The sequence below is a fragment of the Saccostrea cucullata genome, unplaced genomic scaffold (assembly GCF_032062105.1).
Source record: "Saccostrea cucullata isolate Sc308-1 unplaced genomic scaffold, CSIRO_AGI_Scuc_v1 ctg505, whole genome shotgun sequence".
In the NCBI taxonomy this organism is placed as follows: domain Eukaryota; kingdom Metazoa; phylum Mollusca; class Bivalvia; order Ostreida; family Ostreidae; genus Saccostrea; species Saccostrea cuccullata.
In genome coordinates this window covers 92,765-164,853 of record NW_026920509.1, presented here as the reverse complement: position 1 = coordinate 164,853, position 72,089 = coordinate 92,765, and the positions used below count along the sequence as shown (strand labels likewise).

General features: G+C 34.5%; 5 protein-coding genes and 1 pseudogene across 5 annotated transcripts in view; 5 read left to right on the top strand and 1 right to left on the bottom strand.

The window, feature by feature from the left end:
- LOC134250052 (uncharacterized) overlaps positions 1-1,952 on the top strand; it is a gene marked incomplete at its 5' end in the record, with an annotated part of 4,278 nt that extends 2,326 nt beyond the window's left edge. Inside the window, 3 exons of the mRNA XM_062732412.1 lie at positions 87-276; positions 1,047-1,190; positions 1,249-1,952. Coding sequence (XP_062588396.1) covers positions 87-276; positions 1,047-1,190; positions 1,249-1,429 — 515 coding nt within the window. The remainder of the gene's footprint in view (positions 1-86; positions 277-1,046; positions 1,191-1,248) is intronic.
- Positions 1,953-4,982: 3,030 nt separating this feature from the next.
- Positions 4,983-5,891, top strand: LOC134250044 (uncharacterized). The gene has a single exon (XM_062732403.1). The coding sequence runs from the start codon at positions 4,983-4,985 to the stop codon at positions 5,889-5,891; it is 909 nt and encodes a 302-aa protein (XP_062588387.1).
- A 152-nt stretch (positions 5,892-6,043) lies between these two features.
- LOC134250040 (uncharacterized) lies at positions 6,044-7,070 on the bottom strand (annotated as a pseudogene).
- Positions 7,071-33,032: 25,962 nt separating this feature from the next.
- LOC134250038 (thyrotropin-releasing hormone receptor-like) lies at positions 33,033-34,115 on the top strand. Its single transcript, XM_062732377.1, has one exon. The coding sequence runs from the start codon at positions 33,033-33,035 to the stop codon at positions 34,113-34,115; it is 1,083 nt and encodes a 360-aa protein (XP_062588361.1).
- Positions 34,116-41,304: 7,189 nt separating this feature from the next.
- On the top strand, positions 41,305-51,130 carry LOC134250016 (fatty acid-binding protein homolog 1-like). The gene is made up of 4 exons (XM_062732358.1): positions 41,305-41,432; positions 47,961-48,133; positions 48,848-48,964; positions 50,913-51,130. Exons 1-4 carry the CDS (start codon positions 41,345-41,347, stop codon positions 50,964-50,966), a joined length of 432 nt encoding a protein of 143 aa, XP_062588342.1. The 5' UTR covers positions 41,305-41,344; the 3' UTR covers positions 50,967-51,130.
- An 11,112-nt stretch (positions 51,131-62,242) lies between these two features.
- Positions 62,243-72,089, top strand: part of LOC134250005 (sodium/calcium exchanger regulatory protein 1-like) — an 11,537-nt gene continuing 1,690 nt past the window's right edge. The window contains exons 1-3 of the mRNA XM_062732347.1: positions 62,243-62,415; positions 64,077-64,249; positions 71,358-71,468. Of these exons, the coding sequence (XP_062588331.1) occupies positions 62,325-62,415; positions 64,077-64,249; positions 71,358-71,468 (375 nt within the window). The 5' untranslated portion in view covers positions 62,243-62,324. The remainder of the gene's footprint in view (positions 62,416-64,076; positions 64,250-71,357; positions 71,469-72,089) is intronic.

Below are 72,089 nucleotides of genomic sequence, written 5' to 3'. Positions count from 1 at the left end.
ATATTGATTCAATTTGTCTTTTATGTCATTAACTATATATACATTTCCTGAAAAATTGTATATCTTTGTGTCATTACACTTTTCAGATGCTGTAAAATGGAATACTGAATCCGTTAAACTCTTGATATCTTTGAAGAAAGAAAATACAGAAATGTTTTCATCAAATATCATCACACAAAAACAAGGTTGGAAGAAAATTTCGGAAATGATGTGCTTGAAAGGCCATCATTGTACAGGGGAGGAATGTGACAAAAAATTCCGGTCACTTAAAATGAGGCAAGTTATTGTAAACCCCTGTCATGATATAGTTGGTTCATTTTCCGATTTTCATCCATTATTTTGTCACAAGATGGTTCAGCCATACATGTAATAAAAATATCTAAATCATTGAGACTTTCTCAAGAACCGTTATAATTATTTTCAAGTGCACTTGTTAATGATAAGCTGGATTGACAACTGATTCATAGAAAACATCCTTGGACTTTCAAATTATTTTAAAGTTAAAATGCTAGCTTTGGCTTTAATGTCAGACTTATAAATCTAAATGTAAAATTACCAAGGTAATTTTAATAGAAAGATTTTTTTATCTTTGTACACCCACCTGTGTACAAATTACAAACCAAAAAACCACACAATTTTTATTGCCCTATAAATTATGTCATTCAAAGGATTTGATTTAATGATTTTTTTTTTGTAGAAGGTTATATAGTAAACGTTTGTCAATTTTTTCCACCATGGTGTTTCTTCAAAATATCTCCTGGTCCTAGGTATTAAGCAGATAAACCAGGAATATAGTTATTATGAAAAAAAATTGCCTTCTCCATAATTCAGATTCTGAAAATGTTGGCCCTTGGTCAGGGGATCTGGTGTTAAGGCAGGGCTCTGTTTATCATTTAATTCTTTGAATTCTTTAAAAATCTTTGCTTCCTTGTATATAAAGCAGATATAAATTATTGAGAAACTTTAAACCTTTGCATTAAGCTGCCATTAAGGGACCTCAGTGTTTCACAAATACATACATGTATTGTTGTTTCTATATTGGTCAGATACAAATTAATCAAAGAAAGACACAAGAGAACTGGAAGTGGGCGACAATCTTGGCAGTTCTTCCCCCTTATGGATGACCTACTACAAGGCGACCCTGCTGTGATTCCAACAACAGTAGCCTCATCAGTACAAATACAAAATTCCAAGGCAGCAAACACCAACGTCCCTTCTTCTTCTTCCATTCCTTCCTCTTCTTCTTTTCCCAACTCTAATCCTCCCACCAAAAAAAAAAAAGAAAATTGATAACGAATCAGCATGGGTTACCGAGTATCGAAAACAGTTAAAAACTATGCATGAGGAGAGAATGGAGTTGGAAAAAGAAAAATTGAAATTGGAAGAAAGGCGGGTGGCAGCGTTAGAAAAGCTTATTAATAAAGAATAAAGCAGTCAATTTAGTATTAGTCTCAAAATGGTTGAGGTCTACTGTCCCTTTGTTCTTAAGTTAATCCAAAAATTAAAAAAAAATTACTAAATATTGATTTTATCATTCAAGGTCAATCTTGAATATATAGTACAAGGTTATAACTTGAAAAATTTTTGACATATGGCTTTCAAACTTGGAACAAGTAAAGACAACATTCTAAGACTAAATGCACTACATCAGAATATTTGACCTTGACTGCTTTTTTTCATTCTGGATCAAATTAAGAAAAAGATGACCAGACCTTGATTTAAGATCCTTTTCACATGAAGACTTGAAATTTTTATATATTTTTAGGAATCTGATGTGCAACACACTGCATTATCATTCTTTACCCTAGTCACATTACTGCACTTGTTTATGATGGTAAAGGAGGCAAGACATGTTTTTTATTACCCACTTAATCTTCTTCAGAAGTGAATTAATATACCTTTCTTATCAGAGGGACATTAGACCTTAACAAATACTATAGACATGCAGTTTTGCTATACATGTATCACCTGAGCCAAGTATCTGTACTAGATTATTTTTATCATCATATGATGAATTTTGAATTCATGCATTTGTTTAATGTTTAAGTATTTAATATTTATACCACCTCTACAGTTCATTCAAATATTCAAACCATGCTTTGTTGAAATGTTTAGGTCATTGGGAATGATTTTTATTATAAAAAAAATGCTCAGCTGATTTTAAAAGGATAGAAATTTATATCTTTAAATTGTTTATTCAAATTTGATAAATACACATAGTAACTAATTAAATATTTATTCACAAATCCACTCTGTGAAAATTGTAAACATTTGCAACTTAAGGTGTTGAGCTTACCAATACAAATGAAAAGAGAAGAAGAGATAGAGTCACATGTGTGTTGATCTGCCCATTGTTGCCGCAGATATTATTTTAGTCTATCCTTGTTACATTTAAGGTATTCTATGTATAATGAAGGGATTTTGAACGATTTTAAATAATTTAAATTTAAATTTATTTTATTGTTTGATTAAGAGGGAGTTTATGAATATTTCCACCAAGAGATTTGATTAAAATTCAAATTACTTTTTACAATATCTGATAAAAACATGCACTGTCCATAAACTTCAATGATAAATTCAAGGTGCAATTTATTGGACAATAATCAAAATTTTGTAAATTCCTGTGGTGGAGCATTTTTATTTGACAATATCATCAGAATGTCACCATGATTTAAAATATCTGACCTTTCATTTATTAGGTACAAAATATGGTCGTTATACATTGAATACCTTAAGTAATATATATACATGTACATTTTATTGTTAGAAGTTACAATAATATACATAACTAAGTGCCATTTGTTGAAAATATAACTGATCAACTTTATATTTTAATTACATATTATTACAGTTAATTAATAATTTACACACACAAGTTACTGTCGATTCCCTATTTTTGGAATGAATTTTTTTGCAAATTGGCTCTTTAACATCAAATCACAAAAATTATATTTCAAAAATGATCAATTTAGTTATTAAAATTTACATGGATTTCAGCACGCAAAAAAGGTTACAGACCTATAATATTATTTCACGAGTGATGATTCTCATTACGAAAGTATCCAGAAGTTAATTCCTCGTATATTTAGGAAGACTACAGTATGTGACCTTTCGATTAGAACATTACAAAATATTTATAAGCGTTATGTGTTATTTATTTACAAAGATGTTTTGTACACTAATTCACCCTTCTCCATTAATTGATTTAATTAAAAGTACAATATATATATATATATATATACATTAAATTTTAATTACACTCAATAAATCAGAAATTGCACAATTTTATATGTCTATTTGTTATAAGGTAAAAATAGTAGAACATCTTTTATATATTATTAAAAAAATTGCTTTTTGTCTGGTTTCACAAAACTTAGTGCCCCATCAAAAAATATATATAATATTGCATGAAAAGTCAGTGTACAAAACATAGAAATTAATTGTCTATCACAGTTTTAAATTTCATTCAGTGGTAAAGGTTTTGAGAAAATAACTTGTTCATATAATAGGAACAATCCAAAAGCGTCCCAAGACAAAGCTCCAAGGTTGATGAGTATGCCATAGTGTGCATAATTATTAAATAATATTGTTCTTTTATTGTCATTGACATCAAGATTTTTTGGCCATTGGGTAGGCAATTGAGCTAAAGCATGTACTGTTTAAGTAAATGGTCATGAAATAGTTTAACCTACTTTAATCACGTCTTGTAATCACGCCGTCAAATACATGTAAGTACACAATGTCCTTTACACTATCTCAAAAGGTTTGATTGAAGGAATGTTTAGGAGTTTACAGTGTGTCAATGGTTATTATTTATGCCAAAATATATGCATCAATGTAATATTGAAAAAATATAAGACTTAGTCTAATTCTCCATCTCGACTTGGAGGTGATGATGGACAAAGATATTTTCTGATATATAATAATTTTCCCCTTTTGATGAGTAATATATTCCTTTGCAATAATACAAAACTCAAATATATTTTTTTTCCTTTAAAAAACTTAAATTAAAAATTTTTCAGTATATGAGAAATATGGTTTTACTTTGCTACTTTATGCACTTTAAATATGGTCATAAAAATTACAAAAAAAATGCAAGCAGGGCTTGCCCTGCACTCGCTCAAGTGGTTCCCTGACTGTGGCTGTTAATCCCTGCTTACCTCGACAAAGAAATATGTAAACCTAGCAAGCATATTTGCAGCATTCGTTATTGCAATTAAAACAAGTGATACTAATTTTTTTGAATCACTCAGTCTATTAATTAGTGTAAAGAACAAATATTTTGCTTATTGAATTGATATAATGTATAAAATTACTGTAGATATTATCAATTTTCTATTCTCTTATTAACCTGTGTGTGAATGTATTGTATTCAGGACCACAATAAAGAAATGGGAGAGATATGCAAGATTTTTGTCCCATGATTATATCTCATTACAATGCTGATCCTGGATGAAAATGAAATTTAACAAAAACGAGTATTATTGTATATCTTTCAGATCAATTATGAAGCAAATTTTGCTTGATGAATTAATGAGAAACGAAAGTTCTGAACCAGATTATCTGCACACTGCAAAAGATGTGTTGAGCACAGCTATAATACCAGCAGCATCCAGTCTGGAGACAGGAAGGATTCCTGACTACGTCGAGAGAATTGTACCGATCTATAGTGACCCGATGTTTAGGAGCCATTTTAGGATGACTCGTACCTCTGTTAACGTAACATTTTAGAATATCTATAGTAGTGAAGACTGTAGAGAGATCCCCATTGTCTTACTAAGATTATGAGCGATAGGGGTAGGGCAATGCCACATAACTTAAGGGGGAAGCATCTTAGGCCATTTTTTGTCAATGAAATATGGAATCATCCTTATTTAGTTTAAACTTAAATTTGTTCAAATCATCCCCCCTACTATTGATACCACTCAATCATAAAATAATCAAGCTCATAGCCAAAATGCTCAATGTAGGCAATGTGACCCATGTGCCTCTTGTTCTTCTTGCGGGAGCTTATGAACCTCCTAGGACCGAAATTCGGACCCATGAAGAGTGTTTCCCTAGAAAAAAGGAGTCTGGCCTGTTTGTGGTTTCTGGGAAACACAGAGACATTCAGAAGTGTAGCTGATCGATTTGGGATGAGTAAAGAGACTCTACATTTTCTGTTAGCTCAGTTTAATGGCATATTCAAAAGTCATAAATTCCTCAATACTTTCATATCTTGGCCAACAACAGATGTTGAGCTAAGTAACCTTGCTGAGAAATTCTCTCAGAGGGCAGGATTTCCAGATGCAGTAGGTGCCATAGATGGCACATATATCCCTATCAGTGGCCCCTCTGAATATAGAGATTCATACATATGTCGAAAAGGTTTTGCAGCTATGCACCTTCAGGCAGTTTGTGGGCCTGATTTGAAGTTCTTGGATGTTTTTTCAGCTTACCCTGGGTCTGTACATGATACCAGAGTGTACAGAAACAGTCCTCTTTTTCAGGTGCTGCAGGACTTGCCACCCAAGTTTCATCTTCTAGGTGACTCTGCATACCCCCTGTCAACAAGCTTGCTGACTCCCTACCGTGACAATGGTCACCTTACCCTTGAGGAGAAGCGGTACAACAGTGCCCATAGCTCTACAAGAGTGGACATTGAGAGAGCTTTTGGTCTCCTCAAGGGTAAGTTCAGGAAGCTGAAGTTTCTTGACATGAGGCATGTAGAGGATATTCCTAGCACTATTCTAACTTGCTGTGCACTACATAATTTCATTTTAATGGATGAAAGTCTGGATGAGAGTGAAGTTGTTTTGGAATGTGTGAGTGAGAATGTTCAGTGTGAGAATGACGCGAGAGAGTCGCTTTCAGGACAAAGGAAACGACAGGATATGCATGTGTTAACATGAATATGTCCTATCCTTTACTTCAGTGAACTTTGACTTATAAAAATAGTAATAAGGTTAATGTCCATCTTTGTCCATCATCAACTACAAGTGTATACCAGTATATATATAATACATGACATCTATTATACTGTATTCTGAGTAAAACTGTGATGAATGAAAGCTGTATTATATTCTATAAGGTGAACAGGATATCACACTCCAGGAGTGAATTGGGAAGACAGGATTCTGTATCCACTGGGTCCTGATGTAAGCTGTAAGTGGCTAGAGAGGCCTGGGGCTCTTTCTTCCATGACATGGAAGACATCAACGATGTGGGTCCATGGAAGGAATGGCAAGGCCAGCAGTTGCTTGATGAAGTTGTGGGTCCCCTCTCGTTGTCTGAATGTTGTGACAAGGTCAAGCTGCTGTACATGGGTCCAAACTGCCTTTGTCCAGTGGAAAAAAACATCCCTTCAAGGTCACAGTAGATAATACCTCCTGGATGGCCTGTCATGCACCTGAGATTAAATAGACAAAATTGAAATTTAAAAAAATTGAAAGCACAAAAATTTGAAAACCTTATATACATAATTACATTGTACTTTAATTAAAAACTTTATTTTAATTTAATATTTCTCTAATATATACATACATATGTATAGATAAATATACATTTTCAATATTTAGAATAAATACAAATTAATTTGATAAAATAAAAAAAAAATATCTTTACCTGCTTCAAAATCAACTGTTACCATTTCCATCGAAGAATTCCCTAGTCCATCCTGCACTGCCCTGAAAACCTGAAAACAACAACAAAAAATAAGATTATCATGTTTATATAAAAAAAAGTATGTTACACATGTAATATGTGAAAAATTTTATTTTGATTTCGATTACAATCTAAAACATCTGAAATTGTACCTCGATGTAGTCTTCCTTTCGTCGCCGAGACATCAATGCAAACAGCAAACAGCAAAGGAAACTGCATGGACTTGCCGTCTTTGTTTCATATTGGTCAGATACAAATTAATCAAAGGTAAACTGGAAGTGGGCGACAATCATGGCAGTACTTTCCCCTTATGGATGACCTGCTACAAGGCGACCCCGCTGTGAGTCCGACAACAGTATAGCCTCATCAATACCGATACAAAATACAAAAAAGGCAGCAAACACCAACGCCCCTTCTTGTTCTTCCATTCCTTCCTCTTCTTCTTTTCCCAACTCTAATCCTCCCACAAAAAAACAGTCAAGAGGACGTTAAACAATATACAATCAATCCCACAAAAAAAAGAAAATTGATAAGGAATCAGCATGGGTTACAGAGTACCGGGAACAGTTGAAAACTATGCATCAGGAGAGAATGGAGTTGGATCCTCGCACACAGGAGTTGCCTCGCTGGCATCTCAGCTTAGCTGACCTCACACTACATGGTTATCTCCTTGTTCTTCCGCTGTGAAATAAAATAGACAAATTTTTAAAATGATATAGTGCTGAAACATTATCACAATGAAGTTTGCAAAGTACATAGTATAATTTATAAATTAATTTGTATCTAGATCAGAGTCTGTCTTTGCCCCTTGGTATAGACAGGTCCAGTCCAAAGACTATTTCTACCTTCATCTTCTATGCAAAATTGATTATATACGAAGCAATCATTTTTTGGCCAAATATTTGTCATATTCTTCATTAGTGTGACTGTATCAAGAAATTTTGTGTTCACCATGTTGCGCCGTTCCTGCATTTGGCCATAAAATGCAAGTAAAGCAGAAAGTAGGTAAAAATAGCTACTTTGGGTAGCTTTAAATACTTAGGTAGCTATTAATACGTAGGTAGAAATAGTCTTTGGACTGGACCCGATGGATAATTATAAATTCCCAACAATACTTATTCACAATACCTACTACTTAGCCATGACTGTAGAGCTGAAGCAGATGATAATGACATGCGACAAGGGGACCACTTATTTGTTACTCTGTATTTATTTTCAAACTTACAGAGACAAAAATGGCCCGATTGTCGAAGTCCTGTACACTTAGTCCAACTTGCCATACTTCCACCTCACCTTTCTGTTGTTTTACATTTGTCATAATGGTAAATAGAGTGTGTAAAATTGGACTCCACGTGATCTGACATTCCGGGAAATAAACATACAGAGATTAATGTAAGAAAAAAGAGAAAATCTTGATTTCAAAATAAACCAATTGTGAAAACGTCCGCCATGTTGAATTCAAACGAGCGCTCGCTTCCGTTCAGTAGACAGGTTCTCGTCGCGAGCGATAGTTCTCGCGAGCGCTCGGTCTGCTGAACACGCTACTGTTGTATATGTAATTTCGGGATTTTGTAGAGAGTCTTGGTACATTTTCATTTTCTGTTTTTATGCGCCCGAATCGATAGATTCGGGGCGTATGTTGTTTTTGTCCTGTCTGTCTGTCTGTTGTCAAACTTTTAAACCTAGCCATAAGCACTTTCAATTGATGCATACTCCACTAAATAAGTCAATGACCTTGTGACCTTGACTGTGACCTATATGCTAAAAAATAGCTTTTAAAAACTTTTTCCATTACTTTTGAACCATAGGAGATATAAACTTCATATTGGGTATGCATACTCCACTAATTAAGTTCTTTCAAATGCCAATAAGGTCAATGACCTTGTTACCTTGACTGTAACCTATATGCTAAAAATAGCTTTTTAGAACTTTCGCCATAACTTTTGCACCAGAGGAGATAGAGACTTCATATTTTGTATGCATACTCCACTGATTAATTGCTTTCAAATGACACCAAGGACAATGATTGTGTAACCTTGACTGTGATCTGTATGCTAAAAATTGCTTTTTCGAACTTTGTTGCCGCCGGGCGCATAGTGTTTCACAAACACATCTTGTTTCTCTCTGTGCTTCCAAACCGCCTCTCTCACTTTCTTTCGTGTCTCATTAGCCTTCTTTTTCGATCGCTTTGCTATGGGCACAATCCAGTAGTATCCTTTTATTCGCGCTCTTTCTCTTTTCAGATAATCCTCCCCTTCCTGAAGCTTCTTCTTCTCCCTATACTTCCTTTGTATTTCTGCTTTTGATTTCCCCATAACATGAAATTGTTTAAGTTTTGTAAGGACTTTTTATTCAGGATAATATTTTTAATTTAATAAAAATTTTCCAAGTCTATTTAATTTTTGTAACTTGTTAATCTTCACAATAAAACAAAATAACGGAACTTGTTCTGTATTTTGTAGTTTTTACAACAGAGGGTGATAAAATTTAGGATTTCATTTTTAAGTCATCTACGTTGTGTCAATAGTAATTTACGTTATCAACTATGATGTGCATATTATTAAGAATATAAAGCCTAGTATTAAATATATTGTAAAACGCAAATACAATTTATGAATGTTAATTTTAATTTTTGCCTTGATTGGAAGTGATAATTAGTGTATTCTTTCAATATGCACTGCCCTCTTTCATTCTTCGGATACATATTTATAGTAAGCTACGTTATTAGGACAGTGCGGATGCTCTGATAATTTAACTATGCATAATTTAATAGATGTAAATAACTAGGCAGATAATGATACAGTAATTTGTAGTATAAACGGTTTTCTTGAATTAAAATCAATAATTGATAGTGATAGAAAACCTTCTTAAGAACGTGGCTTACAATGCTATGAAAGTAGAAAGTAGTAGTACTAGTTTTACTCATGATGTCATTTATTATATTATGTTTACAATTCTATATGTACTGAAGAGAAGATTAATCAAATATAAAATTGGACACTTTTCTGATCCTTATTTAATGATAAATAAAATATATCTTCAAATGAAACATATGTAGATATCCGAAATAACGAAAAATATCAAGATCAAAGGTTCATAAAACAATACAAAATAGGAGCAGAGCAAACACGGGCCTCCGAAACATCAGAGGTGGGATCAGATGCCACGGAGGAGTGAGCATCCCCTGCCAACCGGTCACACCCGCCGTGTGCTCCTTGTTATATTCGGAAAATAACAGAAAAATCTGTCGTCAATTCAGTGTATAAATAATTGACTAACATAAAGTATGAAAAATTTTTGTCAGCATTTGACTCAATGATAAATTGTATTTGCTGACAAGGTCATTGTATCGACCATAGAACTTACAAAATGATGACTTTAAACGAGACAGCTGAAATTCTTGTTTCATCAACTTGTTTGTCAATAATTTACCTCCCTTTAGAATTTTTTCATAGTAGAGCATGCTCTTGCGTATCTAATCAACTGATATATATAAACTCCGTATGCAGGTGATGAAGATATATTGTTGCATAGGTAAGGGAAGATGACGATAGAAAAGTTAGTCATCACGTTTATCATAGAGCTTCGTGATTGTTAGATTACCATTAACGTCTTTTTCAAGTAAAATAGATGTGTCAGACTCTGTGGTATCTTTTATCTCAAGCTCACTAGGATATATCGTATCGTCATAAGAATGGAAATTACCATTGTTAATTGACAGTACGTCGTCGATATATCTAATGTATAGCAGGTTAAAATCGCGGTCGGAAAAGATCGCGATTTGTTCAATTTTCAGCAAATCGCGGTCGTTTGAATTCGCGGAAAGGGAAATCATACATTTCTTAAACAGTACTTACAAGCATTTTTCTGTAGATATATATTGTGTGAACTGATATTTCCTCTGTCTCTGTCTTACAAAATTCTGTATATGTATATCTCGCATATCGACAGAAAAGTCAGGTCTATTTATTGTGTCGCTTTTAAGCCCATTATCGATTGAATAATAACGACACACCGCACTGATCCTGATTTGAAGTAAAAAGTATGTTACGCATTTAGATTCCTTTATTTCCGGGTCCAAATTAGAAATAAAATTATACCGTAGTCAAAATATTGAACTTTTAATCATATAATGAATTTAATTTATTGCCGTTACCCAATTTACTACGTAAATGCCTTGATTAAAAGTAATGACTGAGTAATACGCACGGGTAAAATTTAAAAAGCATGTTTTATTTTAAATAATTATATCGCACGTCTATTAGATGGCAAAGTTAATCGTTAGCTATAGAAATAAATCAAACAATTAATAAGCTTTAAAAACACCTACAACTATATGTTTGTAATTGATATTCCATACACTCGCACATTATATATAAAGACAGTCTACAGCTAATCACACTATTTATATATTTTAATATACTATATATTATTTCAATTTATCCTTATAAAACTTTTAAAGAATTATTCACTGTATGTTGAATTTGCGGAATTTGATTTCATGATTTTTTTCTATATCATTTTGTAGGATATCCTAATGCATGACTATATATTTCAAAGAATTTCGAAAATTAACCCCGCGAGTTAATTTATATATCTGCTGTATAATGCAGGACTAAAATTTCAAAGGATTATGACAAGAAACAAGAAAGTTATGAAGGCCACAGCAATGCGCGTGAGTGTTTTCCATGCTTCTTGTATCCTTACATTATGAGTTTCAAAAAATTTCATCAAAAAATAGAAAAGTTACGGCAATATCCATTATATTGGTAATTTCACCTGTTGCACGTGCGCGCTCTTGCAAGCACGTGCGCGCAAAATGACCTTTGTTTGGCACAAATGCCTCTAACCCTAAAAAGGTTTCACCTTATGTGTAGAATACAAAAATTTTCCCAGGTAATAATAAGCTTATAACTTCGGGGCACAATTGGTATTATAAAGACAGTTTACAGTTAATCACAGAAAATAATAATATTTCAATTTATCCTTATAAAACTTTTAAAGAATTATTCACTGTATGTTGAATTTGCGGAATTTCTTTTTCCGGCGAGTTAATTTCCAAAAAATGAAGGCCATGTTTTCTTCTTTTCACGCATAATACTCTGCACAAATATTGTACAAAAATAGGTCTGCTTATAACAACAATTGGTAAACTCAAAAAATGACATCTTTTTGGTTTTTGTGTCAACTTCAGGGTACTTGTGTGTACAATCAGAATGATTTTTAACAAAATAATTTTGTAAATGACCAATGACAAGGTAAGAAAATTTACGGGTTCCATTTTTTATTGAAAAAGCAGCTGTTGATGATACCAAAAAGCCTTGACTTTAATTTATCGTGGGGAATGATTGTGTATAAAGTTTAAAACTTGTAATTTTTTAAGCTGTTGATTTTGGTGAAATCTTGTGATTTTAAATTGTCCAAAAGTTCTTTGGAATTTTTAAGTTTTCAAACTTTGATTTACACTTTTATGACTTTGAAATTTCCCGTAAAAACAACTTCCACTCGGAGTTCCTCGGATGGCTCGTACCTCGCACATAACCTCGGGCGTCAAAGGTGTTCTACCATCTTGCTGATTTAGTCATGTGATCTGATTTAAATTTCTTTCAAATATCGTACATTTGAAATCAGAGTGACTGTACATTGGGAAATAATCATGATGTTTTTAATTCATTATGTTTGTGATTTATCATTTTTCCGCGAAATTAAACCCATCGTGAATTCTGTCATTAGTTTTTAAAAACGTTCAATGCTTGTACGAAATGTTGAATTAATTTCTTGAAGCCTTAAATTAAAACCACCGCAATTGGTACTTTTTGAGATATCGTTTTAATACCGTGGAATTAAAACAACTAACAGTATTTTGTGGCACCCCCATATATCATATACACACGTTTCAATGAACACTACGTTCCAGCGCGAATACTGTAAACGTATTACATTTGGCTGTGTATTCTTTTTAGCCCTTTTGGCGGAAAGAGACTTCCGCTAATTCAAGTACAACGCTAAATGTTTTGTACTTATATACGTAAATAAGTACATTAAGAAATGCACTAAATCAAATCTACGCTAATTTGTTCAAAACTCAATTTCCACCAAATATCGTACACGCTAAATATAATACATTTACAGTATTAGCAAAACTTTGAACAATGTCAGAGAGGTTTTCATTATATAAATTCAGAATATTATTCCAGATTACTAATTTTCTCCGTTCCTTGAATGAAATGTTTTTTTTTTTTTAATTTATCTTGAAGGGATAATTGGAAGGACCACCTTCATATAAGTTAAAATGAGTATTACCGTACGTACTACCTAGTTTTCCGACAATCGGTACCAAATTTAGGGGTTTTCATTTAGAATTGAACTTGTCTGCATACTTAAAATAAGATTTTCAATACACTGTAGCAGAATTCAACTTTCTTATCAATCTTATTTCGATTTTTGGGTAATGTAGACAAGATTAATAAGCCGTTTTGAAACTTCAACTATTGCATTTTTGAGGTGAAAAACACGTATTTAATCAAAGTTTAGAATCACATTTTACATAGAACATACGCGAATAAATTCAATTTATTTGATTTAATTATACATGAAATGGCATATTGAACCCCAAAAAATTCAGTTTTATCAATTTGCAAGACCCGACCAATACATTGTTTTAGTTTTCAAAGACAATCCCTTCCAAAATTAATGTCACCAACATCCCATCCTATAGATTCTTTTTTTATATAAATAATGTCCTGTTCACACGGAGAGTTTAATTCGCAGTAAATTAATACGAATTAAATTAATGCTAATTAAATTGCGTGCACACGACACTTAAAGCGAATTAAACTAATGCGAATCAAAATTTTATGTCTACAAAAAGGATACTCAGTAAGATTATTATGACGTCATTTGTAAATCACGTCAGGTATGCAGAGCCATCCATTTGATATAATAATCATAGTGGCTACAGTAATACATTTAGTGATTAACATACTTTTCCTTAATTTTTTAACCAAATATAGCACAGATACCTATTTCTAACCACCTGCATGTGTCCTGTGACTTAATTCTGGCCTTACGCATGCGTCAAAATTTAATTCGAATCAGCTTCGCTTAGCGTTCACACGGAGTTAATGCGCAGTAATTTAATGCGCAAATTAAATTCGAATTAAACTAATTCGCATTAAATTATCCGTGTGAACGCTAAGCAAAGTTAATTCGCAGTAACTTAACGTTTAATTCGAATTAAAATAAGAAAGATTTAAGTCCTTCGGACTGATTAATCCTCCAAAACAGTAAGTTTCTTGGGATCATTCTATATGAAATATTTCAATTAAGTTTTAGGCTTTGTCGATGAAATCAACCTCCAATAATAGCAAAGTTTAAATCACTTAATTAATAAATAAATGAAAGCAGTTGATGGTGACTGACAAATACATGTACATGTATCTACATTATCTACATTTTTAATCCTATTCTTACTAGTTTCTACCAATTTTTCATTTCAAAAGTCAGGTTAGAGAATTGTTTTGAGAGCACAGGCATCTAATATGACATAAACACTTCCAAGTTAACTTCATATATTAGTTTCATCAACAATTTTGTGTACTGTTTTAAAGTTTAGCGACTTTCTTGACGACCATTTACGCAAGATATCAAGGAATTTAATTTCTGTAAGCCCAATCAATACCGGGAGCCTGCTCTAAAGTCGCGAATCGATCCTTACGTCGCGGGTTCGAATCCCACTGTGGGACGTGGAGACCGGTCCTTCGGATAAGACCGTATTAACCGAGGTCCCATGTCGCAGTAGGTGCTGGCCGGTAAAAGATCCCTCCCTGCTCAATGGCCCTGAGTGTCGTGTATAAGACAAAATTTGTTGCTCTCTATGGCCACCGGCAAGTGGTGGCGTCTTCATATGAGTGAAACATTCTTGAGAGGGACGTTAATCAACATGCAATAAATACCGGGAGCACATGTAGGGTCTAATACTTTAGTGACGGTGCTTATTCCTCCATGGCACTGATCCCAACCATCATATTTGTAAGAGGTTCGTGTTTGCTTTGTTCTAAATTTGCTCTGCTTTTGATTTGTATTGTTTCAATGGTCTTTTGAACCTGATTACTCCTTGTTATCTCAATATTCCATTGTAAAAAAAAAAAAAAAAAAAAAAAAAAGAGTTTTAGTGATGTAGTTTTCTACTCTTTTGCTTATGGTTCTGTTGTGTCTCTATATAAGATAATTGTCTATGATTGCTGATCAGAGGATCGGGATGCTCCATATATACGAGGGCCGTTCAAAAATTACGCGGACTGTGCTATTATTTACTCTTATAGACGTCATATAGTTATGAAATTTCACAGAAATAAGTATCTTAAAGATTCCAATAAATTTTAGGCAAAATATCTGTATTTTAAAAAAAATCTGCTAAAATTATCGGTATGTTGATATCGCTGATGGAGAGGTACGGAGCACGACCAAAAATTTGAAGCAAAAGCATTCGGAATCCAAAATTTATCATCTATTTTCTATAATTCGCGATATTTTTCGACAATTTTCTCAGACGTATCTTTAAATTGTTCTATTTTTATGTATTTAGTTTTCTGGCGTTATATTTGAAGTACTAACAAATATTGTTATTTTTCTCTGATGCTATTCCCGTGAAAACGACTGTGAAAATGACGTCTCCTGAATTGACGGCGCACCACATTTTGTTAAATTATACAATGTACATGTGTAATGCTCGAGATATCGCCAACATAGATCCAAAAAATGCATAATAAAACATGTAGTAAACTAGGGTATACGTGACATTCGTCCACAAATAGCAAATTGAAATTTTAGACCGTTAGATCTCTGTAAAAAGGCTATACGGGAGGACGGGAAGAAGATTATGGACGAAAACTTTATCCGGACTGTAAAGAACGTGACTGAGAGTCACTAATATCACACTATATCTGATAAATACATGCAGTTTTTGGTTTTAAAACAAACAAGAATATTCTTTATTTGTTTAATAGATTTTAAGCTTGACAATAAATGTTGTTTGGATGTTGAGTAGATAAGGTAACTCAAACTGTACTGAGGTACTCTTGGGAAAATGTTGAGAAAATGAAAACTCAATCACATATTTTTTTATAATGCCTGTGACGTCGAAGATTTTGCTGCTCCGTGACTTAATGATATGTCCTGAAAAATCACTCAAAATTGATACCAATTTACAACATTTTGATATGAAATTTTGAAGACCATATAAGTAAAGATTCTTTTAAATTATGTGTGACATTTTGCCCGATTATGTCGTCAAATATTTTTTCTGTGCAACAAGTCCGCGTAATTTTTGAACGGCCCTCGTACAAGCATATAATTGCGTGCTTCAGTTACACAAATTAAAAGAAAATGACAAGGAAGTCTTGATCTCAGTTTGCGCTAGGGCCTTCATACTTGTATTCACTGTGACAAGACCTTTCAATAAGTATAAATTATTGCTTACCTTTTGACCTCGATCTTCAAGTTTGACCCACTTTTTAAAAACAACTTTATCCTTGGCCATGAATTTCGAACAATTCGTACTAGAGCTTGCGTATTTCACAAGTTAATTCCATATGACGAGACCTTCCTTTGGATACCAACAATTTGATTTTTTTACCTTGATCTTATAGTTTGACTTGCATTTGAAACTTCAACCCTCGCCATAAGCTGCCATACGGGGGCATCAGTTTTTCACAAACACATCTTGTTTGTTAGGCCGGAATTAAAAATATCTTTGTTTCCCCTAACCCGACCCTAAATTCTCAAGTTGGGTCGGTAAGTAGGTAAACAATTTTATTTTTCTGAAAACAGCTTTGAAAATACAATCTAAAATTTAATGGAAAATTACCTTTATAAATAAGACAAGTACAAAAGAAAGCAACTTGTGAACAAAATACTAAGTATCGTACATATGCCGTTTAAAAGCAAAATTCATGATTAATTAATTCACAGCTGTTATTTAGTTGAACTTGTGAAATATCTCACGCCATTACATTTATATAAATTGGTTCTCAAATACGCAAAGACCAGACATACGAGTGTATTTTTCCAAACCTTTCATCAGCCTTCAGAGCTTATAGATGATCAATGTACTTTTTTGAGGGCCATGAGATTTGCAGTGAATCTGGAACATTTTGCTTTGGAGTTAAGAAGTGGCTAATTTTAAATCGCAAGTTCAAATCCCAATGAGTAATTGAAAACCGTCCTTCAAAGGGGACCATAAAAACTTGTGTCCAGTGTCGCAGAAGATGCTGGATCAAAAAAATATCCCCCAGTGCTTAATGGCAAAAAAGTGCTGAGTACGTCTAAATTTGGAGCAATGGGGGAAATGTTTAAATGTCGTCGTAACAAATCTCGAAGGGATTAAAAGCAAAGAAACAACCAATTTTCAAGGGCCCAATTAAAGAACCAGAAGTCTCTGTCGAGACTGAAGCTCTACTGGTTTGTACTTATAATAAAGAAAGAGAAAAGTAGCAGTTGGAATATAAAACTTTACAAAAGCAATAAATAGAATAATGACAAAAACCGATGCACAGAATTATATATCTTATTGTAGTCTATTTGTGTGCCAAGTTATATTGAAATCAAACCAAAACTGTAGGAGGAGTAGCATTTTGAAAAATTGTTTACAGACAGACAGACAGACGGACGGACGACGGACGCATTACTATCGCATAAGCTCTTCTGGTCTCTGAACAGTAGAGCTTAAAATACACTGGACGTCTCAAGAAGCTGAATCATGATTTCAAAACTATTTGGAAAGAGTATCTTAACAATATTGAACCAATTGAAACGGAATCTACAAATGATAAAAATGCTATAATTATACAATGTCATCGCCAGGATGTTTAACCCATAAATAAAGGCATGAAGAAAGGACATCTGAATTATATTTATCAGGATGAATATGCAAACATATTTACAACAATTCCTATGGTTCCATAATGGCATATAGTAAACATAGGAACATATATGAACTGGTTATTAGATCAAAACTCAAATTAAATAAAATACAGTGAAATTGAATGATGTGTTCACTAGGTGGACCCCTCATCTACTCATGTGGCGGGCCTTGCCATGTATTACGTACCTTAAATTCAAAGACAGGTTAGTTTGTTTGTTGCTTAACGTCCCTTTAATTCGAAAATTTATTCACTCACATGGAGACGCCAAGACACCTCCGAAACATTCTTAATTAGTCATGGTAAATTTTATTATCGAATTGTTTCAAGAGTGAAGAATTCCAATTAGCTAAAAGCATAAGATTGAGACGTCGCCATTGTTTTATGAAGAGCTAATGCCCTGTAATCACATCTCGACGTCATTTTGTTTCCAACAAATGCTTGAAAATCACAGTACAGTAGAACAATGTCGGCCATTCTGATAAAAACTGATTTTGATGAAATTGTATTTTATAAAACTAAGTTAACAATAAAAAAAATATTTGAATCATCTTATTTAAAAAATCTTTTCAGTCGGTGCGATTGAAATGGTCGGTCGCGTTAGGGGAAACAAGGTATTTTTTTTTATTTTTGGCCTTAATATTTAATAAATGAAGTTCACAATGACCAACTTCAATGGGTGAGCCAAAAAAATAATCATAGAAATTGATGAATAATAAATATGGACACAGCAGCATTCCGTATTTGTAACAGGTATGTCATACCCGTAGTCACGCAGCCAGGGTTCTATTGTTTGTCAACATGTAATTGTCACACGTTTCTATGAACAGTACGTTCCAGTGCGAATAATAGCAAAACTTTAAACAATGTCAGAGAGGTTTTCATTATATAAATTCAGAATATTAATCAAGTTTATTAATTTTCTCAGGTCCTTGAATGAAAAATGTTTTATAATTAATCTTGAAGGAGTATATATATACATTTGCGCAAACATAATGAAATGTATTCTAGAACATCCTTTTGAAGGACAACCTAACTTTATAGTGAGTACTACTGTTAGCATTATCAGGTTATCCGACAATCGAAACCAAATTCAGGACCATTTTTATGTTCCCCAAACGAAGTTTGGGAACATATTGTTTTTACTTTTTTTCTGAATTTTCTTCTCCGGTACTTTTTTTGTCCGCGAGTGTTCTCGTAAACTACTCATCCGATCTAGGTGAAACCTTTTTAGGGTCACTAGGTATGTTATGTAGATGTGCGGAACGAAGGTCATTTTGCGCGCACGTGCGTGCATGTGCGCACATGTGTAACGCGTGAAATGACCAATATGATAGATATAGCCGTAACCTTTTAAAATTTTGATGAAATGCTTTGAAACTCATAATATAAGGATATATTAGTAGTATAGACATGATGACGTGGTCAAAATAGCAAGATCTCCCGCGCATGCACGTGCGCTTCGTTCCGATTGGATGAAACTAAAGTCTTTATTTCGTTTTTGTTTTCTGACAAAATCCTTTGAAATTTTGAACATAGTCATACATTATGAAGACCTACAGCATGATACATAAGAATAATCATGAACGCACGTACATGCACGTGAGCTGCAATCTGATTGGCTAAAAGTTTAAATGCCTAAAACTTTCTTAGTTCTCAATAATACAGGGTGAAATTTCTAATATGAATAGATATAATGTATGCCTACATTATTCTACCATCAAAAATAAATGCAAGGACGTCATGCACATGCGTGCACACACAATGTGTTAAACGACAGTATACTTAAGTCTTTTGATGTTCATGCAGAATTAAGAACTGCTAAATGCAAAGACATGAAACATACTGAAGCAGATCTTTTTACCCTTGACCTTTATACTTAGGTCAAGGTCACTAGTAACCTGAATAGAATGTTCATATTAGCTATTTACCAAAATGACCTTGACCTATGAACTTGAAATCGAACTTAACCTTTGATCTTAACCCTAGGGTAGAAAGAAAAATACCCACCCCCCCACCCACCCACCCTCACACACAAAGTAGAGAATCGCTGTAAAGCTCAAATTACACCTATGACCCACATAACATTTCAAGGAAACTGCAGAAAAGAGCTCGAGAAAAGAGTATTAGAATATTTGATGTGAGTTTCCAAAGTATATAGAAATTATTAATATAATTAATTACAAATCCTGTCGTGTTTGAAATTAAAGTACAGATGAAGAAAGTTGGTATATAAGCCTTTTATGATTACATGTATTTATTCGGATGTCGTTAATAGAATTCAATTCTACTGATTTGAAATAATATTTTAATACCAAGCATCCTTTGTTTATTTAACCTTTGAAATTTAATTGATTTTTTTAGAATTACGCAATCCCCAGAAATACAAAATCAATATATATGTACGCTCCTTCGTAAAAAAAAAATTATCAGGTATTTGCATTCATAAAAAAATATATTAATAAGAAGGAGAAGGTGTTAAAGAATATTGGGCACATTAGATGAGACGAATGTCTTTATAAATATCTCTTGTAAACCCCAGATAGCCTCCTATGCATTGGAAAAAATGAATAGTTCCGGTCAAAACCCTTTGCATGTATATATTTATTTACATAGTATATAAAATGTACTAGGCACAGGTACCAGAGTTGTCAAAATGACCAGAGAGGAAATATATAAAAAAAAAATCTGAACAGATTAAAGGAAAATCCCTTTTCTATGTATGGAACTACAATTGAATAAGTTCATTTTGATTGGTTAGCCATCGGCGTGATATCCTTAGTCGACTTTAACACTGCCTAGTCGTCGGAATAAAACCAACTTTGAGCCCGAGGTTAAAATCAGTATAGAATTTAAATGTGAATAGGTGTTTCAAAGGATGATATATACTTGAAATGTGGTAACTTTATATCTGTATTTTTTCTATTATTCGCGGAATAGAAAGATGTGTTAATCGCTTAACCAACATGCCATGATCATCCTGCATATGCATGTACATGTACTTGTGCGCCCATGCAAAACGTTAAACGATATATAGTTTATATCATTGCAACTTTAATATCTTTAAATGAAATCCTTAAATGCTTAGTATTTATAAAAGGTCTTACAGGAAAAGCTAAGGCACGAAAAGGGACATGGGGAGCGTTTGGGGAACATCTGTAACGGTTCCCGTTACAATTAGCCCTAGTTTGTTTTGATTTGGAAATGAAGCTGTCTGCATAGATATATGTACATCAAACAAGATTTTCAATACACTGTAGCAGGATTCAACCTCCTTATCAAACTCATTTCGATTTTTGGGTAATGTAGACAAGATTAATTAGCCGTTTTGAAACTTGAACTATAGTATTTTGGCGGGGAAAACAAGTGTTTAATTTGAAGTTAATTAGTATCACATTATACATAGAATATACGCGGATAAATTCAATTAATTTGATTAAATTATACATGAAAAGGCATATTGAATACAAAATGTTCATATCTAACGATTTTGATATAGTTTTATCAATTTGCAAGACCCGACCAATACATTTTCTTAGTTTTCAAAGACAATCCCTTCCAAAACTAATGCCACCAACATCCGATCTAATCGATTCTATTTACATATAAGTAACAAATTTTTCAGTCCTTCGGACTGATTTATCCTCCAAAACGGTAAGTCTCTTGGACTCGCTCTACATTAAATATTTCTATATGTTACCTTATGCTTGTGTATACTCTCTCTGTACTTCGTTGACTTTCATGTTAATGTTCCTTAAGTTTAACTCTCTGTGAATGAAAGTGGTTAATAGTGTCTGTAAACAAACTACATTTTAAACAATTATTAGTAGTAGTACTAGTATCTACCAATTTTTCAATTCAAAGTCAGATTAAAATGGATAGTATTTGAGGACATCCATGCCTAAAACACTTACAGTAAAATTTATTTAATAAAATTGTTTATCCAAATACGCCATATACCAAGGGAATTATTTTCCATAAACCCATCATGACAATGAGCGCAAGGTGGGCCAAACCCGGTGAGGATGCTTTTTCCTCCATGTGACCTGATCCCAATATTCCTTTTTTTTTCTAAGAGGTCCATGTTACCTCTGCATTTAGTTTGAATAGATTCAACGGTCTTTTGACCTTCATAAATTTTCGTTATTCCATTATTTTATTGTAAAAAAAAAATACATGTTTTGATGTGTAGTTTTTCGACTTTTTGGCTTTTATTTCTACTGAGTGTACTTGTATAATGAAATGATTGCGGAACGGGCTGCTCTATGATTTAATGGATCGCTAATCTACTTATAGATTAATAAATTTTGCGAATAAAGTCCGAAACGGGTGCACCGGGGGGGGGGGGGGGGGGGGGGGGGGGGGGGCTAATTTTTACACTGGTACTTGGGTTTTGGTTTATGAATATGTATATGTATGTACCTTATTGATGTTATAAAAAACCTTTTTACTTACCGATAACGGTACATATATAATTATAAACCAAGACCCAAGTACCTGTGAATTTTTACCCCAACTCCCAAAAATCAATTTACATGTATTTGTAAATTGTGTATATTCGCTGCTTTTATCTTTCATGAAAATGAAATAAGAACATCTGAAGGGCAATATCCATAACATTGTATGAGGCTTCACATAAACGTCAAGAAAAGATTTTTTTTTCAAGTTTTCACAAAAAGTGGGTGGGGATGATGATGTACATCTAGTCCATGCGGGATTGAACAAAGTATTTCTTCCCTCTATCAGTCTGTAGTCTGTCAGTAAAATCTACAATTTACAACTACATTGTATTTAATGTTCTGTTGTAAATGGTAACTATATATACATTCAATTTCCCGCGCTTGCGCGGGTGTTTATCTAGTACTTCTATATATTTATAATACTTGCATATGTAAAATGAAGTAACAATTGAAGAAGTCTTACATGTATCTCAAACTATCAAGATTGGTTTCATGTTACAGTTTATGGTTTTCATTTTTATCCACAAGTGCGGGACTTTTCGCAAAGTGCGGGATATTATTTTCGATCTGTTTGCCCGTCCGTCAGTCCGTATTTCTATTTGTCTATAACACTCGTTTACGCGTGATACCTCAAGCTTTAGCAGTAAAATTTTAAAGACGCATATCAATTTTAAAGTGAAAGGTCATAAATTCATTTTTGTGTTTAATTAATATTTTCGTTTCCGCGCAATACCGGTATCTTCTCAGCTCTTGCATTAAAATTTTATACCGTAATTTCCAAAGGCCTAAGGTAGGAAGACCCTTATTTGTTTTGAGGGGTCAAAATCGTAAATTCATACATTTTGTATGTGTGTGTGTGTGTAAAACATTACTTCCCGTCACTATTTCAAGAAGCTTTGAATCTTTTGCATTTTGTTTAAACTTTAACTTCCTATGACCTGTCTGCCATTGCTAAAGTATCCCTTCGAACCCAAAGCATGCTCTTCCCTTTTCCGCCAGCGGGGGACACATATTCTTTGAATTAGGTTTGTTTTAGTGGTTTAGGTCTCCTATTCGGGAACGTGCCTGAATGAATAATTCTATACATTTTTATTGATATTTAATTAATAAAGTTTACAATGACAAACCATTTATGTAAGCCAGATATTAATAAAAGGAATAGAAGAATAATTAGTATAGACCTTGCAGCATTATGTATTTGTAACAGGTATGTCGTACCGATAATCACACAGCCAGGGTCTCATTGTTTGTCTACATGTAATTGTCACACGTTTCTATTAATCCTATGTACCAGCGCGAACATTATCCAAACTTAAACAATGTCAGATTTTTAATATTAATTCTCTCTGTTCTTTGAATGAAATTGTTTTTTTTTTTTTCATCTCGAATGGGTATATATACATTTGCGCACACATAATTATGTGACTTTTTGAATATTTATTCCAGCGGAAAGATCAGGATTCAAACAACCTACATGTAGTAAGTACTACCGAGTTTTCCGACAATCAGTACCAATGACTTTGTTTATATGACTAAAACTTAGTATATTTATTAGGTTAAAAATTGAAACAAATCAAAAAAACTTTGCTTATTATAAGCCTTTAGTCCAAAATATCTGACGTTTTCCAGGTTTTTTTTTTACGATTTTGATATTTTACGCGCCAGGACGTAAAATAACAAAATTCGAAAATTGTTTTAAAAAGCCTGGAAAAACGTCAGACAAAATATTTTGAATTATTCTAGAGCCACGTTTCGAGGTTAGCTTCACTGCATTTTTATACGACAATTTCACAGCAGACGATTGAAAGGTGCTATGAAATTAAATTCTCTCGTCCGACACTGGTAGGAAAGTTTGTGTACGTACTGATTCTAATCAAGCATGAACAAACGTTCCCTCTGAAATCCTCGAAAGCAACTGTTGAATCCTGTACTTTTTATTTACACTACAAAAATTAGAAGAAAAAAAAAACATTCATAAACAAAATGGGCCATCGTGAAACCAAGTGCCTACAAGCATCTTCTGCCGAACGTTAAAACCTGCCGCGTGCTCCTTGTCATGATCGTGAATTTGAAAAAAAAATCCTTTAACAAATTGGGGTAAAAATGGTTTGTACCGCCAGTCGTACTTCATCCTAACGATTGATTGTGTATTGTTTAACGTCCCATTTAAGAATTTTTTTCACTCATACAGGTACATCACCGTATGCCGGTGAAGGGTTACAAATTTAGACCTATACTCGGCACTTAGGGCCATTCAGCAGGGGTGTTGCTAAAACGCGGAACGGAAAGCGGAACGGAACGGAAAACGGAATATATTATTTAGGATTAAATCACTTAAAATACATAAATTTTATCATAAGCGATATATCTTGCACATATTCAACTCCCACTATTAAATACAAGTTGATTTTGAAATGCTTGGTCTCTTATTTACGAAAATCGCCAACAAAGCATTAACCTAGAATCGAATTTGAAAACTTTCAGTACTACATTTTTTACAATAACATACATGTAGTACATTAATTACATTCACAAAAATTGTGAGGATGTCAACTTGAACGAAGATTTCCGTAATGAAAAGGTTATGACTGGAGGGGGGGGGGGGAGGGGGCATATATTTGATATCTAGTTGATTCATGGTAAGAGAAATAAAATGTAATAAAAAATTATTAAGATTACGTTTAGGGCAAATTTTTATGTTCAGCTCAAATAAACATCTCTTCTACACACTCGTTGTTAAAATTTTATTCAAAATAAAAGTAGCTTTCTATATATTTAAATTTTGGATAGACAAAGTTGGAAAACTTTCATGCATTGTGGTAGATATAATGCAGAATCTTTGCATTCAGTGAAGTTAAATTATGTTTGTTTGCGGTACATATGTGTGTATGGTTTTTTTTGTTTTGTTTTTTTTTTTGGGGGGGGGGGGGGGTATATATTGAATGACCCCGTAAAAATTTGTTTTCCCACTCATCGGAAAGGTCTGAAAAGTTGTGTGTCCCCTTTTTGTGTTCATAATATACATAGGGTTATAAGGTTTAATAAATCAATTTTTAATGTGGATGTGGGCCCTTACACAGACTCGAAACTGCCACACCCCCTTTCATGATTCGCGAATTCGACACTGCATGCACAATCTGAATATCATAAGTAATTATTTTTGTCTTTACAGACATTGAATTGGAAACAAATTGAAAGAGGGGGGGGGGGGGGGGGGGGGGGGGGGGGTTCAAAAAAATTTCCAACATACAACAAATTTGACAAGCAAAAAAAGGGGGATATGTCATTCATATTTCTTTCAGTACCATTTGTTCCACGAAGGGTGTTTATGACTCATGATTATATAATAGTTTACAATAAAGTTTTATTAGAAATGATCTTTACAACAGGAATATTGCTCTTTTATCTGATTTAAATCGAATCTCTGTTATTTCATTGACAAAAATTTTCCGTTTTCCGTTCCGCGTTTTAGCAACACCCATTCAGCAGTGAGGGTTCTTTATCGTGCAAACGCCTACCGTGCCAGAGGACCTACGTTTTTTAGGTCATATCCGAAAGACTCTTTCATTGCTAGTGTCGAATGCAACTACCTTGTTACGTTTTTTTTTCGCGAACGAGAATCGAATGGGTGTATATATACAAGCGAACGCTCTACCACTAGGCTACCCTGACCGGTCTTTCTAACGATTAAATGTTATTGCAATGAAACAGGTTAAGAAATTCCAGCGTTGGAATACGAAACCGAGAAGGAGAAAGCAACCCATTTCGACCCGTGTATCGAGAAGAAAAACAGAGTAAGTTATCAAATGCAAGCTATTGTTTTACCCCCCGCAACAGGTTGATTGAGGTATAACGTTTTTGACCCGTCCATCAGTCCTGGATTTTTTTTTTTTTATTTTTGTCAGCGTAAGTCCTCATAAACCCCGGAATTTCAGCACTTTTCAACTTTTATTTTTCGCCGTAACTTGAATATAGAGTTGAACAGTTTGTCAGCGCAACTGTTCATAAACCGCTGCACAGAATTTTGTTAAACTTTGCAGATATTTAGAACACATTGTTATACTATTATAAATAGCTTTCTTTATATTTATTACTAATAAAAAGTCCAAAAAAGAAGTGTTTATTACATCGGTCTAACAATTCACTGTTGACCGGTTGCCGGTCCACATAAGAATTTTTATACCGCAATTTCACTGCTACGTCACAAGTTATTAATCATCGTTCAATATCGGCGACACGGAAATAGCCGAAATGAAATGCTGTAAAAGTTGTTGCTACCAGCAAGGTAAAGATTAAGGGAAGAGTATGTTTTGTGATAAATAGTTTTTGTGATAAAATAAAAAAAAAAAACACAGCGCGTGTGCCTCGTCGGCGGGTCATTCTACGAATAGAGGCCCAAATGGTGTCCCGTCATTTTAGTATGTATTGAGCAATATCTGGTTTATGAAATTTTAAAAATAAATCTGGAATATTGTAGAAGGAGATAATAAATATGCATACACACCATAAGGACACCTCTGAAAACAATATTACTTCTAAAAAAATAATTTAACATCATGGACTTGCTTTGAAATGCCATGTCCCAAACAACAAAATCGAATTTGTAATCTTGAATATGCGCGTGTGAAAACTGAATTTTCTGTCAAAATTTAACCTGTCGAGATTACTAAGGTATAATAAAATATTCATTGTTGATTTTAAAAAGATACGGGTTACTAAATTCTTTTTTTAAATAATTTATTGTTTGTAAAACGGTGTCCCTGATATTATTGTCATTACCGAAACGGTGAGCTAAAACTGCAAAATATAAGAGACAAGAAAGATAATCCAAAAGAAGAAGCCACGTGATTAAAAGTTTCAGAAACCGCTATCTTTGATACATGGCATAACGCTCTCCTGTGGGTAAGTAAGCAGATATTACATTGTAAATGGTCTTACTTTCAAGCGTATATTTATTCAGTGTCATTACCGAATGCTTGCTACAATAAAAGTACGATAACCTAAGAAAAATGCAATTGTTTAGAAAGAAATATAGATTGGTTTTGATATTGTGTTGTACATTATTTAACCTCTTTTGGTTAGTAGCGCCCTCTATATTCTGTTTAACATTTCAAAATGTCATTACCGAAACTGTCATTACCGAAACAAATCCCTTGAATCAAATCGTTTCGGTAATGAAATCAGTGTTACGGTAATGAAAATCATCTTTAGATTGTCTTGTGCATGGATTTTACAACACTATTATAGTGTTTTATGCATAAGAGCCTGTTACAAATAACTCCTATATGTGGGTCCAGTCCTTGGAGGTAGGCGAGACTAACCTACATCTAAATAATACACAGTGTTCTGAACAATTGTTTTCAAATGCTGATGAATTACCTGTTTAAAAATTAATTTTGCTCAAACCATGACTGTTTCTAAATAAATTTGGAATATATAAATATAATTCATAGAAAAAGTTATGAAAATATTCGATCTAAACTATTTACCAGAACGCACTGTCACTACCGCAACGTATTGTCATTACCATAACGAGGAGAAAATAGGTCAATTAATTATCAATTAATCTAATAATAAATGTAATAAAGTGTTTAATCAACATGCATGAGTGCGTGAAATCTCACACCGTAGAAAAATGGAAGTAAAATAATCATATACACTCCTCAAGTGCTTTATTGACCAATGGTTTTTTTGCTTTTTTTAAAAACGTAAATTTAACACCACAGTACGAAAAATAATGTGCGAATACTTCACTCAAATAATCATGAAGGTAAGATATTACTAAGATTTATTACTTCAAACTATGAAAAAAATGGTTTAATACTTTAACAATATTTTATGACGATTTAGTCGTCTGTTGCGGTAATGACATTTTTTTTTCATGTATGTATGTGTAAGTCTCAAAATAAGCAATAAAATATTCTAAACATTGCTGCTGCATGTTGGAATGGTTTCCTCTATGTTTGATTTAGTAAATAACGCAGAAAAATTGAATAAAATAGGGTATATGAATTCTGACTTTTGGAAAGTTCGTTTGGGCCTCTATCCGTAGAATGACCCCGGCAGGGAATACTCACTTCTCCATGACACCTGGTCTTGTTTTAGGTCCGTGTTTGCTCTGCTCCCGGTTTGTATTGTTTAAAATGGCCTAGGCTTTGAGCTTAAATACTGATCATCATACGATTACATGTATCACACACCTCATATATCAGTCAAAATACCTCTTGAAAGGTTCTTTTCGCTTACAAAATACTTTGATATCCATAAGATTCTTAAAATGCAGATTTTGAACGAGAATATTGACAGCCTGTAACATCAACTTTGGCAGTGGTCTGTTTCGGTTTTAAAAGAAAATTGATCATACTATAAAACATCTTTTGAGTTGTCACTGGAACTTAAATTAAAAAGCCCTTTATGTTTATAAGTTACGCATCTATAAAGGATAATATATGCATACGTACATACAGTATAAAACGATTTGTTGTTAGATAAAATTGTTTCTCATAGCGAATTAATTTAAAAAAGACACTGTCTGCGGACGATATCGAATGTAGTTTAGGCACTCTTCAAGCACAGATTTTCATGGAAAATTAAGTTGTATACACAGAATGACCACTGCACCGGTCAAAAATAGAAACCGGATCTCGGCACAGTTTTCGTTTACGCTTTTTTGTTGTTGTTTTATGTTAAGAAAAATATTTTTGCGAACTCAATGGAAATGCAAATTTGCTAACAAATTATCTACAGTAAAATTTCATGATCTACAGTAGTATGATCATTTTTCTTTTTGCTTGGAAACAGAAAAAAACTTAGCATTTGCAGGTAAAAAAGGGAAATAGAAACTTAAATAAGGAAGTGCTTGTAAACTTCGATGATTTTAATTCGAGTTCATTGTAGTATATTTAGAGACATGTGCATAGAAGTAACTTTTGTTAACTTAAGAAACTCGCTCGAGTTAAGGAAAATGTGTTTCCTTTTTCTTTTGTCAGAGCCCCGTGGGGATCCGGGTTAGAATAGGTCCTCAGTACCCCCTTGCTTGTCGTAAAAGGCGACTAAATGGGGCGGTCCTTCGGATGAGACCGTATAAACCGAGGCCCCGTGTCACAGCAGGTGTGGCACGATAAAGACCCCTCCCTGCTCAATGGCCCTGAGTGCCGAGCATAGGCCTAAATTTGCAGCCCTTCACCGGCAATGGTGACGTCTCCATATCAGTGAAATATTCTGGAGAGGGACGTTAAACAGTATACAATCAATCAATCAATCTTTTGTCAGAATTGAAACAGATCTGTTTTCATATGAGTACAAAAAAGAACAGTGAGCTCATGAGGTAGCGCACTTAGTTCCCGTCCAAATTCAAAAAATTGTTGAAAAGACTGCATAAATGATGTCAGTGACGCGAACATTCTTTAAACATCAACATCGGTTTTAATGTATAGAATTAGAGTGATTTTTTACAGGGTAAAGATTATCAATCACAAGAATTAAATGTTTCTTCGGTCCATTTTTAGCTCCACTGGTCAGAGACCAGAAGAGCTTACGCGATAGTAATGCGTCCGGCGTCCGTCCGTCTGTCTGTCTGTCTGTAAACAATTTTTCAAAATGCTACTCCTCCTACAGTTTTGGTCTAATTTCAATATAACTTGGCACTCAAGTAAACTACACTAAGATACATAATTCTGTTTATCGGTTTTTGATTTCGATAAACAGTGTTGCCGTGGTAACTAAAAATAGAAATTTCTGTGAAATTCCTTTAAAATGCTACTCCTCCTACAGTTTTGGTCTGATTTCAATATAACTTGGCACACAAGTACACTACACCAAGATACATAATTCTGTATATAGGTTTTTGATTTCGATGAACGGTGTTGCCTTGGTAACTAAAAATAGAAATTTCTGTGAAATTCTTTCAAAATGCTACTCCTCCTACAGTTTTGGTCTGATTTCAATATAACTTGGCACACAAATAGAATACACTAAGATACATAATTCTGTGTATCGGTTTTTGATTTCGATGAATGTTGTTGCCGTGGTTACTAAAAATAGAAATTTCTGTAAAATTGTTTCGAAATGCTACTCCTCCTACAGTTTTGGTCTGATTTCAATATAACTTGGCACATAAGTTCACTACACCAAGATACATAATTCTGTACATCGGTTTTTTATTTCGATGAACGGTGTTGCCGTGGTAAGTAAAAATAGAAATTTCTGTGAAATACTTTCAAAATGCTACTCCTCCTACAGTTTTGGTTTTAATATAACTGATTTCAATATAACTTGGCACACAAATAGACTGCACTATAGACACAAGTACATAATTCTGTGTATCGGTTTTTGATTTCGATGAACGTTGTTGCTGTGGTTACTAAAAATAGAAATTTCTGTGAAATTCTTTCTAAATGCTACTCCTCCTACAGTTTTGGTCCAATTTCAATATAACTTGGCACATAAGTAGACTACACTTAGATGCATAATTTTGTGCATTAGTTTTTGATTTCAATGAATGATGTTGCCATGGTTACTAAAAATAGAAATGTCCGTAAAATTGTTTCAAAATGCTACTCCTCCTACAGTTTTGGTCTGATTTCAATATGACTTGGCACACAAGTAGACTACACTAAGAACATAAAGATACTTTATCAAGGATCATTCTTCTATTTATTGCTGTTGTTAAGTTTCAATTCCCAACTGCTTAAGTACTTTTCCTTTGCTATAAGTACAAACCAGTAGAGCTTCAGTCTCGACAGAGACTTTTGGTTATTTTAAGAACTTGTCTCTGATATCAAGTCACTCTCGAGAATTTTCACATATATGGAGACACCAACACTTGCCGGTTCGGAGCTGCCACCACTTGCCAGTGGAGGGCTTCATATTTGACTTATACTCGGCACTCAGGACCATTTAGCGGTGAGGGGTATTTTTCTTACCAGCCTCTTCTGCGAAACGGGACCTCGGTCTAGACGGTTTCATACGAAGAACTAGTCTTCACGTCCCACAGTGGGAATCGAGACTGCGACGTAAAGATTAATCCCTTACTCCTAGACTCTAAAGCAGACGCTGTACAACTGCACAAGAGGATCGTTGTATCTACCTCAAATGTGCAAAATGTTGTCTTCATCTAAATTTCAAATTTTTATATTCTTCAATCATTAACTTCTCAGGTAGGTGGCCTAGCTATTAAATCGTTTTAGATATTGTTTGTACAAAGAGTATGCTCTTTCTTGTCGAATTAATGAAAGATATAAACCTTATGTGCAGGTAATATTGTATATTGTTACATAAAAGGGAAGTTGTCGTAAAAAAAATATGAAGTTGTATATGGTTTACTTTATCCGCAGTGTTTTTTTCAGAATCCTTGTATATATGAAACAAACGAGTCCGACTTTTCTGGTTCATTTTGTCGATTTTCAGGGCATGTATCGAATCAAAGTAGAAATTTTGTTGATAGATAAAATGCCGCCCATATATTTGAATGTCGGGTTAATATCTGAAGCAATTCAGAGAATAGATATATATAACTCCTTTTTAATGTTGTCAAATCGGACGATTTTTAGTAACTGATTACTCGCTCAATCTTCCGATCGAGTACCCGGTTGCTCGGGTGATTTTTCTTAAAAGTTTCCATATATCTATTATTTATCCAATCCTTTAATCATCGGTTGTTATAAAACACAAATATACTGTATATGAACATTATTTAAAATACACACTAACATGTAAACACTTTGTCTTCAAATAATTTTGATTTTAGATTCAAGAAAATAATTAATTGACACAGGAAGAAGACAAGTGAATATAAAATGGTCAATCACCGTTTTACATTGACAATTAATTGACACAGGAAGAAGACAAGTGAATATAAAATGGTTCACCGTTTTACATTTTCCATTTTCCTTTTCAGTCCCCATTTTAAATAGATGACGGAATCAAGGAAAATAAATATTAATTTTACGTATTCCGTAATTACTGGTTTAATTTGCGGAGTGTCCAGTAAATCGCGATTTCCGTATAATTGTTTTCAGCTTAGGTAATTAAGGAATATTTTTCAGTTTGGTGTTTTGTAATTGGCGTTAACGTCGCTGCAGCCTCATTGTAACGTCAGGTTAAATAATGCACGTTTCTCCTATATTTCATGAGTTTACACGAAAATGGTATTCAAATCAATTACTCAGTTGGTTTAGTAGAAAAACACAGCAAATGTAAATATTTCAATATATTTGTAGTCAAACCCCAATTAGGGTAAATGACATTTGACAGATTTCGACTCAGCAGTTGTTTTAAAGTACTTCCAAGCTTTATATATATGTGGCAGCATCGTTGAATTATTAGATCAGGTAATTATAGCTCGGGTAACTGTAAAATGCGAACCGAAATGAACTGAAACGAAACAAAACTAAATCAAATCGAAGCCTACCGAAACGAAACGAACCGGTTAAAATTTAATTTTATATGAAGTAGTCCACATGCAGTGTCACCCATATACAATTAAATACCTTGATTTGAAAAACATTCTGAAACTTTGGTTTCGTTTCAGCAGATTTTGTTTTGATTTCGTTTCGTCTTGATTTCGTTTCAGCTCAGTTCGTTTCTATTTCGTTTCGCATTTCACAGGTACCCATTATAGATGATGTCTTCAAGACTTGAATACCTCTAGGCAATCAAAGCTATCAATTATAAAAGTTGTGAAAACCAATCAAAACAATTCGATCCTATATGTGAACCATTGGATCAATTCTAACGGTACTACTGTATTAACTAGTATACCTTTATATATAATATTTACATTATTTTTCTGCGTATTTACTATGTTAAATGTATTTTATCCGAGGAACAGATAAGCAGTTTTACTAACCGATATTCGTCTCGTTCGACGGGTAACCGGTCAACCGGGTACTTGTTGACAACACTAGTTTTTCTCGATTTTAGGATAATTTTTTCCATTGCAATGGACACTCGCGTTTTAAACCTTTGAAGGTCTTTATAATCTCTTTTTTTTCTTTCAGAAACAAGTATGGACAGAAACGGCACGTACAACATTTCTGGTTTTAATGCATCTGATGAATCAGGCACTCATTCAAGCGACGTCAACCGCGTCCTTGAAGTCCTCCATTATACAAATTTCATTTTCCTTCCCACCTTTCTTGTCCTTGGCCTTGTAGGCAACTGCTTGTCCATCATCATAATGATAAGACCAAAATTTAAAAACATCACATCAAGCATGATTCTTATGGCACTCTCAGTTTCCGACTCCATCCTCCTTCTGACGCAACCGTTCAACAAAAGATTTATCATTCAACTTATTGGTACTGATCTTCGGGCACTCTCAGATATAGGATGCAAAATATTCTTTGTAATATTCAAAACCTCAAAGATGACGTCTTCTTGGCTAGTGGTCGCAATGTGTGTGGAGCGATTCATAGCTGTCTGGTTTCCTTTAAAAGCCAAGTTTATCTGCACGAAAAACGTAGTTCGTGTTGGAATCATCAGCATTTATGTTTTCATAGGTACTTACACATCGATATGGAGCTACGCATCAAAGATTAAAGACGGGATATGCCATCCAGATGTTTACAATGCAAGTAATCCAGAGGAAGTGGAACAGTTCGGTCGATTTCTACTTGGAGGAGTCAATTTGTACTCTTTCATCCCTATCGTCATTCTTTGCATACTCACACCGATGATAATAATCAAACTCTCACAGTTAACACGGAAAAGACGCCGCCTAACCGGAAAACATAAGATGGTAGACCAAAAGCAACAAGCTGAGTCTAATAGGACAACCATGATGTTGTTGGGAGTTATGATTGCCTACATCGTACTCATTGCCCCCGTCGGATCCCTCCATCTGAGCGCATTTATTCTGCGTAAGAATGCTTTTGGAGTTCAAAACAGTGGGTTTCAGATTTACACCGAAGTCACACAGATAACCGAACAAATCAATTACGCCATCAATTTCTTCTTGTACGTTGTCACTTCAAGAAATTTTCAACATGAGCTGAAGAGCATTTGCCGTTGTAACCTGGGCTTCAAGGGATCCCTTCTACAAAAACTACCAAAGCGAGCATATGAAAAAAATGAAACGAACAAAATTTAAAACGATTTTAAGGGCTGATATTCCACAAAGTAGCCCTTCTATGTTTATGACGAATATATACTTCTACAAAGAGATATTTATTCTTTAATTAGCCAATTTTAGAGAGATAATTAAGTCTGATTCAATTTTTTGTGTTTTTCAATTATTGTATTATTTCCAGTGACATTCATTACAATAAATATTCTTGAAAAAAAGTCCTTAAAACACTACAAAAAAGAACAAAATTTAAAACATTTTGAATCGATTGCCATGGAGGAGTGAGCATCCCCTGCCAACCGGTCACACACGCCGGGCGCTTCTTCTCATGATTGGAAATAAGGGGAAAATCCGTCAAAGCAGTAGCATAAATAATGGACTAACAAAGTTTATGAAGAATATATACATTTGACTCAATGATAAATTGTATTTGCTGAAAAAGTCATTGTATCGACAATAGAACTAAAGAATTGATGATTTAAAACGAGACTGCTGATAAGGCCAAAATAAAAAATACCTTTGTTTCCCCTAACGCGACCGACCCAATCAAATTGCACCGACTGAAAAGATTTTTTTAAATAAGATGATTCAAATATTATTTTTATTGTTAACCAAGTTTTATAAAATACAATTTCTTATCATAACGGCCGACATTGTTCTACTGTGATTTTCAAGCATTTGTTGGAAACAAAATGACGTTAAGATATGATTTCAGGGCATTAGCTCTTCATAAAACAATTGCGAAGTCTCAATCTTATGCTTTCAGCTTATTGGAATTCTTCACTTTTGAAACAATTCGATTATAAAATTTACCATGAGTAATTAAGAGTGTTTCTGAGGTGCCGTGGCATCTCCATGTGAGTGAATAAATTTTCTTAAACAACAAACAAACAAACCTGTCTTTGAATTTAAGGTACGTAATACATGGAAAGGCCAGTCTCATGAGAAGATGAGGGGCCCACCTAGTGAACACATCATTCAATTTCACTGCATTTTAATTTAATTTTAATCTGATAACCAGTTCATCTATGTTCCTGTGTTTACTATATGCCATTATGGAACCATAGGAGTTGTTGTAAATATGTCTGCGTACTCATCCTGATAAATTTAATTCAGATGTCCTTTCTTCATTCCGTTATTTTTTATCATTTGTAGATTCGGTTTGCTTCGACATACTCTTTCCAAATAGTTTTGAAATCGTGATTCAGCTTCCTGAGACGTCCAGTGTATTTTTCTCTCTTTGGGCCCTTGAAGATTGTTTTTAATCCCTTCGGATTTGTTAACAACATTTAAACATTTCCATTGCTCCAAATTTAGACGTACTTAGCACTTTTTGCCATTAAGAAGTGGGGGATCTTTTTTGAGCCATCATCTTCTGGGAGACTGTTTGCAACGTTACTCATTCGCCTGCGATTGATTAGCCACTTATTCTTAATCCAAAGCAAAATGCTCCAGAGCCCACTGCAAATCTCATGGCCCTCAAAAAAGTACATTGATCGTGTAAGCTCTGAAGGCTGACGGAAGGTTTTGAAAAATATACTCGTATGTCTGGTCTTTGCTTATTTGAGAATCTTGTCTATTTTATTCAATTTATATAAATGTAATGGCGTGAGATATTTCACAAGTTCAACTAAATAACAGTTGTGAATTAATTAATAATAAATTTTGCTTTTAAACGGCATATGTAAGATACTTAGAATTTTGTTCACAATTCGCTTTCTTTAGAACTTTTCTTATTTATAAAGGTAATTCTTCATTAAATTTTAGATGTATTTTCAAAGCTGCTGTCGGAAAATAAAATTGTTTACCTACCTACCGACCCAACTTGAGAATTGAGGGTCGGGTTAGGGGAAACAAAGATATTTTTAATTACGGCCCAATCTTGTTTCATCAACTTGTTTGCCAATAATTTACCTCGTTTTAGAAATTGTTCATATGAAAAAGATGCTCTTGCGTACCGAATCAACTAAGATATATAAACTCCGTAACTATGCAGGTGATGAAGATATATTGCTATATAAGTAAGGGAAGTTAACGATTGTAAAGTCATCACGTTTATCATCCAGTTTGGTTAGATTACCATTAATGTCTTTTTCAAGCAAAAAATATCCAAATATAAATTAAATGTGTCAGACTCTGTGGTACCTTTTATCTCAAGCTCATTGCGATATTGTATCGACACAATGGAAATAACCATAATTAATTGACAAAACATCGTCGATATATCTAAATGTCGAGTTGAAGGCCACAGCAAATGTTTTCTTCTTAGTTTGGACAAATTCTGCTTCATATAAATACAAATAGGTCTGCTAAAAGCGGGGCACAATTGGTACCCATTGGAATTCCTATTGATTGTTGGAAGATCTGGTCTCCAAAATCAACATAGGTATTGTCAATCAGAAACTCAAACATCATGTTGATATCAACTTCTGAGCACTTGTGTCTACAATCAGAATTTAAAACAAAAATGATTTTGCAAATATGAAGTAAATTTACGAGTTCCATTGTTAATAAAAAGCAGCTGTCGATGATATCAAAAAGTCCGGACTTTAATTTATTGTGGGGAATTGTTTTGTATAAAGTTGAAAAGTCGTAAATTTTTAACCTGTTGATTTTAGTAAAATCGTATGATTTCAAAATGTCCAAAAGATCCTTGAAAATTTCAAGTATCCACATTTGATTTACACCACTTCTTGAGTAAATTGTTGCACAATACTCTTGAAGCTTTTCCTTCACTGCTTTTAATATCTTAGTGATTATGAGGAGTAAAGGAAGAGGCTTGGTTAAATACCTACTGGAACCCGCCATGTATCTTTGCTTCTAAGTATTTTTATGAAGTTTAATTAATTGTGCAGGGGGATCTTTTACATGCCAGAACCTACTTCGACACAGAACCTCGGTTTATAAGATCTCATCCGAAGGACCAGTCTCCACGTCCCACAGTGGGATTCGAACCCGCGTAGTAAAAACCAACTCCATACTCCGCGATTTATTACAGAAACAAGTACATGTACACGTGTTTCAGTCCCGGGTTTATATTCATGTTCCCTCCGGATTGTAATCCGGTAAAACCGGAGGGAAGAAGAGGTTTCCTCTGAGTCTATGTATCCGTCTGTCTATCCACCCGACCCTCTGCCCCACTTGGTTTTCTGCACTCCTTTCTAAACGTGTGCAGATATTGAGCTGATTATACTCCCGCTTCAAAGAAGAGGGGTATAGTGTTTTACCCATTTATGTCTGAAACAAAGTTTTGGTCGCAGTTTTCTCAGCAGCTACTAATCGCAGATGCTTGACATTCTGGCACATTCTTTGCTGGGGCATGCCATATCACCCCTACTAATGTGTTCGGAACCTTTTATTTTTCTGGTGTTCTGCAAATTTTTAAACCCGATGAGTTCAGAGTAGCTCTGACAGTAGCTCTGGTGAGAGTTAGCGAGACTACAGCGAGATATGTTAAATTTTTTCACGGAAATGTGGCTAGGAAGTGACTAGCACGTGGAGACATTGTAAACAGAAAAGTTATGTTGCGTTTTAGTTTTCACCACCCTATAATATTGTTCTGTAGAAATGTACTTCAATCGATCTCTCTTGAATTCATTCAAATTTAAATTATAAGTATTCTCTATGATACAATTTTCTGTTGTCATGAATTAAGATTTTTTTGGACAAATATTTTGCATGGGAACCGGGACTATATTTTGGGCGTCAGATTAGCAAATGAGGCACCAATGTGACTTAAACTGACAAATCAGCTGAATGAGAATTGCATTATGGGTTACTACAAATACTACAGGAATTTTACGCTTGATAAATTCCTTTATTGTACTATCGGTGAATACAATTGTCAAGTGGATTCTCTGGCCAACACACGTTATCACGTGACACTAACTACGTATAACTACGTATACATTTTATTATATATATGTATTTTTAGGTCACCTGAGTAAACTCAGGTGACCTATTGCTATCCGTTTTCGTCCGTCGTCGTTCGTCGTCCGTCGTGTGTTAACATTTGATCATTTCCAGCTTCTTCTCTGCAACCACTGAACCAATTTCAACCAAATTTGACCTAAAGCATCTATGGGTGAAGGGGAACAAAAATTGTGAATTTCATGATCCCTGCCCCCCTGGGGCCTGAGGGGTGGGGCCAAAACCACTAAAATTAATGCAATCTTTAAAAATCTTCTTCTTTACTCCTGGACATCAAGCAGTCAAACTGTTTGCATGATTGTAATCAGCATTGAGTCCTTTACCAAAATTGTGAAATTCATGGCCCTGGGGTCAGGGGTTCTAGTGCTAGGGCGGGGCTAAATAAGTATATAGTGAAAATGCATTATTTCTTTGGAAATCTTTTTCTCTACTCCTGGGTATTAAATAAACCAACTAAGTACATAGTTATGATGAGCAAGAGTGCCTCTACCAAAATTGTGAATTTTATGGCCCCAGGGTCAGGGGTTCTGGTGCTAGGAAGGGGCTCTATTGATTATATATAGTGAAAATACATGATTTCTTTTAAAATCTTCTTCTTTGCCCATGGGTATGAAACAAACTAACTAAGTGCATAGTTATGATGAGCATGAGTGCCTCTACCAAAATTGTGAATTTTTTGGCCCCAGGGTCAGGGGTTCTGTCATTAGGGCGGGGATCTATTGATTATATAGTGAAAATACATGATTTCTTTGAAAATCTTCTTCTCTGCCCCTGGGTATTAAATATACTAACTAAGTGCATAGTTATGATGAGCATGAGTGCCTCTACCAAAATTGTGAATTTTATGGCCCCAGGGTCAAGGGTTCTGGTGTTAGGGGAGGGGGCTCTATTGATTATATAGTGAAAATACATGAATTCTTTGAAAATCTTCTACTCTGCTCCTAGGTATTAAATAAACCAACTAAAAGCATAGTTATGATGAGCAAGAGTGCCTCAACCAAAATTGTGAATTTTATGGCTCAAGGGTTCTGGTGTTAGGGCGGGGCTCTATAGGTTATATATAGTAAAAATACATGAATTCTTTGAAAATCTTCTTCTCTGCTCCTAGGTATTAAATAAACTAACTAAGTGCATAGTTATGATGAGCAAGAGTGCTTTTACCAAAATTGTGAATTTTATGGTCCCAGGGTCAGGGTTTCTGGTGTTAGGGCAGGGCTCTATTGATTATATATTGAAAATACATGAATTCTTTGAAAATCTTCTTCTCTGCTCCTAGGAATTAAATAAACTAAGTACATAGTTATGATGAGCAAGAATGCCTCTTTTAAAATTATGAATTTTATGGCCCCAGGGTCAGGGGTTCTGGTGTTAGGGGGGCGGGGGCTCAATTGATTATATAATGAAAATACATTAAATCTTTGAAATTTTTTTTCTTTGTCTCTGGGTATAAAGCAGATTAACTACCTTTATAGTTATGATGAGCAAGGGCCCTAATCTTGCAGAATTGTGAATTTCAAAGCCCCAGGGTCAGGGGTGGGGTGGGGGCTCTACTTATATACTGAAAATGAATTTTTTGTTTGAAATCTGCTCTTTTGTATTTATAAAACATTTATTTTTTTATATTAAGGGTGCCTTTTTGAAATTTGTGCAATGTGTGGACCTAGGGTCATGGGTTTATGTCACAGTGTTAGGGGCACTACTGGTTAGTTGGAATGCATTTTTGTTCCCCTACCCTGCATATGGGTATTCAGTAACCAAGCTAAGCAACTGCTAAGTGTATTGTTATGATGATCAATGGTGCCTCTTTCAAAATTGTGAATGTCATATAGCATCTGGCTTAAAACATGAATCAAATTCAATAACTAGATAAATGTTGCATAATGCTCAGGTGACCTATAAGGCCCGTGGGCCTCTTGTCTATTTAACAACAAATTAAAAGCGCCTGTGATATTTTTCATAGTTTCTAATGTTTGCATTTTGTTAATAAGAACACTTTTTTTTATTTTGCACTCACTGACATGACCATAGATTGACCGGAACCACGTGTTCGAAGTAACATGTAAACATGTATTTAGCGTAAACGTATTCGATCAACAATTGGTCAGTTGCTCGTGGTAAGATCCTCCGTGCGCATTAATAGCAATAGCCATATCAGGTAAACAAACGTTTGTCTTTGTATATGATATTACACATTTTTTCCAGCGTATCGGTCGCTGGTGAGCTGTAATTTTTGCAGTAAACTAGAATAAGATATATTAATTGTTATTTACCCCTCCCTCTTAAGCCACCAATTTCTGTTGAAAATCATGAAAGTCTTTCAGAAAGGTCTGGAAACACAATTTTCACAAGACGTTTTCAAAAGAAACAGACTATAGCAATTCCTGTTTACTGCCAATTTTATTTATAAAACCGGTTCTACCCTATAACTGAGTTTAAATCACAATAACATTAGTAGGTGTGCATATGTTGGAACTCATTTTTGTTCACATCTGACGTCACCTTCCTATTTACCTGTGCGCCTGTCCGTATAATACATAACGAATTTTGGTAGCAGTAACTACTCTGAGCAAATCTTTGCACATTCTTTGCTGAGGCATGCCACATATAGTGTAATTCATTTTAGTTCAAATGCGATATCAACTTCTTATTTATCCGTACCATACATATAAAATAATTGGCCGTAATTTTCTCAGCAACTACTCATCGCAGGTGCTCGAAATCTTTGCACATACCGGTAATTTGTAGATGCATGTCATATGGCGGGACTCATTTTGGTATGAATCTGATATCAATTTCCTATTTATTCTACTGACAAATGTCAATCGTTTGTAATTGTGAAGTGAGAAAAAGACGTTGAGAACAATTTTCATATGGATTAATTTTAGGTATAAGGCATACACAACCTCAAAAAGGTTACTTTTAATTACTTTGATAGTTTTTTTAAATGCAAATGCTTGTGCGTTCTTCAAAATTGTTTTGAAGCGATTCTCATTCTGCAATTTTGTGCTACATAGCGAGTATATTAGAGGCATTCTAACCATGGTGAATACTTGTCCAGAGACACAGTTAGATTATTCTAAGGGACAAACCATAGATCTATTGAAGTTATTACCGAAATGTCCACATTTTGGGGCACTTCTTCATATACAGGATGTTACAAAATGAAATATGTTTTGCTTTTGAAATAATCTCCATTTATGGTATGTTGATAGGAATGAATATTTGAACCTAGTAATCTCAAACACTAAGATAAATAAGTAAACAAAAAGATAACCAATGAAGCGATAACGAGATAGACAAGTTTAACACTATTTAAAATAATAATGGCGCTTGACGAAATTAAAGAGAAGTTTGTGGGTGTTTGGAAATTAGACAGAAGTGAAAATTTTCAGGAATTTCTTAACGAAGTGGGTAAGGCACATGATTAAAACAACAGAGAGAAAAGGAAGATCTATAAGTCTATGTTATACCGGTAGCTCTTACTTGCAGGAGTTAAGTCCCGTTGTACTTTAATAGTACCTTTCGATGAAAAGTACTCACAGCTCAAAAAAAAAAAGATTATAGAATTTTTCATATGTAAGAGGGTTGTTCCAGAAAGTCGTAGACAATGTTTACACCTTTGTACACGTTTAACCAATTACTAAACAAATTTTGGATATCTATAGTACATTAAATGTTCCTTAAAATAATGAGTTCTTAATTATTCAACGTTCATATTAATAATACGTTTTATAGAAAGTCCGATATGGTCTATCGGCGCACGAACAAAATTCGGAATAATTTACACATATAACTAATTACATTTGTATGTGTTTTTTTTTTACTACGTAAAGCATTAAACTCATATTTATATCAGCGAATCCTGAATCAAAATCTTAATAAAATGTCAATTTTTCATATAAATAGCATCAGACGCAAATATTGATGTGAGTCGTAATTTTTGAAGTGTTGTTGGAACTGGGTTTGCCGGAAATGACGTCGTCAAACGCGTTAGCGGCGCACGGGGATGTGATTAATTGTTTTGAATGTTCTTTATCCAATCAGACACAAATGGTATAAGATATCTGTGCTATATCCAGGTTTTTTAAAAACAATATCTATAGATAAATCATCTGTTAAGAGGGAATGTACCCCTTTTATTCCTTTTTATTTTGAAAACATTATTGTATATGAAAAGTGCACTAAAATAATTTATAAATATTGAATAGTAACAATGTCATTCCTACATCAATATTTAGATGGAACCAGGAATTAACGTATCGCCAAACTCCGCCCATCGCGCTATGGGAGATAACTCCTATGATGCTCCGACATCATCAACATAGCGTGTAACTCGGTATAAGTCGACGCCGGTTGACTTGTCCAAAGTTCCTGATGATTTTGCTGCAAAATATTTGCCATACGAACTCACTTTGAGACAAAACAAAGGGCAAATGCTTTTATAAAAGCTTTCATATATTTCATTCACTTAAAATATTAAAAAATGATTCCGTATTATCCCTTTCTGGCAAAGTTTATCGAAGCATGATGAAGTCCGAGTTCCCTCATACTGTAAACATCCATGTCGACAATGACAGAAGCACATTGCGACTGCAAATGTGGGTACATGTAAATGATAAATTACGACAACGACCTTTCATTCAATTTGTAAAGTAATAATTTTATTAAATCAGCAATAATATACAAAACCCATACGACATTGTCAAGACATGCTTTTAGTTCCTATCTATAACGGGACGATCCTTTGATTCTAAAGGGGGGTGTCTGGCTGATAAAGGAATTGAATGCTGAATCAGTTTTGGAAATAAATAATATGTCCTCAAATCGAAGAAAATAAATAATATGCCCACACCACCTCCACAATAATCTTGGATTGTCCCCCCTTTTTTTGGCTTGTTAGACTTTTTCAGTGAAGCGGCCAATAAATAATATGCCATTGGAAATAAATCATCCGTACTTCACCGACACGACAATAAATAATCTGACTCTGTCTCTGAAAAAAATTAATTGCAAGCCCCTCTCCCCTTCCCGAATCAAATGGTCATTCCGTAAATCTCTCGGACGCCGATAATATCAACTCTGGAAAAAACTTTCTTCTTTACCTTTAAGTCCTGGTGCAAAATGTGCACACTTTTAAGCAATAATATATAGTAGTGCATGAAGATTTTGAATAATTATGGTCAGATATATATTATGTATACAAATCTAATATACAAAGTTCGTGTTTTTCTGGGACAACCCTCATATAACAAAGTCGGACTAATTCGTTACAGATACACTATATTGATTATAATACCGGTAATGACAATGTATGTCTTTATATAAAAAGTGAAGTTATTAAATAATTTCGATATTTTGCAAATACATGATGGTGTTCTTAATAAATTAAATAATGCTTGTAATAAGTGGGAGGGGGGGGGGGTAATTAGAAAAATAATTTTCAGCGATAAATAGAATCATTTTTAATATGCAGATTAATTCGAATTTATTTTTTCTTTAAAGTGAAAAATAAAAGTTTTAAACTTAATCCTGCATACATATGCAATAATAACTGGTCATAAAAACCGGTAACTTTCAGACACAAGTCAACACGATAAATGTGAAATTAAAAACTCAAAAAGCGTATAGTTCTCTTTTAAAATGTGTATGTATTTTGACAATTATTTTGAGGGTAAAACATGCACATATGTAGAAGTGTTATGGACTGATTAAGCATACATGTACTCTATTATTCATATTGCGAATTTTTACGAATATTCGTATTTTTTTTTTATTTTTAACGCAAAGACAGTCTGTCAAATGAATCTCTATACCGTGTATACTGTGCATGGATTTATACTGGTTTTTTTGTGTATCAAACTAAGAAAGTATACATGTATAAACATAACAAACAAGTAAACGAGTTTTATTTCATTTCCTGACCAAAATATTTAATTTAGAGGTCCCAAAACGTGTAAACCCAAGTCCAGAAATGTGTTGTCAGGTCTCGAAACGTCGGCGTCCCAAAGCATGGCGGTCCCGAAACATCCATAATTCCCTTTCGGGATACCTGTCAGCGATATTACACGTTCCCCAACTGCATATTTTTAACCATCATAGACTTATTTGTTCAATTTGTTTATTGTCGACCACTCAACCCACTGAGATTGTTTGTCGGAGCAGATGGCGGAGCAAGTTTTTACTGAACGCGCAGAATAAACGAAATTATTTCATTGGTTGAAAATTTGTTGTGATTGACAGCTGGCGATACGTTAATTATCAGTGTTTTTAGAACTTGATATTTGTGTTCAGGATGTTTTTAAGGTTTGTTTTAGAACAACTGTGGATACTTCTGCTCAATGGTTACAATATAGAATCCTTCATAGAATCCTTCGAGTGAAATATTATTTGAAGAAAATAAATATTTTATCTGATGATCATTGTACCTTTTGTAAACAGGATCTATTATAGAAACAACACAACATATACTGAAAGGAAAAAGAAACGCATAATAGCATAATAGCGAAATTTATTTAACTATATGGCCGAAAATTATGAAAATTGGTCAATGTGTATTTTGATTACTGTGCACTAAAATTGCTGGTCAAAATTGCATAACCATGAAATGTATGGCGTCACGTAGGGGAAAAAAAAGCCAAAAACACGTGTATGTTGATGATGACAATTTTATGATCACATTTTGTGGTGCTAATCGATGCATTGGAGTTATAGACATCGTTTTCCGCATTTGAAATCAGTATAAATTTCATGCAATCATGGTATGGCTGACGGAAGTTACAATGGTTCCAGTAATTGAATTGCGTAAGTGAATAAAAAGGCAACAAGATGTTGCTGTGCAGTTTGTTCTAAACTTTTCAACAAGAAAGGGTTTTTCAGTTGTCAGAGAGTAAATTAAAAGGTTTCCAACCAACCATGGCGGTGACGTTGACGCGTAACAACGTCACATCAAGACAGGGCTTTTCATCATGTCACCTCGGTTGTTGTCAAGGTATTATCACTGAAACCGATATTTATACAGCAAACTATCATACCAATATTTTCACCCTAAAATTTGGTCCGCGAGCTTGGCAACTTTTACGTCGATTTTACTCTCACGCGCGCACGTACACGTCGTGTGCGTAATGTTTTTAGCATGTTCACACTGGGAAAATGTAGCCAGTGTTTGTCGAGACTTTCTCAATAACATTCACGTGTACCAAACCAGCTGGATTCTGTAAATTCTATCCTAAAATGAAAATTCGTGGCACTCATTTGGCGGGGGGATATGTTGGCTTTGGAATAATACAGCTTCTATCAACCATTAAGACTATTGTCGGAAGAGTTGAATAATAATCAAATGAGAAAGATAAATGCTCTGGTGAACTCAATGCACAGGAAAGTCAAGGCTGTTATCAATGTGCAAGGGAGATTATGAGAATTTTTATTTTAATTTTGGAGGGTATCGACATATCAATTTCAATAACTCAGGAATTATCAGTCAAAGTCACAAAAGATTTTGGTAACTTGTAGATTAAAGATGAATTAAAATGTTTGATAACAATACTTGAAAACATTTTCGAAATAATAGTTTTAATTTAATTTAAAAGTAAAATATGCGTTTCTTTTTCCTTTCAGTATATATTTTTGAATTGTACAAAAATTTCTTCACTATGGAGTAATCTTAGTATGCACATATTTACAAAAACTTCTAAAAGAGTTGGATTTAACACATGCAATATTATTTTAGGTGAAATGCCATTTTCTTATCATAATAGGGTGATAAATTTCCTTTTTTTTTAATATATATACAAAGCAATATATTGTTTCTTGTCTAAAGCAGAACAAAATACCTATGATTACTGGGCTGCTACATCATTTAACTCTTAAGTACAAAGTAGAAAAATGCATATCAATTCAAAAATTTACAATGAACAATTTTGAAAATCTATGGTCACCGTGGATTAATATTTTTGAGTTATAAACATTTATTAAAACACCAACTTTACATATTTCTTGAATGAAATACTGTTTATTTAATATACTCAACAACAAAAATTAAGGGTTGTGTATATAACTGTAGTTAAGTAAAAGAAATTTCAATTCTGAAATTTATTATAAACTGATGTGATGAATCAAAATTCTGTGTGGATTTTAATGATGGAAGGTAACGAGTGTGGAGACAGAAGAATGAACGTTTTAGTGACTGTTGCGTGGCTCAACATAATCGCTTTGGTGGAGGTTCTGTTATGGTGTGGGGAGGCCTTTCTATTCAGAGGTCCACGGGGTTGTACATCATCAGAAATGGAGCACTGACCGGTATCAGATACAGAGATGATATCCTTCAGCCAATTGCAAGAACATTTGCCGATGCAATAGGGACAGAATTTGTTTTAATGGATGATAACGTCAGACCAAACAAAGCAAACATAGTGAACCAGTACCTTGAGACAGAGACTATGTATAGAATGTAGTGGCCCTCGAAGTCACCAGACCGCAATCCTATTGAACATGTCTGGGATGTTCTTCAAAGGCAAATTCAGCAGCGGTATCCTGCTCCATGCAGTACCAATGGACTTGAAGTTATTCTTTTAGAAAGATTGGATTGGATACCACAAAGAACCATCCGTTCATTCATTCGAAGTTTCCAATGGCGATGCAGGGCTGTTATTCAGGCAAGGGGAGGCCATACCAAGTTTTGAGAGTTGTTGGATGATTGTCAGTTTTGAATTAAACAAATCATGCAATTACTGTATATGGAAATTCACTTTGAATAGGAGGGTATCCATAATCGGTAATCTTGTTCTTCTGTCCATGTGAACAATTACCATTAGTTTTTTATATTATCAGACGTGTAGGAACTTTACAGAGGAAACTATGTAATTCATTTTGAATAAATATACTTTTTCGATGTAGAAATTATAAATGAAGGTTTTGATAACCCTTAACTTTTTTTGTTGAGTATATTTCATTTTTGTTTAAAATCAGAGGGGAAGTGTGAATGTGTGTGTGAATGTGACTAAAAATCTTATTATATATTAACTTGACATGTCACTTTTTGAAATAAAAAAAATGTCAATTTTTCATATAAATAGCATCAGAGGCAAATATTGGTGTCGTGATTTTTGAAGTGTTGTCGGAACTGGGTTTGCCGAAAATGACGTCGTCAAACGCGTTAGCGGCGCATGGGGATGTGATTAATTATTTTGAATGTTCTTTATCCACATCAGACACGAAAAAAAAAAACGGAAATGCTTTTACACAGTATAACCTATTAGAGATCTTTTCAAATGGTATAAGATTCAATGATAGTTTTCACCTCTATACCACATATAGTTACACCTGTGTGAAGTGGAGTAATGTTTGTCAAAAGCAGACGGGGGGAACGTTATGGGCCACGACCGACGTCAAACATTGTGTTTTTTCTGCTGCCTACAATGTAAGGTGATTTTTCGACCGAAATACAATCCTGATTAATAAATTGACAGTAGTTAAAATGGACAGTAGTAAATTAAAATGAGTCCTTCAGTCAAGAGTGTTTCTTTTTTTTACTTTTATAAAAATAATTGGATGCTTAAGAGACACGTGTTAAGCACATGAGGTTGTATTTAAAAATTGATCATGACGTTATAAGAGACGTAAATTCTTACGCTTGCTTTCGTGCGCCGATGTACACTTTTATATGCTTTCTTTATTTTAAACTTGTTTTCTTGTTGAATGTGTGATATTATCATGAAATTTGAAATGCATGATCATAAAATGTTGCTTTTTACTATAACAGGAAAATTAATTTGATTAAGCAAAGAGAAACTAAACTATTTTTCCTGTCTCCTGACTCTTTTTAGGACAACCCTTGTATGTGTCGATTAATTGTCAAGTTCTTACTTCTTTATCTTTGCACTTTACATTCTAATAATTTAAAAAGGCTTGCATGTGTAATGTAACCTTGTCAACCTTTTGTAGGTGTGGGTTTACCCCTCAGGAAGATGGCATCTCTAGCGAAACCGGAAATGACTATAAGCATAGAAAGTAACAATAAAATCAAAATAGTAATGAAAACAGGATTTTTCACCCAGGAAGACTGCTTTAATCTTAACGAGGAGTTCCTAAAAGAAATGCAAAAAACAGTCATGAAGGTAACTTGAACCATTTTCCCGGAATGGGAGCATTTAATGACTTTGTTTAATATCTCTGAAGGTATGAAAAGCATGTAAGTTAATATTCGGCGGATTTATGGCAAATCATAGGAAATAACGAGGGGAAGATGAAGAGATGAAAGAAGTAGAAATCAAAGAGTCTGTGTTTTAAAGCAAATGGATTAGTACTCTGATGAAACTGGTTGATAAAAAAAACTTGCGGTCAAATATAATTACTAATAATAAAATGGAAGTCTAGAGTTGTTTGATTGTCTATTAATTACATTACTATTATATAGTACTTCAAAGAACTTAAATTATTAACCTATATACTGCAGGATTAAATTTGTCCCAGTTACGTTTTAGCAAAGTAATAGACGTTTAAAATAAAGCCCTACCGGAGATGTTTTTGATCTATAGGATGGTTAAAATGATACACTGGTTTGGTAACGTGGTTGGGTCACTTGCAATTAAAATACTTGTTACTTTTCTGTTGTTTTTTAATTTAATCAAGTACTTTGTAGTTAGATAAAGATTTTATCCAACGAGTTATCCTGGAGCCTTGGCGAGGGGATAAAAACACACAACGAGATGGATATGGGAGATTATTTTATCCCATGTTCTATACTTCACAACCAATATTTTAGTTTTTTTTGTCGCTGCTGTATTTGGAAAATATGTCTTATTATTCAAAAACACTTAATTCTCTTTTAGGCAACTGCAACGTACGAGGACGGTGTTTTAAAAATGATAAATACCCCTGTAGATCCGACATCTAAGATTAAGGAACAGATTGTTCACAAGGAAAGAGTTGGCGATGAAATTGTTTTGGTAAGAATAATACTTGCTCTTTTCACAAACATATTGAACACATATGGAGAAATGATGTGCAGTTTATTTCAGAGCTTGCTCCCACGTGATTTACTTCTCATTTATATTCATAAGATCCTGCAAACACTCAAATTATACCATTTCTTGAATTTATAAAGAAGATTTATTTCTTTAAGCCCCTGCCATGGATATATACGTAGAATTTAGCGCGATTGTAAAAATAAACATTCGTTTGCACCTATTTATCGGCGGAAGAACTTTGCCATCTTACAACGCACTTTGAAAAATTACGCACTTTGAAAAATTTTTTCAAAGTGCGTTAATTTGGGACCAAGTTAACGCACTTTGAAAAAATAATTTTATTTTCAAATTGCGTTGATATTGACCATATTAACGCACTTTGAAAAATTGTAAAGCCTGATAAATATTCTTACAAAAATCGGTATGATAAATAATTGATCCTGGTTGCCTATCTTATTTTATGATAAGGTCACTTAATTCAGGACATGAAATATTGACGTTTTAAATATTGTAGGTTTTGTTAATGTTATAATACGAAATCGATCTTTTAGACAAATGGAAAGATGATTATTTAACTGGGGCCATAAAATTCACAATTTTGGAAGAGGAACTCTTGCTTATCATAATAACTATGTACTTAGTTAGTTTATTTAATACCCAGAAGCAGAGAAGACGATTTTCAAAGAATTAATGCATTTTCACTATAAGATCAATAGAGCCCCGCCCTAACATTCAGAACCCATGACCCTGGGGCCATAAAATTCACAATTCTGGAAGAGGCACTCGATCTTGCTCATCATAACTATGTGCTTGGTTAGTTTATTTAATACCCAGGAGCAGAGAAGAAGATTTTCAAAGAATTAATGCATTTTCACTATATAATCAATAGGGCCCCACCCTAACACCAGAACCCCTGACCCTGGCGCCATGAATTTCACAATTTTGGTAGAGTACTCAATGCTCATTACATTCATGCCAACAGTTTGCCTGCTTGATGTCCAGGAGTAAAGAAGAAGATTTTTAAAAATTGCAATAATTTTAGTGGTTTTGGCCCCACCCCTCAGGCCCCAGGGGGGCGGGGACCATAAAATTCATAATTTTTGTTCCCCTTCACCCATAGATGCTGTATACTAAATTTGGTTGAAATTGGTGAAGTGGTTTTAGAGAAGAAGCTGAAAATGTTCAAATGTTAACACACGACGCACGACACACGATGACGGACGAAAACGGATAGCAATAAGTCACCTGAGTTACTCAGGTGACCTAAAATGGCGGTCGCAACTTTCACTTTAACATCAACATCATTTTTATTTCCAGTAGAAGATATAAAGATAAATCATAACATCGGCGGAAGAACTTTATCCGAAAAAGGTTTTAATTTTTTGCAAGTTATGCCGCCATTATAGCTCCAGTATTACGAATATGTAAATGAGTAGAATGAACATCATTTCTCCGATGTCATTAAAAAAAAGATCCTATATCTAGTCTGCGAAGAGCAATCGCGGTCAACTTAGAACTGTGTAGAAAACGAATATTAGCAATCTCAAATATAACTTTACGTCATGTACCACAAGACATTGGCCCCGGAAATTTTAGGGTGGAATTAAGTGTATAGGATAAAACAACTGTTTTTATGTATGTTTTATGAAGAAATCAACATAAGCACTTTTTTTTTAAAAAGTCAATTTATGGTCAAATTAAAATATAAATTATAACACCACCTTTTCAAGTGGTACATTGCTTGCATGTACCGGCTTCCGTCGGTTGATACAACTATTTCCGGGTTGTAATACCGGTATGGTAGTATTTCGGTGTGATTCAGCATTCGTCAGGTTTATAGTGAATCTTGCTTAATTTGTGACATAATAGGAAAACATTAAAAATATGTTACGTAAATAATTATTAATGTGCAATATTTTTTTTCCAGACAATGTACGTCGGAAATGTGGTGTGCAAAAGATACATGAAGAAGATAGGTTGACATTTAAAATTTATAAAACTTCTGATAATATACATGTTCTTGCATGAATGATAGCCCTTATTATATTTCTAGATTGTTCAGAGATGAAAAATACTGTATATTAGAAAAACAATTGTACCAACCTGCTTTAATCAAGTTTATGATATCATTTTGCTTTAAATTTGTTAATATTAATCATATTTATTTCAGTTCTTCTTGGAATAAACACTTAATAAAATAAACATTTTTCTTGTATAAGACTATAATACTCGCCAGTATCTACCAATTAAAAGAAACTTTATCGACTATGAAACCAATCCCGGTATTTGTTTTTCGTAAACTCAAAGTAGACACGCATGCATGCATGATCGCTGCTTCAAAGGCCTGTTTATACCTTTGGTGATGTGTGCAAAAAGTGTGTTTGTTTGGGTGGGGGGACTATCATTTTTTCCAGTCTGAAATCCAGTTTCATCAGCACTCCAGGATTATCCTTAAATATGTGAAAATCTTAGATGGAGAATCCAAATTACGATTCAAATACGGATGTATTTAACATTCGTAACCGAAAAACGGCAAGTTTCAATGACAGTGATTGTGGGATGGCCTTTATGAAGATCATCTGTTCTTTTCCTGTTACCCCTTCTTTAAATGGTGGTACACCCCCTATTTCACATATTTTGGTGGCATTTCTGCAAAGTGGAAGGATATATTAATCTATATTTAAAAGATACCCTGTAGCGTGTCTGATATGTAATACATATAACGGTATGTCGTCGTTCTAGGTGGCGAATTGTAGTCGGCGCGCCAGCGCATCCATCTCATCCAAATATTACAAAAGTATTTATTATAAGAAAATTTGACATAATTTGTGAAAAAAAAGTGATAACTAGAAGTATTGTGAGCAATGAGCTCACTAAATGATACCTCGCCTCCCATACGAATATAATGGCAGTGTCCATGTTTTGCTACGGGGAACCCAAAATATGTGTCGGATCAAAAAGTTAAATAGAAGGTGCATACTGGCATAATGCAATAAAGATCAGCAAATTTCATTCAGTGGTATAATAGTAGTTGCGGATACATGTAAGAGATGGGTACCCCAAAGCATAATAGACGGACGGACATCCCGATTACTATATACCCTCCCGCTTTTCAAGCGGGGGTATAAAAAGTGTGCAAAGCTGTATCTTTTTTAAATACATAAGAATTAAAATTTTAACAGTCAAATTAAACACACAAATCAATAGAAGAGAAGCCTGGTTTTGAACCATGTATAATCCTTGTTTTGCGTGAATTATTAAAAATATGCGCACTTTGACTAATGTAGTACGTGCAAATATGCCTTAATAAAAATGTCAATCTTGGTCATTGATAATCTTCGGTCCTGCTGACAAAGGAGGTAAAAACATTGCCTTCGTTTTAAGGCCCATTATATAAATTGAATTTTCAAAGAACCTGGATTGAATTCTACAAGTGGTAATCCAACTTATACTCATTGTTCCCTATAGGAAAAAAATATTCAAAATCATATGTCAGTTTCGAATATTTTTAATATCCCAAAGAATCAAAATGATTTTGAACTACCATATATACTGGATTCCGAAACTTAATAAGAATCCTTACAAACAAAGATACCGGTACATTGCGGGTTCCATGATGTTCAACCAAGCCTCTTTCTTTACTCCTCACCAAGATATTGACAGTAGGGAGGAGAAACGTCAAGAGTTCTGTGCAACAATATATTCAAGAAGTGGTGTAAATCAGATGCATGTGGATACTTAAAAATTCCAAGGAACTTTAGAACAATTTGAAATCACAAGATTTTACCAAAATCAACAGCTTAACTTACGTTTTTCACACTCATTGTTTGTCCATTATTTATAGACTTAATTAACGACGGATTTTCCGTTACTAGTATTTCCCGTTAATGACAAGGAGCACACGGCGGGTGTGACCGGACGGCAGGGGATGCTCACTCCTCCATGGCATCTAATCCAACCTCTGATGTTCTGGAGGTCTGTGCTTGCTCTGCTCCTAATTCATACTGTTTTATGGACTTTTGATCTTGAACACTGTTCATTATCATCATATGTTTCATTCCAAAACTTGTCTTTTTACTAAAAAAAAAAATATCTAAAGAAATTAAAGAATCAACTATAAAAATTATATGCTGACGCATACCTTATCATGATTATATTTGCATTTAAGGAACCTCCATGAATTTTTTCCTTCCCAAAATTATATTTTGCCATTCTTCAAAGCACATTTGTATTTGAAAGGTGTTTCATATTCCCGGTATATCAATAAAAACATACCCAATATTTACTGTCCCTTTAATTTGTTTTTACAAATTAAAAAAAATTGTCCACAATTAATGTAACGACAACGAATCGTGATCAGAAGGTGAATGTCTTAGTTTATTTCAGTATCTATACTTACCTGCATCGAACAATTTCCAATATGTCATGGACTCCTACTACTATGTTTGTATTAGACATTTCCTAATTTTGCGACTCTGACAGTTGTTCAAAATTTTTAGGGGCCGTGTCAAAATTTAATTATTTAAATACAAACAAAAACACTTTTTCCTAGATAATGCAACGTAGTATGTAGCATTTCAAGAATATCCAAGATAGAAAAATAAAAAAATTCAACAATGCGATATTATTTTAAATAAAGTTTTTCACCGGCTCTTTATTATATTAGACGCAGATATTTTCATTGTATTCATACAATTGTTATAATCAAAATCCCAACACTCTTCGATTTTGTACGTAGTGGGTTTCTTGGACATCAAAACGATGCACAGATACTGAATTTTTTACCAGCTCTCGGCCCAAACCAAGCACTACCCTTTCCAAACGAGTGCGTTATCCTAAGCAGGGACAAAATTTTCTTAATAGAGATCCCTTTGTCACTGCGTACACCCGTGCAGAGATAAATAGACGACCTGCACATCAGCAGCGACAATGAAGATCAAAGTACTCAGAAGTACAGAGAGCCGGGCTCATTTACAGAGTAGAATGGATTTCTTACATGAATCACGTTTATATTCTGATGAAAAAATTATTTTAAAACTATCAATATAAATGATAAGACACTGACAGTGAGTTTTTCAATCCTAATACCACGGTCCGATTTTGTCAGAATCAGAATTAATCTGGTACCGCAGCTGAACATAAACAAACAGGCCAGCCTGGTTCCCTCTCCTGCTTTACCTCGTATGTGTAGAGAACTACGGTAACACTGATTATCAAAAATCCTTACGCTAATGAACTATGTTCTTTGACTTATGAAGTTTTCAAAGTCATAACTACTAATGTTTATTTTATATAGAAAAAACTTAGTTTTATTTTTGTTGCTTTATTTAGCGTTTGTATTATCTCAAAAGCGGTTGAGAGTAAGAACTATATTTTGCACGTAACTTTAAAATGGCGACTATGGGGTCAACATCCTGCCTTGAACAGGATCACATAAGCCGGCAATTGCTCTTTGAGCAATAAGCCCGGCTAAAAATTAAACAGAAAAATAAATACACACAGAATAAATGTTGAACATGTAATTCGAGAAATAAAATTGTTCCGTGCCATAGGCATTTTGTGGAGGCATCCAAAGTACAAAATAAGACAAACAGTCAATATTTGCGCTGCTTTATCATGCAGAAGAAAACAAATGATAAATCTATACTAAAATTAAACTTGTCTTTTTTTTTTTGTTTTTTTTTTTTTTTTTTGGTCATGGAAAATTACATAAAATCCGTCTAACGTAAAACTCCTTTTTATACGGCCCCTTATATATCGAAGTACAGAGTACGAGTTCGAGCTCGTTGCACTCTTAACTGGAAATGTCCATTATTTTTAACCACTCTCTAATACCTGACATCCGGGTACTTCAGTATATGTTCGGGCAGCCATATATTGATTTCACTCGGGTTTTTCTCCGGTGAATTTTTTTTTCAGGCATTTACCTATTGCTTTACTTCTATCATTCAAATAATTGGTTGAACTTGTAATTCTGAAGTTATTTTGATCGCTGTTGTGCTTTTTAGTCATGGTTTAGTTTGTTTTTGTTGTTAATTTTACCTTGAACTACTTAATTAGGTCAGTACCGACAACTTGTAGTAATCGGTAGGTCTTACAAAGAATGCATGCGATGCACAGAGAGACGTGAATCGTTAGTAAACTGGCAAAAGTCGCAACTGATACCAACTCAGGATATAGACTATTTGGGGGCGCACTTCAGTTGGACAACGGGAGCAGTGTATCCGTCTGAAGAAAAGTTTCAGAATCTCTGAAGATAATTACACAATTCCCTAGATCAACATCGGTGCGAGCACTCAAGTTTCTCAGGCCTCTGGGTCTAATGACAACATGTATAGATTTAATCCCATTGGCTTGCTTACATTGTACATATGCGGCCAAACCAATTTTATTTCTTGTCTTTATGGCAACCACACAGACATTTTGTTTGCCCTGATACCCATCAGATGGTCATTCATTTAGAATGGTGGACCAACATTCTTCTTTACCAGGAAGAGCCAGTAGTTCTATGGACAGATGCATCAGATATGGGTTGGGGAGCCCCTTTAGTCACATTTTAAATTTCGGGGAAGTGAATGTGTCTCAACAGACCCACAATATAAACTGGCTAGAATGAAAGCTGTTCAGTTGGCCTTGATGCAGTTTTGCCTCAGATCAGGAACAAGCGAGTCCTCCTCTGGTGCAACAACTCGACAGTTGCCTAGTACATAAACAAGGAGAGAGGCACAAGATCATTTCTACTCTGTCTTCTGACATGAGAGATTTTTCAGTGGACGAAGAGTCACAACATTGTTTTCAGTGCAGCCCAGATACCGAGTAAGAGAAACATCCTTGCGGACAGTTTATCCAGGGGCTGATTAGGCATTCGACTGATAGAAATTAAAGGAGCCCGAATCAAAATATTGTGAAGAATATTTTTCAGTGATTCAATCCGCCAAATATCGATCTGTTTGTGATTTCGGAAAAGAGGCTTTAAGTGTTTTAATTTGCTCCCCATTTCCAATGGAAGTAGCCTTTGGAACAAATGCACTGAGTGTATGTTGGACAGGGATGTATGCATATATATGCATTCCCTCCTCCAGTTCTGCTCCACTTAGTTCTACAGAAAGTAGCTCAGAGACACTGCACTTTGATACTGATAGCACCATTTGCATCAGGTCGGTCATGGGAACCATTACTCACTGAACTTCTCATAGATCATCCAAGAGAATTACCAGTATTATCAAGAATGCTGACACAGGAAAGAGGTCAAGTGGTTCATCCAGACCCGGAAAATCTAAGATTAGTAACTTGGAAAATTTTCAGCATAAGAATGCTGCATAGAGAATATATTATCTATTATAATAACGTCCGAGAGAGATTATAACGTCAGTTATCGTAATAAGGAAAATATTCTCCGTGTACTTCCGTTGCATTTACGTAAGGATTTTTTAACGCTTTGATCAAAATGCCGTTTAAGGAGAAATTGTGGGATTCTTACGAGATGCAAAGTCGATCTGACAGCACGGACCAAGACAGAAATATAAGAGACAGTGTGAATAGACATTTCAGGTTAAAACAAGCAAATTCAAAGAATTGCGGTCCCCCGCTTTCGGTGTCTTTGTGGGTGAGATGTTATCTTTTATGACATATTGTGTGTAATATGAACATCCTATCATATGTCATTTATTTAGAAAGTAACATTGAAGTTGATTTTTTTTAGGATGAAAACCCTAATCCTGACCGTTAAAAAGTTATGGCCAAAGTAAAAAGTTTTTTAAAAGTAGGTCAACTCCAAGGTCAAGATCAAAGGGTCAAAATTGTTGTTATCCAATGAAAGGTTTTCTCACAAGGATTACATATGTGAAGTATGAAAGCCCTAGCCCTAACTGTTCAAAATTTATGGTCAAGGTTAAAAGTTTTTTCATTAGTACGTAAATCTTTAAGGTCAAGGTCAAAAGATCAAAGTTGTTGATATCCAATGAAAGGACTTGCCACAAAGAATACTTATTTGAAATATAATAGTCCTAGTATTTACCGTTCAAAAGTTGTGACCAAAGTTAAAGTTTTTTTAAAAAGTAGTTAAAACTCCAATGTCAAGGTCAAAGGGTAAAAGTTGTTGGTATCCAATGAAAGGTCTTCTCAAAAGGAAAACATATGTGAAGTATGAAAGCCCTAGCCCCCGCCGTTCAAAAGTTATGGTCAAGGTTAAAGATTTTTCATAAGTACGTAAATCTCCAAGGTCAAGGTCAAAAGGTCAAGGTTGTTGATATCCAATGAAATGTCTTGCCACAAGGAATACATATGTGAAATATAAAAGTCCGACTATCTACTGTTTAAAAGTTGTGACCAAGGTTAAAGTTTTTAAAAAGTAATTAAAACTCCAAGGTCAAGGTCAAAGGGTACAAGTTATTGGTATCCATTGATAGGTCTTCTCACAGGGATTACATATGTGAAGTAAGAAAGCCTTAGTCCTCACTGTTCAAAAGTTATGGTCAAGGTTAAAGTTTTTTCATAAGTACGTAAATCTCCAAGGTCAAGGTCAAAAGGTCAAGGTTGTTGTATCCAATGAAAGGTTTTGCCACAAACAATACATATGTGAAATATGAAAGTCCTAGTACCTACTATTCAAAAGTTATGGCCAAAGTAAAAGTTTGAAATTTTTGTGTAAAAGTGGGTCAAACTCCAAGGTCAAGGTCAAAAGGTCAAATTTGGTGATACCCAAAGAAAGGTCTTGTCACAAGGAATACACATGTGAAATATGAAAGTCATAGCTCCACTAAATCAAAAGTTATGGGCAAGGTTAAAGTTTTTGTGACGGACAGACTGACGGACAGACTGACGGACAGACAGACAGACGAATGAGATTTAATGTCCCCTCGCTTTCGCGAAAGCGGGGGACAATAAAATATTCATATATGTTTTTAAACCCAGAAAAACCAGTGGAGGTACAACGTAAACAAACCGGAGTGACATACCTTTCTCTCTTGTATTGTTTAAAGGGGTATTTTTTGTGGAGAGATTATTGTGGGGTTTTTACGATTTTTTCCTTTGGTACACATGATGAATAAGTGTAATAAATACTTTTTTTTTAAATGTCCAACAAGCCTCGGGATTGAATATCGGGAGGGTGGGTTCCTGTTCCCAAATACCTGTGAACGATATGGTACGGTAACCTTTATTTCGTCCTTCAAAATCTGAAATTTCCTATATTGTTACACTGTCCTGAATTTTATTTTTGACAAACATGCATACAAGTTGAGGGAATTTGATCAACTCTTTTTAAGTGAAAAGAAATCACTTGAGTATGCTGAAGCTATTTCTGACATTGGTTTCCCTTTATCCCAGTGCTGGGGATTCATAGATGGTAAAGTAAGACCAATTTGCAGACCGCCGAAACATCAGCAAGTCGTTTATAGTGACCACAAACGCTTACATGGACTTAAGTTTCAGTCGATCACAATTCCCAACGGATTGATAATTCACATGTAGGGGCATGTCGAAACTCTCTCATAAATTTCATTTGTGGACTACAGAAAGAACCAGAAACTTCTTCAATCAGTCGTTTAATACATGTACTACTTTGTTGCGACGCTACTCACAAACTGCCATACTTATTTATATGGAAGCGTCACAAGTGATTACTTCAGCCTGCAACCTCCAACTCTTGAGGAGTATACTAGTATGTCTTGAGAAATTAACCTATTAAAATGGAAAGCAAACAATCAAACCGAATGTCATTTCTGCTATAAAAAAATATTTATTTATTCATTTATTTTTTGTGTCAGAGAAACGTTTTGTCATTAAATATTATTTAATTTCATTTATTTAAACATTTTGTTAAATCTCCATCATCATTTTATTGTGTTGCTCCTCGTTTTCAAGTCTCTGAAACCTTTCCTGCCTGTCTGTTTCGAACCTATCCCTTTCAAATTTAAATTCTTCCTTCATCAATGCGAGTTCCTCTTGTTTGGTTGCTATTTCTGCTTCCGCCTTTTCCTTTAAGTAAGTGACAACGGAGGTAGCTTTTTTCGGCATATTTCTGAGGCCTTCGTCTGAAGTAAGTTTTGATTTAAATTAAATAATAAAAGGCAGATGTGTTCCGTTTAATGAAAAAAAAAAATTAAAATGGCCCGATCGTACCCAAAATCGTTTTAAAAAATTTATAAGGCAGATGTGTTCCGTTTAATGAAAAAAAAAAATTAAAATGGCCCGATCGTACCCAAAATCGTTTTAAAAAATTTATAATTTTGTGTGAAAGATTTTCATTTCTCAATAAAATTATACAGTAAAACTAGGTTATAACGAAGTCACTAGGAACTATAAAAATACTTAGCTACATGTATATTGATTTCGTAATTCGTTAAATTCGTTTAAGAAAAATTCGTTCAATTTATATATAATGTAGCTGGGGATTCATTATAACTTCGCTATATTCGTGAATTCGCAATATCCGTGTTCGCACTAAATGAGTTTTATTGTATCCTTTTACTTTATGTAGGATTTATTAAATTTTAAATTTCTTGGGTGTGGGGCGTGTGTTCAATTCCGTTGTTTTTATATTTTCTGCTGTAGTTTTTGGAATAAACAAATATTTACCGGAGAAAAAACAATTAAAATGAGCAAGAGGCCCACGGGCCTTATAGGTCACCTGAGTATTATGTAACAACTTTCCAATAATTAAATTAAATTTGCGGTTTAAACCTAAAGCCATGAAATTCACAGTTTTGAAAGAGGCACCATTGTTAATCATAACTATACACTTACCATGCTTACTTTCAAATTGGATACATGACCTTAATACCAAAAGGTAGATCAAACGGACAAAGAGAAAATGCATTTCCACTTTATAACCACTAGCTGTGCACTCCCAACTCACTGACCCTGGGGCCACATATTTCAACATTTTGGAAATTATATCCTAAATTTTCAAGTTTATTTCACCATAAATGGTTGATAAATACCAAAGAGCAGCCTTCACAGCATTACTTTATTTCCAGACTATGAACCCCCCACCCCACCCCCTGTGGTACCCCTTACCCTGAGGCCCTGAAGTGAACATTTTGGAAGAGGCACCTAATATGTACTTAGTTTATAGGCATAATACCCAGGAGCAAAGGAAAAGATTTCCAAAGAATTCATGCATTTTCACTATATAATCAATAGCGCCCCACCCTCACACCAGAACCTCTGACCCTGGTCCATGAAATTCAAAATTTTGGAAGAGGTAGCCTTATTCAATATAAAATATATACTTGTTTAGTTTATTTAATACCCAGGAGCAGAGAAGAGGATTTTTAAAGAGTTGATGCATTTTCATTATATAATCATTAGAGCCCCGCCCTAACACCAGAACCCCTGACCCGGGGGCCATGAAATTCACAATTTTGGAAGAGGCACCTTTATTCAACATAACTATGTACTTAGTTAGTTTATTTAATGTCCAGGAGCAGAGAAGAAGATTTTCAAAGAAATCATGCATTTTCACTATATAACCTATTTAGCGCCTCCCTAGCACTAGAACCGCTCTCGGGCGCCCCTGGGGCAATGAATTTCACAATTTTGGTAAAGGACTCGATGCTAATAAATCATGCCAAAAGTTTTACTGCTTGATGTGCATGAGTAAAGAAAAAAGATTTTTAAAGATGGCATTAATTTTAGTGATTTTAACCTCACCCCCAGGCCCCCCCGGGGGGGGGGGTAACAATTTTTGTTCCCCTTCACCCACGGATGCTTTGTGCCAAATTTGGTTAAAATTGGTTAAGCGGTTGCAGAGGAGAAGCTGAAAATGTTCAAATATTAACGCACGACTCACTGACGACAAAAACGAATAGTTAAAAGTTTAATGAAATACACGACAAAACAAAGTACAACCTTTAAGTTGAATGGAAAAAAAGCTCAAAGGGAGGTACATCATGTATAACATAGTACAACAGAAAAGTTTTTTTGTAGTACGTGAGAAGAAGAGGCCTTTAATGAAATTGATAGCTGTAGAATTAAGTAATACAAACCCAAATTTTATGGGAGTGTACTTCTTATAATTATCTATTTCTGTTCCTTAACTTATTGCGGGACTTCGCAGTATTTCGTCATGCTATTTTTCATCTAATAAACTGTCAGTAGAATCTGAAAGATATTTTTAGGAATAGTTCTGTTACAATGTAGCTGTAAAAATTCCCCCGCGCTTGCGTGGGATTTCAGCTAGTATTATTTATTTAGCCCCGCCCTAGCACTAGAACCACTGACCTTGGGGCCATGAATTTCACAATTTGGGTAGAGGACTCGATGCTGATTACAATCATGCCAATAGTTTGACTGCTTGATGTTTAGGATTAAAGAAGATTTTTGAAGGTTGCATTAATTTTAGGGTTTTTGCACCATCCCTCAGGCAGGCAGATTAGATGAAATTCAGTTTTGTTCCGCTTCACTCATAGCTGCTTTATGCCAATATTGGTTGAAATCGGTTGAACGGTTGCAGAGAAAAAGCTGAAAATGTTCACGCACGATGACGGACGAAAACTGAGCGACTCAGTTGAACTAAAAATGAGACAAAAATAACTTATGCTTTTAAATGTTCTTCAATGGCAAAAAAAAGACAATGTGAGAGGTATTTATAGTGGGTTAAATAATAAATATTTAATCGTTTATAGTTTTATTATAATAGTGATAAATAGGGGACAGAAAGATATTAGGTCAATTATTTTGTTGACCCTAATCAAACTAATTTTCTTGCTTTTGGGCAACAAAGCTTCATTTATCAGTTTATGGATCCTCTAAATTGTACTTAGGTGACCGTTAAGGCCCTTTGTCCCCTTGTTTTAACCAAGGAATATAGAGGTTTTTAAAAGAAATAATGTATTTTCATTACTACCAATAGTGCGATGCAATTACACCAGAAATCATGACCTTCGGGACCACTAATTTAACAATGTTGAAAAAGCTCACGATGATCTTAATTATTTATCCTTTTTGTAAAGATTGTTCTAATTTGATTAATTTAAGCATCACCCCTTGGACCTTAGGTTGTATGGGTCATGAATTTCATAGATTTTGTTCCCCATTATCCATAGATGCAATAAGCCCAAATTGGTTGAAATTTCTTATAACAGTTTCAGTGTGTCTTAATAGTACATCGCACGACGACAGACTAAACAGTTACAGGTACATGTATAAATAAGTCTACTCAGTTGACCTTTGATTTTTACATGTAGGACCCATAACGTGCGGAATGTCATTTATTTGCAGCACCTTGTTGAATAACTAATGATGTAAGTTGTTGACACGCATTGCCAGCCATAAAAAGATTGTAGATCAGTGATGATCTTTACAGGCTATATAATTATAAGCGTTTGTCAGTAACATGGATGGAATAAAAACCATAAAAGATAGATTTGTCGGCAAATGGAAACTCGATAGAAGTGAACGTTTTGAAGATTTCTTACGAGAATGTGGTAAGCTGTCATTTTAATAATTAGGTCTGTTGATTTGTTGTTTACCTCCTTAAGGAAAAAAAATCGCCGTCCTGAAGATGTCTTCCAAAAAACCTATTAACCGATTTTGGGAGAATACAACCAGCTCCTTTTACACAAACGAAGCATTAATTATTGTTATTTTATGAATCAAAAAGAAAGAATGGGCATAAGAAAGCGCACATACTTCAATAACAAGATGTCGACAAAATGTTGTGAAAGGTTAAGGCGTCATGTTTGGATAATTAATAAATATTTTTTATTTTTACCGGAGCGTGATATCTACATTCATTTTGTTTGCTTTGAATCTTCATAACTAAGTTTATTTTTGATAATTAAAAAAATATTTGCCGTTCCCTATGATGAGTCAAACTTAAGATACTAACTTCTAAGGGTGATGTTAAATTCTTTTTAGGCGATAATAATAATGTGTCCGTCCGTCTTGTCTGTAAGCAATTTATCAAAATGCTACTCCTTCTTCAGTTTTGATCTGATTTCTAAATTACAATATCGCCCGCGTGGCGCAGTGGATAAATGTCTGCACTAGAGTCCCAAAGTAAGGAGTTGATCCTTGCGTCACGGGTTGGAATCCCACTCTGGGACGTTGAGATCGGTCCTTCGGATGAGATTGTAAAAACCGCGAGGTCCCGTGTCACAGTTGGTAGGTGTTGGCTCAATCGGCCCTGAGTGCCGAGAATAGGACGAAATTTGCAACTCTCCACCGGCAACCGGTAGCGTCTTCATATGAGTGGAAAATTCTCGAGAGGGACGTTAAAAATATACAGTCAATTAATTTAAATAACAACAAACAAGTAGACTACACCAAGACACAAAATCATGTTTATCATGATCAGTTTTTGATTTCGATAAACGGTGTTACCGTAGTTACTAAAATTTAAAGAAATTCTTTGAAATACTTTCAAAATGCTACTCCTATTAGAGATTTACTAAGATTGCATTTGACACATAAGCAGTCTACACGAAGACACATACTTCTTTACACCAGTATTTGATTTCGATTACCGTATTGTCACGGTTACAAAAATCGAGAATTTTCTTTGAACTACCTTCAAACTAAACGCTAACCTTCCTACAGTGTTGGCCTGATTTTAATATAACTTTGCAAGCGAGTTGACAGCATTATGATGCATAATTATACAAATCGGAGATTGGTTTATATTAACGATGTTGATAAAGTTACTAGAGATAAAAATTTATGTGAAATACTTTCAAAACGTTACTACGTGTTCTCTTTATATTTTGTTTAGATTTCAGTATAACCTTTGCACACAAGTAGACTCATTAAGATTCATAACTTTCTTCCTTAATTTTGTTTTTGATGAATGGTCTTGCCATTGTTACTAAAAAATATAAAGTTCTGTAGAGTTCGTTTGAAAGGCTACTCCTACAGTGTAGGTCTGATTGCAATATTTCCACGAAAGAGACTAAATCAAAGATTATTAAGTTATTGCTGTTGCAAAGTTTCAAGTACGCTATTTACCTTTCTCTTCCTTTGTTACGGTAGAGCAAGAGTCTTGAAAGAAACGTCTTGTTGCATTAAAAGTTAATGAAAGAGTACAAGATTTATTTGAGTTTTTGGTTCCCGATCGCATCAGTCATCAAGAATGCCTCTTTTTTTCAAGGTGTAAATTTCTTTGCTCGGAAGATGGCTGGTTTGGCTACACCAGTTTCTGAAATCTCTGTGAAAGATGATGATCAAGTGCATATTTCTATGGCTACTGCTTTTATGACACAAGAAGACACATTCAAGCTGGGTGAAGAATTTGAAAAGGACATGCGTGGGAACAAGATGGTGGTAATCTTATTCTATAAATAGTTTTTGTTCCATATATATTTAAAAACACTTTACTCTCAAATACATATTGTTGTATATATCTTCTGAATAATTGTCAATTATAGGTCAAAATTTGCATTCCGCTGCTTGCAAATGGTGGTGTCTCCATCATCCATATGTGAAAAAAAAAATTCCAAAGATCGTACCAATATATTATGCCATCAGTTTTTGCCCTCCTCAAAATGACATTTGTAATTGACGTACTATTGCCACATGCCTTGACATTGGTTACCACAAAATATGGGATTTTAGCTCACCTGATCCGAAAAATCGAATGAGCATTTCTGTTCACCCATTGTTCGTCCTTACGTAAATTTTCACTTTTTCAACATCCTCAAGAACCACTGGGCTAATTTTTACCAAACTTGGTACAGAGCGTCCTTCGTCAAAGGGGGGGGGGGTGAAATTGTTTAAATGAATAGCAAAGCTCCATTACAAGGGGGACTAATCAAGAAAAGACGAAATAGGGTGGGTCATTTAAAAAAATCATCTCAGGAAGCACTAGTCAAGAAAAACTGAAACTTACTTGAAAGTGAGAGAGTATATTCTCATTAAAATTGTTCAAATCATTACCCCACAATAGAAAATTCAAGTTTTTACATTGAAATTTATAGGAAAAATCTTTAAAAATGTTCTTATTAAAAACCACTGGACCAGGAAAGATGAAAATTGTATGGAAGCATTCTGGGATAGTGTTAATTATAAATTGTTTAATGCATGATCCCCGCGAGCAGGGCGGAGCCACAATAGGGAATCCAAATTTGACATAGAAATATAAAGAAGAAATCTTTTTAAAAAAAACTTCCTTCAACAACCACGGGGCCTGAAAAGCGGATGGGGCCACAATAGGTTTTACAAAGGGAAAAATCTGGTGAAGATCAGAATGGTTAAAGTTATTAAGGTGAGCATTTTGACCCATGAGCCCCTTGTTTATCTTTCCCTCATCACCAATTATTGTCGCACCGTAACGCGGGAAAATTTGAAACTTGTTTCCCCCTTAAGAATCTGTTGAATGTGGTGGTTATCGACGTAAATCTATATGTATTTTTGAAGGAAATTATTCGACTTTTTTTTATGTAGACACTTGTTTGTAGTAGATACATATGAGAGCAACAACTTTTAAAATTGTGAAGTCGCACCCTTAGGCATTGAACTTGTAACAATACAAAATAATTTTAATATAGACGTATTTCACAGAATTGTTATTAATATAATGTATCATCGAAATCAGTGCATGCATTGTTGGTTCTCTGAATGGATTTTCACCGGATAATAAACTACATAATTTTTTTTTCTAGAGAAATTTGCATTGCTAATTTTTTATTTGCTTGTTGCAAAAGTTACTTTTGGCGTTAGCTTGCCCTGTACAGAGTGTGCCAAGCAGGTATGAGCTTTCCTTGAGTTGATCCTAAAGTTTTAATCCCTCAGCGGGAGTTTGACACTGGTTCTAAGGATAGGATCGTGAAACCAGAGTCCTGCATAACAACAAATGTATACAGACGAAGTTCCCTCGAACTCATTGGTCACAAGTGCCAAATACATACACATGTACAGGTCTAAAACCTCATCCTTAAAACAGTATTTGGTTGCTGCCTAACACGTCGAGTAAAACATTTCATAGGGACTGAAAACAAGTAAATTACTTGTATAAGCTGACTTTTGAAAGAAAAAGAGTAAATTGAAAATAGAACATCATGATACAAAACAAATTCACATGACTGATAATAAGTAAAAAGCTGGTCATTTTGAAGCTTATTTTGTCAAAATATCAGTTGTAAATGATCCAATTTATACATGTATCATCTATTTCTTTAAACTGATATGTTTATGCATATTTTCGCCAAGAGTTTTGTATAAAACCATGGATACATGTATCAATGTAAATTTCAAGTTGCAATTAATATGACAATAATTAAAATTTTGTAAATTCCTTTTGTGAAATATGATTTTCACCTTCAAAATGCTACCATGATTAATCATTTCAAACCGTTAAGTACAAAATATGTTCGTTATACATTGAATTCCTTAAGTGGTGTCATAACTCGTTAAAAATCCGTATACTTTATATATACTTGTTTTCTTATTCATAATGATAAATTCTTGGAGGGTACTAAACGACATATGCCATTTTTGATTACCCTTTATAATAGTCTGCTAGATTTTCAGCTCTACTGGTCAGAGACCAGAAGAGCTTATGCGATAGTAAGGTGTCCGTCGTCCGTCCGTCTGTCTGTCTAGCTGGCCGTCTGTCTGTCTGTAAACAATTTTTCAAAACGCTATTCCTCCTACAGTTTTGGTCTGATTTTAATATAACTTGGCACACAAGTAGACTGCACTAAGATACATAATTCTGTATATCGGTTTTTGATTTCGATGAACGGTGTTGCCGTTGTTACTAAAAATAGAAATTTCTGTGAAATTCCTTTAAAATGCTACTCCTTCTACAATTTTGGTCTGATTTTAATATAACTTGGCACAAAAGTAGACTACAGTAAGATACAAAACATAGTGCATCGGTTTTTGATTTCGATGAACGGTATTGCCATGGTAACTAAAAATAGAATTTTCTGTGAAATTCCTTAAAAACGCTACTCCTTCTACAGTTTTGGTCTGATTTCAATATAACTTGGCACACAAGTAGACTACACTAAGATACATAAAATAGTACATCTGTTTTTGATTTCGATGAACGGTATTGCCATGGTTACTAAAAATAGAATTTTTTGTGAAATTCCTTTAAAATGCTACTACTTCTACAGTTTTGGTCTGGCCCAAAGACCATAAACTGAGAACAGACTTAAGTCAAAATCTGAAATTTAGATATTTTGAATTTTATTAAACATGTACGCTGAAGAATCTGCAGATTTGTATATTACTGAAATTTAAATACATGATGGAAATTTTGTTTCATTATCAAAATTATTTCGCAAGTTTTATTGATTTGAAATTTTGACTTAAGTCTGTACTCAGTTTATGGTCTTGGGGCCTGATTTCAGTATAGCACACAAGTAGACTACTCAAAGATACATAAAATAATGCATTGGATTTTGATTTCAATGAACGGTGTTGCCATGGTTACTAAAAATAGAATTTTCTGTGAAATTCTTTATAACGCTACTCCTCCTACAATTTTGGTCTGATTTCAATATAACTTGGCACACAAGTAGAATACACTAAGATACATAAAACAGTGCATCGGTTTTTAGGTCACCTGAGTAAACTCAGGTGACCTATTGCTATCCGTTTTCGTCCGTCGTCGTTCGTCGTGTGTTAACATTTGAACATTTTCAGCTTCTTCTCTGCAACCACTGAACCAATTTCAACCAAATTTGGCACAAAGCATCTATGGGTAAAGGGGAACAAAAATTGTGAATTTCATGATACCTGCCCCCCTGGGGCCTGAGGGGTGGGGCCAAAACCACTAAAATTAATGCAATCTTTAAAAATCTTCTTCTTTACTCCTGGACATCAAGCAGTCAAACTGTTTGCATGATTGTAATCAGCATTGAGTCCTCTACCAAAATTGTGAAATTCATGGCCCTGGGGTCAGGGGTTCTAGTGCTAGGGCGGGGTTAAATAAGTATATAGTGAAAATGCATTATTTCTTTGGAAATCTTCTTCTCTACTCCTTGGTATTAAATAAACCAACTAAGTTCATAGTTATGATGAGCAAGAGTGCCTCTACCAAAATTGTGAATTTTATGGCCCCAGGGTGAGGGGTTCTGGTGTTAGGGCGGGGCTCTATTGATTATATATAGTGAAAATACATGATTTCTTTGAAAATCTTCTTCTCTGCCCCTGGGTATTAAATATACTAACTAAGTGCATAGTTATGATGAGCAAGAGTGCCTCTACCAAAATTGTGAATTTTATGGCCCCAGGGTCAGGGGTTCTGGTGTTAGGGCGGGGCTCTATTGATTATATATAGTGAAAATACATGATTTCTTTGAAAATCTTCTTCTCTGCCCCTGGGTATTAAATATACTAACTAAGTGCACAGTTATGATGAGCATGAGTGCCTCTACCAAAATTGTGAATTTTATGGCCCCAGGGTCAGGGGTTCTGGTGTTAGGGCGGGGCTCTATTGATTATATATAGTGAAAATACATGATTTCTTTGAAAATCTTCTTCTCTGCCCCTGGGTATTAAATATACTAACTAAGTGCATAGTTATGATGAGCATGAGTGCCTCTACCAAAATTGTGAATTTTATGGCCCCAGGGTCAAGGGTTCTGGTGTTAGGGCAGGGGCTCTATTGATTATATAGTGAAAATACATGAATTCTTTGAAAATCTTCTACTCTGCTCCTAGGTATTAAATAAACCAACTAAGTGCATAGTTATGATGAACATGAGTGCCTCAACCAAAATTGTGAATTTTATGGCCCCAGGGTCAAGGGTTCTGGTGTTAGGGCGGGGCTCTATAGATTATATATAGTAAAAATACATGAATTCTTTGAAAATCTTCTTCTCTGCTCCTAGCTATTAAATAAACTAACTAAGTGCATAGTTATGATGAGCAAGAGTGCTTTTACCAAAATTGTGAATTTTATGGTCCCAGGGTCAGGGTTTCTGGTGTTAGGGCAGGGCTCTATTGATTATACACTGTATATTGAAAATACATGAATTCTTTGAAAATCTTCTTCTCTGCTCTTAGGAATTAAATAAACTAAGTACATAGTTATGATGAGCAAGAATGCCTCTTTTAAAATTATGAATTTTATGGCCCCAGGGTCAGGGGTTCTGGTGTTAAGGGGGCGGGGCTCAATTGATTATTTAATGAAAATACATTAAATCTTCGAAATTTTTTTTCTTTGTCTCTGGGTATAAAGCAGATGAACTACCTTTATAGTTATGATGAGCAAGGGCCCTAATCTTTCAACCAATATTGGCATATAGCATCTATGGGCGAAGGGGAACAAAAATTGTGAATTTCATGGTCCCTGCCCCCCTGGGGCCTGGGGGGTGGGGCAAAAACCACTAAAATTAGTGCAATCTTTAAAAATCTTCTTCTTTACTCCTGGACATCAAGCAGTTAAACTGTTGGTATGATTGTAATCAGCATTGAGTCCTCTACCAAAATTGTGAAATTCATGGCCCCAGGGTCAGGGGTTCTGGTGTTGGGGGGGGGGGGGGGCTCTATTGATTATATAGTGAAAATTCATTAAATCTTTGAAAATCTTCTTCTCTGCTCCTGGGTATTAAATAAACTTATTAAGTTCATAGTTATGATGAGCAAGAGTGCCTCTACCAAAATTATGAATTTTATGGCCCCGGGGTCAGGGGTAATGGTGTTAGGGCGGGGCTCTATTGATTATATAGTGAAAATGTATTAAATCTTTGAAAATCTTCTTCTCTGCTCCTAGGTATTAAATAAACTAACTAAGTACATAGTTATGATGAGCAGGAGAGCCTCTACTACAATTGTGAATTTTATGGCCCCAGGGTCAGGGGTTCTGGTGTTAGGGCGGGGCTCTATTGATTATATAGTGAAAATGCATTATTTCTTTGAAAATCTTCTTCTCTGCTCCTGGGTATTAAATTAACTTATTAAGTTCATAGTTATGATGAGCAAGAGTGCCTCTACCAAAATTGTGAATTTTATGGCCCCAGGATCAGGGTTATGGTGTTAGGGCGGGGCTCTATTGATTATATAGTGAAAATGCATTATTTCTTTTAAAATCTTCTTCTCTGTTCCTGAGTATTAAATAAACTAAGTACATAGTATGATGAGCAAGAGTGTCTCTACATAAATTGTGAAATTTATGGCCCCAGGGTCAGGGTTTCTGGTGTTAGGGCGTGGCTCTATTGATTATATAGTGAAAATGCATTAATTTTTTGAAAATCTTCTTCTCTGCTTCTGAGTATTAAATAAACTAATTAAGGACATAGTTATGATGAGCAAGAATGTTTCTACCAAAATTGTGAATTTTATGTCCCCATGGTCAGGGGTTCTGGTGTTAGGGTGTGGCTCTATAATGATTATATAGTGAAAATACATTACATCTATTAAAATCTTTTTCTCTAATTCTGGGTAATAAGCAGATGAACTATTTATATAGTTATGATGGGCTCCTCTTCCAGAATTTTGATTTCAAGGCCCGTGGGTCAGGGATACCAAAATGGGGGGGGGGGGGGGCTCTACTTATATACTGAAAATGAATTGTTTGAAATCTGCTCCTTGGTATTAATCAAGTAATTTTGATAAGCAAGTGTGCCTTTTCAAAAATTGTGCAATGTGTAGACCTAGGGTCAGGAGTTCATGTGTGGTAGGAGCACTCCTGATTATTGCTGAATATTACTGATAAGTTGACATACATTTTTGTTCCCCTACCCTGCTTATGGGTATTAAGTAAACAAACTAAACAATTGATAAGTGTAAAGTTATGATGAGCAATGGTGCCTCTTTCAAAATTTTGAACGCAAAAGCATCTAGCTTAAAACATGAACGAAATTCAATCATAAGAAAGTTGTTGTATGATGCTCAGGTGACCTATAAGGCCCGTGGGCCTCTTGTGTGATATTAAGGGTGCCTTTTTGAAATGTGTGGACCCTGGGGTCAGGGGTTTATGTCACAGTGTTAGGGGCACTACTGGTTAGTTGGAATGCATTTTTGTTTCCCTACCCTGCATATGGGTATTCAGTAACCAACCTAAGCAACTGCTAAGTGTATTGTTATGATGATCAATGGTGCCTCTTTCAAAATTGTGAATGTCATATAGCATCTGGCTTAAAACATGAATCAAATTCAATAACTGGAAAATTGTTGCATAATGCTCAGGTGACCTATAAGGCCCGTGGGCCTCTTGTTGATTTCAATGAAGTGTTGCCATTGTTACTAAAATAGAAATGTCTGTGAAATTCCTTGAAAACGCTACTGCTTCTACAGTTTTGGTCTGATGGCAATGGCTTCTTTTCTCATCCTTTGTTATAAGTACAAACCAGTAGAGCTACAGTCTCGACAGAGACTTCTGGTTAACAATATGAGCTGGTCTGCTGGTTTTGGTACTGTAACAATATGAGGTATATGTATTGTGCTTTTGAATTTGATCGATATGATCTTTTCCTAGGGTAAGTCATCCTTTGAAGATGGAAAGATTGTAATACAATACACCCCCACAGATCCCGACATAAAGCCACAGAAAGTAACCAGAGAAATCGTAAACGGAGAGTTAGTGCAGGTACATCTCGGAAAGTATTCATTTGGATAAAAGATAATTATCCACAATTGTTTACAGTATATTCTGTAATATTCTTTAATGTCACGTTGAATTCACCTGCATTTGGTGTTTGTGACTCGCAACTTATTCGCTATTAATCAACCGAGGCAGACTACTGACACATAAATTTAACAGGAATTTAATGTTTAAAGTGAGATCTATATTGTTTTTAAATTGATCACTGTTTGCTTGATTTTTTTTTATCGGTATAATTGTCTGTTTATGAAACATATGTCAGTTTATATGTACACTGACATCATCTTTACGAAAACATTAATACGAGGTCTCTCAAGAATTCATTTCAGACGTTCTTATATGTAAGAAATTTTCTCGCGCGTAATGACATAAAATAAGAAACAAAGAAAAATCTCAAGAGCATTTTACTTGAACTGATTTCATCCTTAAGGCAGTTGTCTTTCGTGACTAGGAATGAATTTCAGACGTCCTTATATGGATAAAATGTCCTCGGAAAGAAATAATGCACGAAACAATTTCACATGTGTTTTTATTATGGCAAGCCCCACCCCTTAGTAACTTTAAATTGTTCCTTTGGAGTTTATCCAACATTTAAAAACTTTGACC

Coding starts and splice junctions, on each gene's coding strand:
- LOC134250044 (XM_062732403.1), top strand. CDS start 4,983: ATGTGCCTCTTGTTCTTCTTGCGGGAGCTTATGAACCTCCTAGGACCG.
- LOC134250038 (XM_062732377.1), top strand. CDS start 33,033: ATGGACAGAAACGGCACGTACAACATTTCTGGTTTTAATGCATCTGAT.
- LOC134250016 (XM_062732358.1), top strand. CDS start 41,345: ATGGCGCTTGACGAAATTAAAGAGAAGTTTGTGGGTGTTTGGAAATTA. Junction 48,134..48,847: donor TGCAAAAAACAGTCATGAAG/GTAACTTGAACC, acceptor ATTCTCTTTTAG/GCAACTGCAACGTACGAGGA. Junction 48,965..50,912: donor TTGGCGATGAAATTGTTTTG/GTAAGAATAATA, acceptor TTTTTTTTCCAG/ACAATGTACGTCGGAAATGT.